The sequence below is a fragment of the Haliotis cracherodii genome, unplaced genomic scaffold (genome assembly GCF_022045235.1).
Source record: "Haliotis cracherodii isolate W230 unplaced genomic scaffold, xgHalCrac1.p SCAF_6, whole genome shotgun sequence".
In the NCBI taxonomy this organism is placed as follows: Eukaryota; Metazoa; Mollusca; class Gastropoda; order Lepetellida; family Haliotidae; genus Haliotis; species Haliotis cracherodii.
The window spans coordinates 55510999-55583087 of NW_027266319.1; the positions used below are offsets into that span (position 1 = coordinate 55510999).

A 72089-nucleotide genomic window follows, 5' to 3' on the forward strand; every position below is an offset into this window, starting at 1 on the left:
TGCTCATTATATAGTCGGAAAGGAAAGGGTTTTGTAGCTTTTATATACAAAGTGAAAAGTCCGGTCACGTGGTGTACGTAATACTGTGGCGTCACTGCCCAGGCTTACTCATTTTTGCGCACAGAGTAAACTATTTGTGCTCCGTGACTGGGTTCCGTATATACATGTATCACGACATAGGAGGGGTGGAAAACTGCTTCAAACAGGTAACAGTGTTTACCCGTGACCGTGCTTGATGTAAGAGGCGACTCACGGGATCGGGTGGTCAGACTCACTGACTAGGTTGATGCCTGTCATCTATAATTGCGTCGATCGATAATCATGATGTCAATCACTGGACAGTCTGGTCCAGACTCGATTATGTGCATACCGCCGTCATATTGCTGAGTGCGGCGTTAAACAACAAACAAAACAAACAAACATGGTAACAGGATTAGATGGGTTCAGGGCCGATTTCAGTTTTATTACAACTTAAAGTCAGCAGGATGTTATTATAGACTAAGACACAGCCAAATGAAGATGACGATGGTTTAAAGACTCGTTAGTTTGCTATTGACTGTTGACCATGGTGACCTTTAGTTCAGACTAGCCACGCTATACTCTCAACATACATGCTTATTGTGCGGCGTTAAACAACAATCAAACAATCAAACAAAAACATGTCCATTAAAGAAGTTACTACCATGCTGACTACACCTGACAGAGCAGGACTGGTGAGTGAGTGAATTTGGTATTACGCCGCAATATTCCAGCAATGTGACGGTAGATGACACCAGCAATGGGTCTACACACACATGGTACCCACGGGAGAATCGAAACTTTGGCGTGACGAGTGAACGCTTTATAACTACAAGGTTACCCATTCGCCCCAGAGCAGGACGAGACCATTGCAGGATGGGCATCATATAGTCTGGCCGACCGTGCTACGACTATTGTAAGCTTGTGTTAAAGTATGGGAGTTACGGTCATCTTAGTTCTAAGATTGCTTTGTGCAAGTGGGCCCAGATATCCATAGAAATATATACGCATCAACTAAGAAACTGAAGCAACAAAAAATGATTCAGTTAAACTCACCTATGTTGTCGATGTGGTTAAGAAAAGGTTCCCTGTCCAATTACTTTGAAACCGATTTGAGTGAAATTCAGACTCGACAATTTACAGACCGCGCTGGTATGGCTGTTAAATTATTTTCATTTATTTCAGCGGTGCGAATACTAAAAGATGTAAATTAAGTGTATATATAATAAGTGCAACGTTATCGCGAAAAACAAGGCCTCGACTAAATTAATTATAAACCGAGATGCAGTTACCTGTATATTACCTGCGAAGGTTTATTTTTAACTGCACAAATCAATCTTTCATTTCCCGGGAATGAGAGGATTATGCTGTAAGGAGTTACTTCCCTTTGTATCGTGGATCAGTTTATACGAGCACCCTGTTGTCGACGTTACTCGCCCTACAACAACGATGTCAGTTGTACCAGAGGAGAGTAAACTTTCCTACAACTTCTTGGGGATGTCTGGACTGAAGGTGGTCAACATATGTCTCGACACGATGACGTTTGGGGAAGCTGTCAAACGAAGACACATGAGACCTCCTTTTTGAGGGTTTGCATGTTCCAGGCGCGAGCCAAAAATCATTTTAATAAAAAGTGCTCAACTCGGCTGGCATCGTAAGGCCCTATACCAATTTTGTCTATATGTTTTATGTGTCTGTTTTTTTTAAAACAATATGTCACAAGACCCAAAAATTGACGCTTTAAAGTAGCATTATTATTATTATTATGACATATTTGATTTTGTCATACCAAGGGGATATCCACATGCATTCCCCAAGTACACGTATAACTAAAGCATATATATACACATTGTACCTTTGTGTCATGCGATAATATAAGATATAGATTGACGCTTTAAAGTGACATTATTATGACATATATTTCATTATGTCATACCTAGAGGATATCCACATGCATTCCCCGAGTACATGCATAACTAAAGTATATATATACATTGTTCAACTTTGTGTCGTGCGATAATATAAGATATAGATTGACGAGTTAAAGTAACACTATTATTATTATTATTATTATTATTATTATTATTATTATGACGACATATATTTAATTAGCAGATTAGATTTATTTGCATAAACAAGTAAAATTAGTTAAACTAGCAATATCAGCTTCAACTGCCTCGCAACAAGCTTCGAGGTCAGGTGATACCAGACATATATATGTCCTTGAACTATGATATTATCAGTATGAATGAAGCTCACATCCGTCAGTTGGATCAGGTCAGTCATGAGATTATAGTGCAGCACTCGTCACCTGACTTGCCGACCACACACACATGGCATGTACGTTTTCTCTTCAACGGGCAACCCTGCATTCCTTTGATAAGATACGAAACTGTTCGGTGTCGTACGATGTCCTTTAATGAGTGCCATATTGATCTCATAATAAAACAGGACAGTTAATATTTATCTAAAGTTGTTTTTTTATCGTATCGTACTCAGCTCAGACTCAGACCCTTTGAGAAAAAGTTGGTAGCATGATATTAATGGTTTTGTTTTGTTTGTTAGTTTAACGTCGCAATGATCAATATTCCAGCTATATGATGGCGATCTGTAAATAATCGAGCCTGGAACAGACAATCCACTGATCCAAGACGCTGATGTTTGATTGTTAGTTTGTTGTTTAACGCCGCACTGAGCAATATTCAAGCTACATGACGACGTCTGTAAATTTTCGAGTCTGGACCAGACAATCCAGTGATTAACATCATGAACATCGATCAACGCAATTTGGATACGATGACATGCATCAACCAAGTCACCCGAACCCATTAGTCGCCTCTTATGACAAGCATGGGTTGCTGGAGATCAGTTCTAACCGGCACCTTCACATCGTGACACTGACGATGGGTATTGTCATAAATAGTTAATCAAAAGCACAACTACATTGACATGCAAGATCAGAGATGTAATTTGTTGATGAGGCTTACGTTTGTTTTATATTCTGATGAAATCATATTTACAGATATTTCATGAAACCCCGTTAATCCGCCGGTACGTTCCCAGTGAAATCGACAGGCTTAAAAGAAATCCGGATAACTGAAACAAGGGTACATAGTTTAATGATATAAAGATGTTCCCCAAGTACGTGTCCGGAAAGAGGGGTGTTCAGTCTGACAGGGTTTCACTGTTTCCAGGTGCAAAGTGTGTTCAAGGTCACTAATGACGCACTCACGTTCAGCCACTGGGTTGTTGCTGGCGTCAAAATAAATCTTTTTTCAAGAATTTTCTGGGACAATTTATTTTTTTCGATAAAAATCCCCATGTTCAGGAACAGGGATGGGGTGAATTATTTAGGTTTACGCCGCTTTTCGCAATGACCGCTTAACTTGGAACATGACCCGTTAAGTAAGAATAGGTCATATATTGAAATATTGCTAAATGTGGCCACACAACCTCGTGATAATGTTGTGCTGTGTCACGCGAGGTAGAGTTACTTCCCTTCACCTTCAGTTGATAAAGTTTAAAAGACGAGTGTCAGTCCACTGCTGTCGTCATTACTCGCATACAACAACGATGTCAGCCGTACCAGAAGGAAGTAAACTTTCCTACAACTTCTTGGGGAGGTCTGGACTGAAGGTGGCCAACATATGTCTCGGCACGATGACGTTTGGGGATTCGGGGGTAAGTGGGGGACCCCTGACAAACACAGCTGAGAGAGTGAGGCCTCATTTCTGAGGGTCTACATGCATGCGCTTGTCATGTGTAATACAACGTGTATTTATCACCTGATTATTAGGATATAGTTTTTGTAGGAATGTGTATTTATACTCATAGACCTAATTTCAAACCTCGGGGACATTGACATGCACTTCACATGTATATCTAAAATATAAACCGTACTCGACGTAATAAGCGCCTGGCTCTAATAAGCGCCCACGGTGATTAAGCTAATATATTGGCTGGTGAACAATCCCAATTTGCACCCCTTCCGATTGATCAATGTGCACAAGACTTATTTATTCGTGTATAATACACACTCGTGTGTTATATGCACCCTTAATTACGGGCAATTAAATTCTGGAAAAATATGTTTGTCGTGTTTAAAACGCATAGACTTTTCTTTTATATTATTCAGGCTGTCCGCATAATCAGCGAAATTTATGATCTTTTAACCCTGTTTTTCTTCACCAAAATTATATTCTAATAAGAACCCCCTATTCCTAATTTTAAGAGCGCCCTGGGCGCTTATTACGTCGAATACGGTATACAGTGTCCAACGTTCTTTGTGTCATGGGAAAAGATAACCAACTCCTTTCAATGTAACCAGTTGATCGTTGATCTAGATGCATTTCTAGCAAATTATCCTGGATGAGACGTATTCATCTGAATTCGGAACCTGAAAAGGGGCTCCTGTTATATGGCAGAACTAATATTTTGATAAGAACAAACCTGGTTTTGGTGTGACTCTTGGGTGATTTATTTGTGTGTTGTGGATCGCCTACGTGGTCTAGTGGTAGAGCGTCCGCCCGGGGAGCGGAAGGTCCGGGGTTTGATCCCCGGCTGCGTCATACCAAAAGACATTAAAAGATGGTACTTGTTGTTACCCTGTCTGGCGCTCGGCATTAAGGAGCTAAAACAAGGACTGGTCGGCTCGGAGTCAGTATACTGTGTCTGAGTGGGGTATTCATGTTAAACTGCGATATGGTATCTCAGTGTCTTAACTCGATAAATCGGCATTCGTCCGGACAAGTACAAGCAGTCACACAACACGTACATGCACGTCGCAATATTAGTGCAATAATCTTGAACGCGACGTTAAACTCCGTTTCACCTCACCTTGTGTGTTGTGTTGGTAGGGGTTGAAGTTTTGAGTAGGCTTGGGGTGCGTTGTGGGTGGTGTGGGTTGTGGCGGTTGAATTTGGGAGTAGGCTTGGGGTGCTGTGTGGGTAGTGGGGGCTGTGTTGGTGCCACTTGGTGGAGGTGGGGGGTGGGGTGGGGTGGGGTGGGGGTTGCGTTGGTAGGGGTTGAAGTTTGGAGTAGGCTTGGGTGCTGTGTGGGTAGTGGGGGCTGTGCTGGTGCCACTTGGTGGAGGTGGGTGTGGGGGTTGTGTTGGTAGGGGTTGAAGTTTGGTGTAGGCTTGGGTGCTGTGTGGGTAGTGGGGGCTGTGCTGGTGCCACTTGGTGGAGGTGGGTGTGGGGGTTGTGTTGGTAGGGGTTGAAGTTTGGTGTAGGCTTGGGTGCTGTGTGGGTAGTGGGGGTTGTGTTGGTGAGGGTGCCGTGTTGGTGGTGGTGGTTGAATTTTCGGGTAGGCTTAGGGTGCTGTGTGGGTATTGGGGATCGAGTTGGTGAGGGTGGGAGTTGTGTTGGTGGGGGGAGTGTGTGTGGGGGGGTTGAATTTTGGAGAAGGCTTGGGGTCTGGTGTGAGTGGTGGGGGTTGTGTTGGTGGGAGTTAAAATGTGGAGAAGGCTTGGGGTGCGGTGTGGGTGGTTGGGGTTGTGTTGGTGGGGGTGGGGGTGGGGGTGGTGGTTTTGAGGCTGGGGGTTGAATTTTGGAGTGCGGTGTGGATGGTGGGGTTTCTGTTGGTGGGGTTAGATAGTGACATGGGTGAAATTGGTATGGGTATGTTGATAAGGGTGATGCAGTGAGATGGTGGTGGTGAAGGTGGTTTTGGAGTCGTTAAGTAATGTATAGGTCTCAGTGTGATGTTTGGCTTCTTTGTCTGTTTGGTGTTTAACGCCACACTCAGCAATATTCCAGCTATATGATGGCGGTTTGCAAATAATCAAGTCTGGATCAGTCAAACCAGTGATTGATATCATGAGCATCGATCTACGCAAAAGGAATACGATGACAGTCGCCTCTTACAACAAGCATAGTTGCCTTTTACGGCAAGCATGGGTTGCTGAAGAGCGGTTCCAACCCGGATCTTCACGGGTCGTGTGATGTTTTGGATAAGATGGTGGTTTCGAGTGTGGATGACGGGATTGTGGGTAAAATAGTAAACGCACACCTGAAGATATCGCCACTGATAATGGAATGATAATGCTGTAAGTTGCCAGACTAGTGTTCAATCTATCATTAAAACTGGAACAGACAATTTTCTGCAGGCCATATCTAAAGTTTGTCTCCCCGACCCTAGATAATAAATAAAGAAACGACCCCAACTTGATTCTAGAATGGTTTGGCAAGACAAGCTTGTGTCAGCGCTAAGTAAGGGGCGGTCGGGTTAAAGCGTTCGCTCGTCACGCCGATGACCCGGTTCCGATTTCCGACATGGGTACAATGTGTGAAGCCCATTTCTGGTGTCCCCCGCCGTGACATTGCTGGAATATTGCTAAAAGCGGCGTGAAACCATACTCACTCACTCAGCGCTAATTAGCATTGTTCTGGGCCCCATTTGGAATTAAACTTTTTATTACGAAGATATATATTTTTATATATGCTACTTTTGCGACTAAATGTTAGTTTAACCTTATTTGCTGCTACCATACAGCGATGCTGCCAGTGTGATAAGGTTCAGACAATTAAACAATTTTCTCACCCACTCACATACTTCGCGAAGGACACACGGAGAATCAAAGATGTGTCAGGGAACTGTGAATATGAATCCAATAAAAAGGCAGGTTAGGATGGAAGCTATATCAATCCAGTTGCCTGTGTTTGTGTTATAGGCCAAGAGACCAGGCCAGGCCACAGAGGAATATTCCCACCAGGTGCTGGACCGCTACGTCGAGTGGGGAGGCAACTTCCTCGACACCGCTGACGTCTACTCACAAGGACTGTCTGAGAAGTTCATTGGATCCTGGCTCACAAAGTAGGTGTTGATGTACTAGCAGGATCCGCAGCGTGAGGTGGTCAAGGTGCAGCAATACACTGACAAGACGTGTACCTGGGAACTGTCAGGGTCTCCTTTTTCTGTGTTCAATATGATGCTTGAAGCCAGTGGTATGAGGGTGTAGTAATAGAGAATACCACACAAAACTATGTGCGTGCGTGCGTGCGTGCGTGCGTGCGTGCGTGCGTGCGTGCGTGAATGAGTGAGTTGAGTGAGTGCGTTGAGTGGTTGGGGTGGGGGTGGGGTGCGTGCATTTGTGAGTGAGTGGTGGGTGGGAGAATGAGTGAGTGAGTGCGTTGAGTGAGTGCGTGCGTGGAGGGTTGAGTGAGTGCATGCGTTGATTGAGTGTGTAAGTTTAACGCGTTTGAACAGTATTCCAGTTATACCAGGGAGTGTCAGCTTGATGTGGGGGAAAGCCCGAAGCGATAGCGCTGACCAGTGCCGGCATAGTGCTGATAAACCAAGAGCTATAAACGCAAAAGGGCGAATCTGTGACAAATATACAAACAAACATAGAGAGGTCTTTATTGCAATACGATACAAACCAGACATATATGACATCAATTGAGTGAGTGAGTTTGGTTTTACGCCGCTTTTAGCAATATTCCAGCAATATCACGGCGGGGGACACCAGAAATACCCATGTCGGGAATTGAACCCGGGTCTTCGGCGTGACGAGCGAACGCTTTAACCACTAGACTACCCGACCGCCCTTCTATGACATCAAAAAACCATATACAAACATGATGGACAAAACAATCATGAAGTAAACTTGAGTCAATTAATATGAAAATCACGTCACATCAATTCTGCATAGGCCTTTGCCCTAGGTCCTATCAGATCCCGACATAGCATCTTTGAACATTTAAGCATAACATGTTTGATTGCGAGAGCATGGTGAACGCATCCATTTTACTGTCAAAATAAAACATGAAGACAATTATTCATCTATGCATTGGCAATCGATTGGTTTGTTGGATAGTTGGGGACACAGAACAACATAGCAGTACTATTTTAATGTTAGGATCATTCTCGTGTTCTCGGCTCCATTAAACGAGCTAAATATGCCAAAGAGCGAGAATGCAAGAACTGATAATGAGTGCTGAATTTCACTGACATGAACAATCACATACAATAAACAGTTATGTCAGGTCAGGGCAACATGGATAACGCTGTTATCGTCGCACAGTTTGCATCATAAGGTGAGGTGAGATTAAATGGGGTTTAACGTCGCGTCCAAGATTATTGCACTTATATAGCGACCTGTATGCACGTGTGTGTGTGCGTGTGTGCGTGCGTGCGTGCGTGCGTGCGTGCGTGCTTGCTTGCTTGCTTGCTTGCACTAGTCCGGACTGATGCCGATTTATAGTGCTAGCTCACTGATATACCATGCCGCGGTTTAACATGAATACCCCACTCAGACACAGTATACTGACTCCGAGCCGACCAGTCCTTGTTTGAGCCACTTAATGCCGAGCGCCAGACAGGGTAACGAAAGTTCCATCTTTTAACGTCTTTTGGTATGACGCGGTCGGGGATCGAACCCCGGACCTTCCGCTCTCCGGGCGGACGCTCTACCACTAGACCATGGAGGCGGTCGTCTGTATCATAAGCATAGGATGTTCGATGTTTACTGCCTTTAACTGACACAATGAACAATCATATGTATCAACATTGCGTGGTATTGGGGGTACCCCAAAGCCAAGCTGTGCTGAAAAAGGACCTGTCCTAATGTAGATCGATCTGTCCAGGCATTTGAATGTAAAGCACAAAAAATGGTTTTACTCATCGTTTGTTTAAGGATAAAGTTTCAAAGTTTGTGGCGTTCTTATTCCAGACAGCCACGTGAGAAGTTCGTTATTGCCACGAAGGTGAGAGCAAACACACCTATTGGCGTTGGCCTTAGTCGTCGCCATATTGTCAACAGCATCCAGAGAAGTCTTGAGAGGCTGCAGACGGACTACGTGGATCTGTACCAGGTGAGTACTGTGTGGAGGAGAACCTGTGAGTACTGTGTGGAGGAGAACATGTGAGTACTGTGTGGAGGAGAACTTGTGAGTACTGTGTGGGAAACTGTGAGTACTGTTTGGAGGAGAACCTGTGAGTACTGTGTGGAGGAGAACCTGTGAGTACTGTGTGGAGGAGAACTTGTGAGTACTGTGTGGGAAACTGTGAGTACTGTTTGGAGGAGAACCTGTGAGTACTGTTTGGAGGAGAACCTGTGAGTACTGTTTGGAGGAGAACCTGTGAGTACTGTGTGGAGGAGAACCTGTGAGTACTGTGTGGAGGAGAACTTGTGAGTACTGTGTGGGAAACTGTGAGTACTGTTTGGAGGAGAACCTGTGAGTACTGTGTGGAGGAGAACCTGTGAGTACTGTGTGGAGGAGAACCTGTGAGTACTATGTGGAGGAGAACCTGTGAGTACTGTATGGAGAAGAACCTGTGAGTACTGTGTGGAGGAGAGCCTGTGAGTACTATGTGGAGGAGAACCTGTGAGTACTGTGTGGAGGAGAACCTGTGAGTACTGTGTGGAGGAGAACCTGTGAGTACTATGTGGAGGAGAACCTGTGAGTACTGTGTGGAGGAGAACCTGTGAGTACTGTTAGGAGGAGAACCTGTGAGTACTGTTTGGAGAAGAACCTGTGAGTACTCTGAGGAGGAGAACCTGTGAGTACTGTTAGGAGGAGAACCTGTGAGTACTGTGTGGAGAACCTGTGAGAACTGTGTGGAGGAGAACCTGTGAGTACTGTTAGGAGGAGAACCTGTGAGTACTGTTAGGAGGAGAACCTGTGAGTACTCTGTGGAGGAGAACCTGTGAGTACTGTGTGGAGGAGAGCCTGTGAGTACTGTGTGGAGGAGAACCTGTGAGTACTGTTAGGAGGAGAACCTGTGAGTACTGTGTGGAGATGAACCTGTGAGTACTGTGTGGAGGAGAACCTGTGAGTACTGTTAGGAGGAGAACCTGTGAGTACTGTTAGGAGGAGAACCTGTGAGTACTGTGTGGAGATGAACCTGTGAGTACTGTGTGGAGGAGAACCTGTGAGTACTGTTTGGAGGAGAACCTGTGAGTACTGTGTGGAGGAGAACCTGTGAGTACTGTGTGGAGGAGAACCTGTGAGTACTGTTTGGAGAAGAACCTGTGAGTACTCTGTGGAGGAGAACCTGTGAGAACTGTGTAGAGGAGAACCTGTGAGTACTGTTTGGAGGAGAACCTGTGAGTACTGTGTGGAGGAGAACCTGTGAGTACTGTTAGGAGGAGAACCTGTGAGATGACCATACGACATATTCCACCAATCCTAAATCCAAACCCTCACTTGTGAGGTGATGACACCATTCAGTCTCTGGCTCACTGTAAACTTGGCTGTTATGGTTGATTTGTTGCATCCTACTATTCCAGATGCACATTTGGGATGATGGCACTCCTATTGAAGAAACACTTCGCACATTTGATGACCTGGTTCGATGTGGGAAGGTGCGCTACGTCGGTGCCAGCAACGTGGTGGGTTGGCAGCTACAAAAGATTGTCTGTACTACGGAGAAGCTGGGCATGAACCCCTTCATCAGCTTACAGGTAGGACACCACATACAGAACCCTCATTAGCTTACAGGTAGGACACCACAGACAGAACCCCTTCATCAGCTTACAGCTACCGCTTCATCAGCTTACAGGTAGGACACCACAGACGGAACCCCTTCATCAGCTTACAGCTACCGCTTCATCAGCTTACAGGTAGGACACCACAGACGGAACCCCTTCATCAACCTACAGGAAGGACATTATAGCTGGAATTTTTGTAAAGTAGCCTCTTATTCTCATTGATGGTATAATGTAATGTTGATATTGACTTTCATGATTTATCCAGCAACAATACAGTTTGGCTTGTCGGGAGACAGAGTTCGAACCCCTCCAGGTGTGCAAGACGGAGGGTTTAGGGGTGCTGCCTTGGAGCCCTCTTAAGGGGTGAGTTGGGCCATAATGATTGGTGCATTGATTCATGATTAAAATAGTAAAGTGACATATTAATGGAAAATAAAACATGAATGTATAAAGAGAGATATTTGATGTTATTATATATTTTAAGCTCAGGGGGATCGAAGTTGCAATATAACATAATATAGCAGAGCATCTGTTCATTGTCCGTCCACACCATGTTTGGGCCCATTCTTCTATGAACTGACGAGATATATGTAATGAAACAGTTTAGTGATGGTGTCACGGAGAGCCCTCTACAATTTTGTCGTGGAGATCCCTCAACGGTTTGGTGGTAATGTCTGAGAGTCCCCTCAACAGTTTGGTTGTGGTGCACGGGTAGATCTCACTGAACAGTTTAGTATTGGTGGCGTGGAGATCGTTGAACAGTTCAGTGTGTGTGAATATCCCTCAACAGTTCCGAAGTGGTGTCCCGGAAATCCCTCAACAGTTCGGTAGTGGTGCTCTGGAGATGTCAGAGCAGTCTGGTAGCGGTGCCCAGGAGATCCTTTAATAATTTAGATGTGGTGTCCCGGAGATCCCTCAACAGTTCGGTAGTGGTGTTCTGGAGATGTCAGAGCAGTCTGGTAGCGGTGCCCAGGAGATCCTTTAATAATTTAGATGTGGTGTCCCGGAGATCCCTCAACAGTTCAGTAGTGGTGCTCTGGAGATGTCAGAGCAGTCTGGTAGCGGTGCCCAGGAGATCCTTTAATAATTTAGATGTAGTGTCCCGGAGATCCCTCAACAGTTCAGTAGTGGTGTCCTGAAGATCTCTCAAGGGTTGTGTTGACCTGGATATAACTGAAGAGTACACTAGTATGGTCATGGATGGGTTATGTGTTTCCCTGATATGTCCATGAGAAAGGAAGTAAATCTGTATCAAAGTCTACAGTACACATATCATTGAATGAAGATCATAGGAGAAATCCCCTCTGCGTCTGGCAGGTGTCAAGCCTTCTTGTGAATGTGTCTGATTCCCCACAAGAAGGTCAGTTTGGACTGATCAGTATGTGTCTTGTCGGTAATCCAATATTGAACCGATGGTTTTAACAGAGGCCTGCTTTCTGGGAAGTACACTCGAGACTCGCCACCAACAACTGGGCGCCTGGGCTGGGTGAGAGGAGATGAGAAACGAGCAAGCCAGGCTATGCCAGGCTGGAACACCCTGGAGGGGAATGATCAGATCTGGAACATCATCGATGCAGTACAGGACATCGCAAAGACACACGGTAGGCATAACTGTAAGAGTGGGTGCCGCTTGCAACACAACTGTAAGACACCCATAGACAGAACGAGAACCTATTAGACATTAGACAGGTAGACATTGTGACGAACCAGGTAGATATGGTGACAAACCTGGTAGGTATGGTGACACGCTTTGGATATATTGTAACAAACCTGGTAAATCCAGAGATGGGAAAACCTTGTACTAAGACACAATTTGAAACGTATGGTAAGCAATATTGCAATTCAAGATTGTATTACGTTTCCTCCCACAGGTAAATCCATGGCCCAGGTGTCACTGCGCTGGCTGCTACAGAAGGATGTTGTTCCATCAGTGATCATCGGAGCCACGACTCTGGCACAGCTGGATGACAACCTGGGGGCTGCCACTGGCTGGACACTGTCTTCAGAGGAGGTGAGTCTGTGATAGATGGATGACAACCTGGGGCTACTAGTGGCTGGACGCTGTCTTCAGAGGAGGTGAGTCTGTGACAGATGGATGACAACCTGGGGCTGCTAGTGGCTGGACACTGACGTCAGAGGAGGTGAGTCTGTGATAGATGGATGACTACCTGGGTACTGCTAGTGGCTGGACCCTGTCTTCAGAGGAGGTGAGTCTGTGATAGATGAATGACAACCTAGAGGCTGCTAGCGGCTGGACGTTGTCTTCAGAGGAGATGAGTCTGTGATAGATGGATGACAACATGGGGCTGCTAGTGGCTGGACGATGTCTTCAGAGGAGGTGAGTCTGTGACAGATAGATGGCAACCTCGGGGCTGCTAGTGGCTGGACGCTGTCTTCAGAGGAGGTGAGTCTGTAACAGATGGATGACAACCTGGGGGCTGCTAGTGGCTGGGGGCTGTGTTCAGATGAGGCGGGTGTAACAGATGGATGACACAGTCAGGGCTGCTAGTGGCTGGACCCTGTCTTCAGAGGAGGTGAGTCTGTGATAGATGGATGAAAACCTGGGGGCTGCTAGTGGCTGGGGGCTGTGTTCAGAGGAGGTGAGTCTGTAACAGATGGATGACACAGTCAGGGCTGCTCGTGGCTACATGATGCGTTCAGAGGAAGTGAGTCTGTAACAGAAGGGTGGAAGCTGCTAAGGTTAAGACCCCGGATCCCCAAGCAATGGATGGAGATAACTGATGGAGTAAGCTTAGTGTCAGCAGTACATGATGTATTAGTCTCAAATGATAAATATGTTTTTTTTGCCATACAAATGATTGAGGTCACCATGCTTTTCAGATGGCACGCCTGGACGAAGTGTCTCAACCAAGAATACCGTATCCCTATGAGATGGTGTGGAGATTGAACAAGTCTCGGAGTAATCCCTTCCAGTCATCATACTTCGTCTCCAGTACAAACTGATCACAGAGAAAACTGATCACAGCACAATCTGCCACATGGGACTGTTCTCAAAATGCCATTCGCATCAGTCCTGGAATATTTATTTAAAAATATATTATTATTTTTTTCCTGAGTGATTGTACAATTAATTTACTATTTTTGTAAACTGATTATATAAATACACAATCCTGTTATTCAAGGCGCTCACATTCTGTGGAATTAATTAAATAATTAACAAGGGCGGTCGGGTAGCCTAGTGGTTAAAGCGTTCGCTCGTCACACTGAAGACCCGGGTCGATTCACGACATGGGTGCAATGTGTGAAGTCCATTTCTGGTGTCCCCCGCCTTGATATTGCTGGAATATTGCTAAAAGCGGCGTACAGTCAAACACACTCACTCATATTTTAACATATGAGTTGCAGTATATTTCAAGGCTTACTGAGGGAAAAAAATAATAGTTACCAAATTATGCAGATACCAGAAAAGGTTACTTAACGCTGATCTAACATACGCCGTACATGTGTCGGAAATTAAAGAGTCTTTGCTAGTTCCGTTGTACTTGATGTTCCTATTTAAAGAATCATTTTAATTAACGTTATACATATGAGGGTTGGCTAAAAGGTTCTGAGCCTAACTGCAAAAGATGTATAGTACACCTTTAGCAGTTGCCATACGTTATGTGACCGCCTCCGTGGTCTAGTGGTAGAGCGGCCGCCCGAAGTGGGAAAGGTCCGGGGTTCGATCCTCGGCCGCGTCATGCCAAAAGACGTTAAAAGATGGTACTTGTTGTTACCCTGTCTGGCGCTCGGCATCAAGGGACTAAAACAAGGACTGGTCGGCTCGGAGTCAGTATACTGTGTCTGAGTGGGGTAATCATGTTAAACTGCGATATGGTATCTCAGTGGGCTAGCACTATAAATCAGCATTAGTCTTGACTAGTACAAGCAGCTTTACACACACACACACACGTCGCTATATAAGTGCAATAATCTTGGACGCGACGTTAAACCCCATTTCATCCACCTCGTGCGTTATGTACAATACGTTCCATTCTTACAGACTGCATTTGAGCCAGATACACAACCAGGCAGCAAACTTCAGCAGGTATCAAAGTATTCCCTTTTGATCTGAATGGTCAAAAATGGCTGTCACGCTCTCATCTAGTCTCTCCAACGGAAAGGGGCAAATCAAACAGCCAACAGTTAATAGTCTTAAGGGTTCCTTAATACTCCAGAGTTACTTAATAGAATTATTTTAGTTAACCTTTTCAAAACGTTTGTTTCGAGGAGTTTATCTTAGTCTACAGTATGAGTTGAGTAGCATGAGTATAGAGGGATACAGCTACCCGCTAAGGTCTGTAGGAGGACAACGTGTTTTGCTTTAGGGGACATTTGGAATATAAGCTCAATACATGTCACACTAGATATTTGAATGAAGGAATTTAAGCGTGGGAGGGTTTTTTGAAGATGACCCCTGTTCTGGGTCTGACGACTCACCACATCGTACTGCCCACAACCTGATACCAACAATAGGAGGAGGCTTCTTGTATGGGTCAATAGAAAAAATCCTTACATATGTGGAACCCGATGCGTTTCGATACTACTATACCACTATCATCTTCCCGAGGCAAGGGAGTTAACTATAGAAGTGCAGTTTCCAACCTTGCTGAACACCGCTGGTATTATGGAGTTACATTTTGGCTGTTCTAACGAGTCTATGCATAGTCCAATCAAAATCACGCAATGAAATCGAACTCCGGGTCGTAAATTGTCATGCAGATTTCAGTCGATTGCAGGATTTGCAAAGCATGTGCACCGCTAACTCGTTGTCAACAGATATTTTCTGAAACTTTTCATGGTTTTAATCAAGGTGCTCACGATATTTGATGCACTTATGATGCATTATAAATGTCATTCAGAGAACTTATTTGTGAACCAGGTTGTAGTAAAAACTCTTAAATAGTAAAACGGGGGGTGGGGGGTGGGGGGCACGGGTGGCCCAGTCGTCTAAGGCGCCGCGATTCGATGTGCAGAGTTGCGTCCCTTGGGCACGCCAGAAACCTATGATTGTGGGTTCGAATTCCGGTTCGCCCCGATTATGTTTCTAGGTTTGTCAGCACCATACCCGTGCTCGTGGGTTTCACCGAAGTGGTAAACGTCTGAGACCTGCATCACTTCGGGCTTTCCTCCCACATTAAGCTGACACGCCGCGATATAACTGGAATACTGTTAAAAGCGGCGTTAAACCCTACTCACTCACTCATACTCCGTGTTCCTAATAATCCGTGGAAAACCAGAGGGGGTTTTGGCAGTGTCATATTTTTTTGCATTTGTTTTTCTTAAACGAGAGCTGAAATTATTTTTAAGGCACATTTCAAATCCAGCTGGTGTTAAGACTGTTAAAATGTTCTAACTGTTCACTATAACATGATCACCGTACCGATATAGTTGATTTTAAAACAGAAAAATGAGAACAGCAGTGTCATAAAGCATGTTTACATAACAAAAGGCCATTGTTTAAAACACCATGTGTAACAAAACCCATTGTGAAGTTTTCTCCAAATTGACAGAAAACTGGTCAACCTGACATGAACCCGTTACTATCCGGGGTAGAATAGGTCTTCAGGAACCCATGCTTGCCGTAAAAGGCGACAATGCTTGTCGTAATGTGCGACTAACGGGATCGTCTGGTCAGGCTCGCTGACGTGGTTGATGCATGTCATTGTATCAAAATTGCGTGGATCGATGCTCATGATGTCAATCAATGGATTGTCTGGTCCAGACTCAGATAATTTACAGACCGCCGTCATATAGCTGGAATATTTCTGAGTGCGGCGTGAAACAACAAACTAGCCAACCAAAGAACCAGGCAACAAACCTGACATGTTTGTACTCACAAGTACTGGAGGAATGTACGTTTCAGTTACTTAGATTGTGGATGATGGATATAATTAGCATAGCCCTCTGATGTAAACTGACGAACAAAAGAAACGTTAACAAACTTAAAGTCCAAACCCAGTCTCGTGTTACACAATGGTTGAGAATCAATCGCCCAAACACAACCAAAACAGTTTGCTGAGTAGTGCACGTGCTTCAGTACCTAGATCAGTGGAACTTGAGTTTGAGGTGAAACGTTTGCTGCACTTGTAACATATCAGCATAGCAAGATGTAGGTATAAAAGAACGATGTAGTGTTCATTAACACCCAAACCGTTGGACAGTGACAAATAACGTGCAGAGAGTAACGGTACAACTGAAAGAGCACGCCGTTGCTATGATACGTCAAGGAACAATGCATGACCACGTCGCAAGGAGTTTTGTCTGTCGCCGAATGAAGGCTGAAGGTCTTAAAGAGGCACACTGGGCGGACGGGGGACAGGCCTAGGAGTGGCAGATCTCTGGTCACCCCCACCCAGGCATCCTCCATCTGAGGAAACGTATTATCATGTGACGTCATCAGCTGCGACAGTCATACTGTCAGACATGTTTAACCAAGAGGTAAGTTTATAAAACGTTACTTGTAAAACCTAGGTATTACAATTGAAATGTATTAATCAGGTCCCGGGCTTTGTTGGCGTTTACCAACATTTGGAAGAACCTTCTGTTGCTGTGGGGCACGGGTGTCCTAGTCGTCTAAGACGCCGCGATTCGCTGTGCAGAGTCGCGTCCCTTGGACACGCCAGAAACCTATGATTGTGAGTTCGAATCCCGGTGTGCAACTCTGCACAGCGAATCGCGGCGCCTTAGACGACTGGGCCACCCGTTTTTACTACAACCTGTTTCACAAATAAGTTCTCTGAATGACATTTATAATGACTAAACACTTAGATAACAACCCGTACAAATATAATCAATGCATAAACACTCATTTAAATGTCATAACATGTCATCAATTATTCTTTGTTGAACTGTTAACTTGTTTGAAGGGGTAAAGAGTCTAGAATTACATTATCTATAACAATGGAAAACAAACATCTCTTTTTTTCGTCAACGTACCAATAATTATGACAATTACTCCAAAAGATTGATATTTCTAATGAAAAGTTCATGTCATGAAACCCGGATTCGAACTGTAAAAATCATGAAGATGTTCAAGGGGCATGAAGGATGGAAAATCATTCTAGGTAGAGTTAACTCCCCTTTTCCGTATCAGCCAAGTTTCAGAGACGAGTCGTCGACCCGTGAGAACAGACGTTACCGACCTTCAACAAAGATGGCAGCTGTACCAGAGGAGTGTAAACTTTCCTACAACTTCTTGGGGAGGTCTGGACTGAAGGTGGCCAACATATGTCTTGGCACGATGACGTTTGGGGATTCGGGGGTAAGTGGGGGACGTCAACAAACATAGCTGAGACTGAGACCTCTTTTCTGAGGGTCTACATTCATGTGTTTTGTATATTTATCAGCTGATCATTAGCCACTGGGGATAATTTGCTGAGAAATGTGCTTTTGGGGGATAGTTTCTGTGCCCCTGCTCTTCTGGAAACAATTGTAATAATAATCTTTGATGGGCATTTAGAAGTTGGAAGAACATGAATTCATACACTATTTTATGGATAGCAACTTTTTTATTCTTTGTCAGGACATTTCAGAGCTCCTTCTTGTCCTTCATCTGATGAAGGAGTATTCACCTGATGAAGGAGCACTTATCTTTTAAACATTGTCAGAAAGAATAAAAGAAATTGCCCTCCATTAAAAGTGTTAATTTCATAATAATAATAATGATAATATCATCCTGTTGTATTCCTAAAAACTAAGCAGAGCACATGGTTCCTGTGACTTGGAATCGTTCACACAGTATACATACTTACAGCTATACATCTAACAAATTAAATTGATGCAGTTGAAAAACATTATTTATACGTCCAGACTTTTTAGTTCTATCTAGCTGGTAGAATGTTTACACTAAGGAGGATAACTTTAATTTTACATCACAGCCATGACAGAATAGGAATTGCTGTTATCTCAAGTCTATTTGTTCACTGTGACTTGGCACAAACCACCCTCCGTCTTTTCTATGTTATCTGGTTGTGACCTGAATAGTTATAGTGTCTATGTTTACAACATGCTGAAACTGCTAGACAGACAACAGACAACCACAGCCAGAGCTGGCTCACCAAGTTTTTCAGTTCTGTTTTTCTAGGTGTTTGTCATCTTGTCCATAACTGCCATTCATGCAGCTGGTTGATTGACTTTGAGTTCATTATGGTGAATGGATTGGGGATGGGGTGTGGGGGGTGGTGGTGGGGGGTATAAATAGGGGTAATGTTACAGGGCTGAGGCAGGTAACATGGGTACCCACAGGAGTATGTGAATTTGTGGTTGGTCACGTGATATATTGTATAACTGCAATCTTATTAAAATCAGATCTTAGTTCTCGCTATCGCTAAACAAAGATCTGAGGACATCCCATTAAGGGTCACTTCAGAATGACCTTTCGTCCGACCAATCAAAGCGTAGCTTACCAGATCATGAAAGTGACAGTCGTAATGTATTTTCTAATTGTAGCGGCCATAAAATTTCCGAGTCCCATGATGGGATTCGAACCACGGACCTCCTGATCAGAGGTCGGACGCCTTGTCCACATGACCAAAGAGGTTAACCCCGGCCCGTCAGCAAGCTGACAAGGTAAGGATGTCATCTGTGGGATGACTCCACACCCTGCTACATACTCCCCCGTCAACAGAAGGCACGTCCCGGGCCGCATAGTAGGTTACTGAGGCTTATTTTGCTCAAATTTAATTTGAACGTGCTCAGCCAATGTAGCGGCCATAGAATTTCCGAGTCCCGTGATGGGATTCGAACCACGGACCTTCTGATCAGAGGTCGGACGCCTTGTCTTGAGAGTAGGTCTTACCCTCAGCCTAGCTAGGGTTAGGCCAGGTGCTCCGGGGCACCAAGACAACGATCACTACCACCATGTGCTGACCTGGCACATAGCGTCTTTTGTATGTATATATATCTACCTGTATAAAGTAAAATTGTATGTACCACAAGCCATTGTCTCCAAGTTGTCACTTCCTACCGAGAACCATACGCCTACCCCTTGCATATACGAGTATGCAAATTATTATTTAGCAACGTCACGTGTGTCTGCAACACACGTGCACCAACGCGTTGTTACTTACAAGAACAAGTTGCTAGATAGAGAATACTAAATGAGCTCATAAAATTGGTATTACACGGGAGGAAGTTCAGTATTTTATTTATTACTTGTCGTTTATAACTTTTTCTGAATATTTGTCGTGAATGAATAGGCCATCATCCCGAGACAAGAGAGTTAACTGACTTTAAAAGTCCAGTTTCCACCCTTGCCGAACTAGGCTGGTATTATGGAGTTACATTTTGGCTGGACTAACGAGTCTATGTATAGTCCAATCAAAATCGCGCACCTAAATCGAAATCTGGTTCACAAAACATTTGCAAAACATGTGCACCGCTTACTCGTTGTCAACAGATATTTTCTAAATCTTTTCATGTTTTTGATCAAGGCGCTCACGTGATTTGATGCATTTCGCAATGTAAGACACGTCTTATCACAATATAGATCTTGATTATCGATCAGATCATCTTGACTGGGTGCCGCTATTTGTTTGAAACAAATGCAAGCATGCCCTGGGGGTCGAGAAAAAACGCGGGGGCTTCCCTCTCCCCAGGGCATGCTCTGTCTACCAAAACCGAGAGAAAGTGTTTTCTCCAATACTTATAAACCGATTATGAACCTTAAAATTATCCCCAAACTAAATTCCAACCCATTACAAGTGTACAATAAAGCACGTCCAAGGGTTCTTATCACATTTAAAACACGCATCCCAAGGATAATGGTTTTAGATATCATAAAAACCCGAGGAGAAGTGGTCTAACTTATGAACCGAAAAAAGAAACTTAAAACAACATTTATCAACATTTTTATGTTTCGAACATACTTTCCATGAATCTTAGGAAACGGGCGTAAAATATCTGTTGCTGGCGTACGGATCTTGAAAAGGACTTTCTAAAAAGCAGTGCGGCTTATACAACACCTTTGTAGACTTGTGGTACACTCACTCACTCACTCACTCACTCACTTTGTGTTACAGGCCAAGTTACCTGGTCAGGCCACAGAGGAATACTCACACCAGGTGCTTGACCGCTACGTCGAATGGGGAGGTAACTTCATCGACACCGCCGACGTTTACTCTCAGGGACTGTCAGAGAAGTTTCTCGGATCCTGGCTCACAAAGTATGTTATGTTGGACCAGCTGGGGAATGGGTGGGGGAGGGGGTCATCTGATAACATGACAATATTCAGGAGGGGGTCATCTGATAACATGACAATGTTCAGGAGGGGGTCATCTGATAACATGACAATGTTCAGGAGGGGGTCATCTGATAACATGGCAATGTTCAGGAGGGGGTCATCTGATAACATGACAATGTTCAGGAGGGGGTCATCTGATAACATGACAATGTTCAGGAGGGGGTCATCTGATAACATGGCAATGTTCAGGAGGGGGTCATCTGATAACATGACAGTGTTCAGGAGGGGGTCATCTGATAACATGACAATGTTCAGGAGGGGGTCATCTGAAAACATGACAGTGTTCAGGAGGGGGTCATCTGAAAACATGACAGTGTTCAGGAGGGGGTCATCTGAAAACATGACAATATTCAGGAGGTGGTCATTTGAAAACATGACAGTGTTCAGGAGGGGGTCATCTGATAACTTGACAGTGTTCAGGAGGGGGTCATCTGACAACATGACAATGTGTAGGAGGGGGTCATCTGAAAACATGACAGTTAATGTTCACCTGTGAGTTGACCTTCAAGACATGTGAAGTCTGTCCTATGGCTGTAGATGTCCACACCTTCATGGAGTGACCACCACATTGGTCAGGATGTAACAGGGTACAGCTGCAGGCTCATGAACATGTTACCACATCCAGCTCCTTGACTTTTCACTCACTAACAATGGCGTGATGCCAATGGTGCAACTCTCTGGTCCTATGATGTCGTTCCACTTTTAAAGGTTTGTGATGCGTCGCCTTGATGCTGATCACTGGCCAAAGACTTTGTAAACCTGCAGCTTTCAACCGATTGTGCACAGTTCTCTCACTTCATTGCTTGGGTGATGCCCCTTAACTCAGTGTTTATGCTTAATGAGCTGACTCTTTCCCTTGTCACTGCTTATATGTGTGAGTCTTCATGGTCTGTTTGCTCAGCTGGTCACAGTATCACGTTTTGTCCAACATCCCATTCATTCTCTGTGTATCTCTGGCCTTTCAATTTTAGCTCACCGAACTGAAAGTGAATCAGCTTTGTTTTGGCACATTGTTTGTCATCCATTTGTCTGTCAGTCATTATTATCTTTAGCATTTTCCACATCTCTTCTGAAACTACAAGGACCGCCTCCGTGGTAGAGCGTCCGCCCGGAGAGCGGCAGGTCCGGGGTTCGATCCCCGGCCGCGTCATACCAAAAGACGTTTAAAGATGGTACTTGTTGTTACCCTGTCTGACGCTCGGAATTAAGGGGCTAAAACAAGGACTGGTCGGCTCGGAGTCAGTATACTGTGTCTGAGTGGGGTATTCAAGTTAAAATGCGGCATGGTATCTCAGTGAGCTAGCACTATAAATCGGCATCAGTCCGGACTAGTACAAGCAGCCACACAAACACACACACGTACATGAACGTCGTTGTTTAAGTGCAATAATCTTGGACGCGACGTTAAACCCCATTTCACCTCACCTCATGGTCTGTCTGTCATTTTTTTGCCACAACAGTGTCGCATTTCCACCAGTTACCCTGTGCCAATTCCATAAGCCTAAAATCACACTTATTGCTTTGTTGAGATCATTGGCCACCTGTAGGAGTGAGTACCTGACCTAAACATGCCTATCACTTGCCATTTGTGTGCTTCTGTCATGTATTGCTTCTCTGAAACAATTTCACATATGGTACATGATACGTCATCGATGACAGAATCATACATTTTCTGCACATTTGTTACATTCAACAACAAGGATTGATTTCTTCAAACCAGAATTTTGTCCTTTGGGCACGCAGGAAATCTTGTGGGTTCGAATCCCGGTTTGCCCCGATTTTGTTTGTAGGTTTATCAGCCCCATAGCCGTGCTCGTGGATTTCACCAAAGTGGAAAATATCTAAGACTTGCATCACTTCGGGCTTTCCTCCCACATGAAGCTAACACCATGATATAATTGCAATACTGATCCTAGCGGCGTTAAACCAAACTTTCAATCACTCATTCCAGGACTACAACAGAACAAACCTTTATGTTTTAAACAATCACAATAATATCCCTCACAGCAATGTTGTAGCGAAGAGTGCAGCCCTCGCACCAACCTATTCTCCTTCCAAACCAAAACCATTTTCTCTATTTCTCTTCTTTCCTTTCTGTCATGTAATGTATTGATTTATATAAGCATGCATGTAGATGTTATGAAGAGGACGATCTAAGTTGTGCCTAATCCATTATATGAGAATAAAGGATGTTTAAACTAATATATACTAAAACCATTGATGACACTGCTTTCAAATGTTTGGATGTTCAGAATGACAATCGTCTCAAATAGAGTGTGTGATATAGGTTAATGTCACTCTACCAATAAGTGTTTTTCATACCTGAAATAACTGAGATATGTCTGATGGGGATCTTTCCAACACGTAATTGGCTGCCATGAAAGGTGAGCTTGTGACATATATGAGATAAGCAGGTTATAGTGAGTGAGTGTGGTTTTACTCTGCTTTTAGCAATATTCCAGCAATATCACATTGTACCCATGTTGGGAATCGAACCCGGTACTTGGGCGTGATGAGCGAATGCTTTAACCACTTGGCTACCCGACTGCCCCGAAATAACCAAACACACAGCTTACGACTACAATTAACTGGTATTTGAAAACAGGTTAATCACCAAACTGCGCAAACATGGCCTCCTGGATAGATTTTGGTTGACTTCTCTAAAAGGTCAAGGCCAACATAATTATGCAAAAGGTCAATTATAAAAGATACTGTTTGCTTAAAGAGCATGTACAAGTTCTAAGTGCGTCTCTACTCAAATAAGAACGTGTGTATTTCACTTATGAAAACATATATACTTAGAAACTCAAAATATTATCTGGTTATATGTTTGAACCTTTTCTTCAGTGTTACCATTTGAAAATGTGGTAACTTAAAAAATATGTACATACACTTATCTCATATCTCTCAATATTACTATTAAATATCGGTTCAAAAGGGACATTAGATTCAGGGAAATATCAATGAAAGTTCAGGAGTTGGGGGATACAGTTTAAGAAGAAATTAGTTGTTTTATTATATGCATTGAATAAAGGTGAACTTCTGTACCTTTACATATTTCTACTTTGAGGTGACAATGACCAACTTCAGCTTGAGCAATTTATTTTTTCCCATGCAGTAGTAACTTGAGACGCCTCATTTGACATGTTGGCAAAAGTTAACCCAGTAAATCTCAATATGGTTAATATTGATTACTCTTGTCATTCAGTCCTGAGGGGTGATGTGTCTGTTTCCACATATGCATGTAAACAAACACTTTAATGTTATTCCACATTGACAGCGTTCAAAATACCTGCCTGCCTGACTGTCCGAGACGGGTTGATTTCAACTCGGGCTGAGAGATTTTCAAATCCCCCTGCCCGACGGTTGGTATATTTCATAGGTGAAAATATTCTAAATATTTCCCGATGATAAGCATTAATTCAGATGTAAGGATGAATGATAAAATGTAACCAAAAAGAAACCCTGTTAGCTTTTAGACAACCTAACATTTAACGATGCGCTTATGCTACAAGCAATCAGTTTCATATTTTTAATTAAATTATGCTGAGAAACATATGATTATAGTGGGCAGGCAGGTTTTGGTTAGGGCTGGCTAGCTGAAATTTTTCGGAGTTTCATACCCTGACATTGATGAGCCATTTGAAAATTAATCTGTTTTTCATTCCAGACAAACGCGTGAGAAGTTTGTTATTGCAACAAAGGTGAGAGCAAACACATCTATTGGCGTTGGTCTGAGTCGTCGCCATATTGTCAAGAGCATCCAGAACAGCCTTGAGAGGCTGCAGACAGACCACGTGGATCTGTACCAGGTGAGTACTTACTGCTCCGGGTGGTGGGGTAGCCTAGTGGTTAAAGCATTCGCTCTTCAGTTGTCCGAAGACTCGTGTTCGATTTCCGACATGGGTACAATGTGAAGCCCATTTCTGGTGTCCTCCGCTTTGATATTGCTGGAATATTGCTAAAAGCGGCGTAAAATCATACTCAAATACTCAAGTGAAGCAAGAGGTAAATGATTATTTCGACCATTTCAGTTGTGGGTGAGGTGAAATGGGGTGAACGTCATGTCCAAGATTATTGCACTTATATAGCAACGTTCATGCTATGTGTGTGTGTGGCTCCTTGTACTAGTTCAGGCTGATGCAGGTTTAAAATGCTAGCCCAACTAAGATACCATGCCGCAGTTTAACATGAGCACCCCACCCAGACACAGAATACTGACTCCCAGCTGACCAGTCCTTGTTTTAGCCCCTTAATGCCAAGTTCCAAACAGGGTAATAACAAGTTTTTTAACGTCTTTTGGTATGACACGGCCGGGGATTGAACTCCGGACCTTCCGCTCTCCGGGCGGACAGTCTAGCACTATACCACGGAGGCGGTCGAAAGATATGTAGTTTGAGGTGTCTCAGACACAGGTAGACTGAGGTGAGGAGATCCATTGGGGGTGAGTATTTTGAGACACGGATAGCATGAGTACCATGCCATCTCTGACACACAGGAAACTGACCATGTACTCTCCTGGTGTTCCAGATGCACAACTGGGATGATGGCACTCCTGTTGAAGAAACACTTCGCACATTTGATGACCTGGTTCGATGTGGGAAGGTGCGCTACGTCGGTGCCAGCAACGTGGTGGGTTGGCAGCTACAGAAGATTGCCTGTACTACAGAGAAGCTGGGCATGAACCCCTTCATCAGCTTACAGGTAGGACACCATAGACAGACCCCTTCATCAGCTTACAGGTAGGACATTACAGCTGGTGCTGCTTCATCAGCTTACAGGTAGGACACCACGGACAGACCCCTTCATCAGCTTACAGGTAGGACATTATAGCTGGAACCCCTCATCAGCTTACAGGTAAGACATTATAGCTGGACCCCTTCATCAGCTTACAGGTAGGACATTATAGCTGGAACCCCTTCATCAGCTTACAGGTAGGACACCATAGACAGACCCCTTCATCAGCTTACAGGTAGGACACCACGGACAGACCCCTTCATCAGCTCACAGGTAGGACATTATAGCTGGACCCCTTCATCAGCTTACAGGTAGGACACCATAGACAGACCCCTTCATCAGCTTACAGGTAGGACACCACGGACAGACCCCTTCATCAGCTCACAGGTAGGACATTATAGCTGGACCCCTTCATCAGCTTACAGGTAGGACACCACGGACAGACCCCTTCATCAGCTTACAGGTAGGACATTATAGCTGGACCCCTTCATCAGCTTACAGGTAGGACACCACGGACAGACCCCTTCATCAGCTTACAGGGAGGACATTATAGCTGGACCCCTTCATCAGCTTACAGGTAGGAAATTATAGCTGGAACCCTTCATCAGCTTACAGGTAGGACATTATAGCAGGAACCCCTTCGTCAGCTTAGAGGTACCGCTTCATCAGCTTACAGGTAGGACATTATAGCTGGACCCCTTCATCAGCTTACATATAGGACATTATAGCTGAAAGTGAAGGAATGGCATGGCATCATATACACAGTGTTTGAACTACAGTAAAAATTGCTGTGCCATTGTTGTGTTTGTTTTGTTTGTTATTTATCAGCACACTCAACAATATTCCAGCTGCATGATGGCAGCATGTGAATAATCACATCTTGACCAGACAAACCAGTGATTGTTATTGAAAGCAATGATGTTATGATGACCCACAATCAACCATGTTACTGAGTCTGACCACCTGATTCCTTAAGTTAGTTGCTGCAGTACGTTTGATGCTAATTGGACACTGAAATTGTTTTCCAGCAACAGTACAATCTGGTGTGTCGGGAGTCCGAGTTCGAACCCTTCCAGGTGTGCAAGACAGAGGGATTAGGGGTGCTGCCTTGGAGCCCTCTTAAGGGGTGAGTGGGATAACAATGATCACACATGATCCTCTATGCCAGTATACAAGAATCACATTGGAAGGAAAAGTAGTGATACATAATTATACATGGCTGGAATTATGGAGTTATATTTTGCCTGGACTAACAAGTCTGTGCATAGTCCAATGAAAATCGCACAACCAAATCAACATCCAGTTCCTAAAGTGCCATTCAGATTTCGGTGGTTTGCAGGATTTGCAAACCATGTGTATCCCCAACTTTGTGTCAACAGATATTTTCCAATTTTTGAAAGTGCTCATGCACTTAGCAAAGTAAGACCTGTTTTATTACAATATAGATCTCGATCAGATCGTCTAAACTGGGCACCACCATTTTGTATGAGGCAAATGCAAGTGACATGAACAGTGGAATCTGATTGGTCAATAGGAGGGACATAGAAGGGACATAACACGTAAACGCCACTGGTGGCGCTACAATCGGGCCCATGAATGTCAGGCAAGTTCGAAGTCACGTTCTGTCACGTTCAAGGGTGGAAACTGGAAACTTGCCTCAGGAAGATGTGTGTTGCCCTGCATGGTGGGCTCTCATTGGGGGAATGAGATGTGTTGCTCTGGCAGTCTCTCATTGGGGGAATGAGATGTGTTGCGCTGCATGGTGGGCTCTCATTGGGGGAATGAGATGTGTTGCCCTGGCAGTCTCTCACTGGGGGAATGAGATGTGTTGCGCTGGCAGTCTCTCATTGGGGGAATGAGATGTGTTGCCCTGGCAGTCTCTCATTGGGGGAATGAGATGTGTTACGCTGGCAGTCTCTCATTGGGGGAACGAGATGTGTTGCCCTTGCAGTCTCTCATTGGGGGAATGAGATGTGTTGCCCTGGCAGTCTCTCATTGGGGGAATGAGATGTGTTGCCCTGGCAGTCTCTCATTGGGGGAATGAGATGTGTTGCCCTGGCAGTCTCTCATTGGGGGAATGAGATGTGTTGCCCTGGCAGTCTCTCATTGGGGGAATGAGATGTGTTGCGCTGGCAGTCTCTCATTGGGGGAATGAGATGTGTTACGCTGGCAGTCTCTCATTGGGGGAATGAGATGTGTTGCGCTGGCAGTCTCTCATTGGGGGAATGAGATGTGTTGCCCTTGCAGTCTCTCATTGGGGGAATGAGATGTGTTGCCCTGGCAGTCTCTCATTGGGGGAATGAGATGTGTTGCCCTGGCAGTCTCTCATTGGGGGAATGAGATGTGTTGCCCTGGCAGTCTCTCATTGGGTGAATGTATTTAAGGTATTTGTTTAGGTTCATTGAGGTTTGATTCATACAGTTTGCAGATCGGTTTTTCAATTCAAACCTCAATGAACCGAAAAAAATACACATTCAATGCTTATAACTAAATTGGACAACGTAAAACATGTTTTATCCACAATACAGTTGTATATATCAAAACAGACAAAAATTACTAGATTGATAAACATTCCAGGTGTAGGAATACATGCAGTAGGGTGAAATGAATCAGTTGATCGTTTAATTTATGCACATAACGTGACACGCCTACACAGTCAGTAGACAATCAACGGAGAATAGGATCAAAACAATGTTCATTGGACCTGTCAATTAAGGCAAGAGGGGAAAAGCACTGCAATTAGTCAGACTGTAACGAACCGAAAGAAATGTCTGCGAGAAGGCGGCTGTTTCAAATAACATGGTTACTGCCAGATTCAAACATTACTTCCCTGATTACGGTAAGTCACAGTTGCAAAAATGCTAGTTAGAAATAAAACCCGGAGACATCAAAGTTCAACAGAGGCGAGCAGGAAAAAAACAGGTGAGCAAGCATGCACGTTTACTGTTTCATTCATTCTTGGCCTTCGGTTTCAAAGGGTAGTTTGGAATGAATATGCATGAAAGTTACTAAATGTCCTGTGCATGACGATACACGTGAGCAGAAAGGGAATTCCCTCAACTGTAATATTGGGATTCCCTGATATTCCGCAGTAATAAAAGTAGTTCCCCCTGTGGGCATAGCTTAATTTTTTACATTCATTGGGAAATGAATGCAATAACGTGACCAATTCAGCTAATCAGAATACAGGAATTTCATTTGACACAACGAAAATTTTATTATTTTGCATTGAATGAGTTGTGTTGCAATGGCCATCTCTCATTTGGTGAATGCGTAACCTTTTTTGAAAGATCTAACTCCTGGAAAGCTCTTTGAGTATGTACCAATGAAAAACAATAGTTCAACATTCCGTTAAATTGTGAGCTTTGTGCAATCTTAATGAACTACCCTCAACCACTCTGACAGTTTGCACTCAGACAAAAGTGGATTAACTTTTTTGAGTTGTCATCAAGTTAAGTAATCAAAATGATATGAATATTTGTTGATGAAATATGTCTTGAACAGAGGCCTGCTTTCTGGGAAGTACACTCGAGACTCGCCACCAACAAATGGACGCCTGGGCTGGGTGAGAGGGGATGACAAACGAGCAAACCAGGCTATGCCAGGCTGGAACACCCTGGAGGGGAATGATCAGATCTGGAACATCATCGATGCAGTACAGGACATCGCAAAGACACACGGTAGGCATAACTGTAAGAGGAGTGAGTGGTGATTTGAAACTCACAGACAGTATGAGACTCTGTTAGACATTGTGACAAACCTGGTAGACATTGTGAGAACCATTTAGACATCGTGACAAACCTGGTGAACACAGATGTTAGAAATCCTTGTTGAGACACAACCTGAAACTTATGGTAAGCAAGATTGATAGCTTGAGGCTGTATTATGTTCTCTTCCACAGGGAAATCCATGGCCCAGGTGTCACTGCGCTGGCTGCTACAGAAGGATGTTGTTCCATCAGTGATCATCGGAGCCACGACTCTGGCACAGCTGGATGACAACCTGGGGGCTGCTAGTGGCTGGACGCTGTCTTCAGAGGAGGTGAGTCTGTGATAGATGGATGACAACATGGGGCTGCTAGTGAATGGACGCTGTCTTCAGAGGAGGTGAGTCTGTGATAGATGGATGACAACCTGGGGCTGCTAGTGGCTGGACACTGACGTCAGAGGAGGTGAGTCTGTGATAGATGGATGACAACCTGGGCGTTGCTAGTGGCTGGACGCTGTCTTCAGAGGAGGTGAGTCTGTGATAGATGGATGACATCCTGGGGGCTGCTAGTGGCTGGACGCTGTCTTCAGAGGAGGTGAGTCTGTGATAGATGGATGACATCCTGGGGCTGCTAGTGGCTGGACACTGCCGTCAGAGGAGGTGAGTTTGTGATAGATGGATGACCACATGGGGCTGCTAGTGGCTGGACGATGTCTTCAGAGGAGGTGAGTCTGTGATAGATGGATGACAATCTGGGGCTGCTCGTGGCTGGACGCTGTCTTCAGAGGAGGTGAGTTTGTGATAGATGGATGACAACCTGGGCGCTGCTAGTGGCTGGACGCTGTCTTCAGAGGAGGTGAGTTTGTGACAGATGGATGACAACCTGGGGGCTGCTCGTGGCTGGACGCTGTCTTCAGAGGAGGTGAGTCTGTGATAGATGGATGACAACCTGGGGCTGCTAGTGGCTAGACGCTGTCTTCAGAGGAGGTGAGTCTGTGACAGATGGATGACAACCTGGGCGCTGCTAGTGGCTGGACGCTGTCTTCAGAGGAGGTGAGTTTGTGACAGACGGATGACATCCTAGGTGCTGCTAGTGGCTGGACTCTGTCTTCAGAGGAGGTGAGTCTGTGATAGATGGATGACAACCTGGGGCTGCTAGTGGCTAGACGCTGTCTTCAGAGGAGGTGAGTCTGTGACAGATGGATGACAACCTGGGCGCTGCTAGTGGCTGGACGCTGTCTTCAGAGGAGGTGAGTTTGTGACAGACGGATGACATCCTAGGTGCTGCTAGTGGCTGGACTCTGTCTTCAGAGGAGGTGAGTCTGTGATAGATGGATGACAACATGGGGCTGCTAGTGGCTGGATGGTGTCTTCAGATGAGGTGAGTCTGTGCTAGATGGATGACAACCTGGGGCTGCTAGTGGCATGACACTGATGTCAGAGGAGGTGAGTCTGTGCTAGATGGATGACAACATGGGGCTGCTAGTGGCTGGACGCTGTCTTCAGAGGAGGTGAGTCTGTGATAGATGGATGACAACCTTGGTACTGCTTGTGGCTGGACACTTTCTTCAGAGGAGGTGAGTATGTGATAGATGGATGACAACCTGGGGGCTGCTAGTGGCTTGACACTGTCTTCAGAGGAGGTGAGTGTGTGGGAGATGGATGACATCCTGGTGGCTGCTAGTGGGTGGCACTGTCTTCAGATGAGGTGAGTTTGTGACAAATGGGTGACAACATTGGGGCAGGTATTGGCTGGAAGCTGTCTTCAGAGGAGATGAATGTGAGATGTTTGAATTAGAACATGTCAGCAGTACATGATGTACCAGTCAAACTCAAATGATAAAATGTGTTTTGGTCATACAAATGATTGAGATTACCATGCTTTTCAGATGACACGACTGGACGAAGTGTCTCAACCCAGAATACCGTATCCCTATGAGATGGTGTGGAGATTGAACAAGTCTCGGAGTAATCCCTTCCAGTCATCATACTTCGTCTCCAATACAAACTGATCACAACAAAAACTGATTACAGCACAATCTGTCATTCTACGGGATACCATGCAGTCTTTACGTGTGACATTATACCACAGGCTGATCTTAAGATGACATCCGCATCAGTCCTGGAATATTTCTTTAAAAATATAGTCTTAAATTTTCCCTGAGTGATTGTACAAAGAATTATTTATTTTTGTAAACTGATTATATAAATACAAAATTCCATTAGGCACCCACAGTCTGTGGGATTATTGTTCATAATTAACAGATGAATTGTAGACTGTAGCTTGCAGCTATGATTGCAAGGCTTTCAGAGGGATAGAAAATAGTTACCAAATTATGCAGATACCAGAAAAGGTTACTTAACCCTGTTCTAACATACGCCGTACATGTGTCTGAAATTAAAGAGTCTTTGCTAGTTTCATTGTACTCGTACTAACGTTATACATATGAGGGTTGGCTGAAAGGTTCTGAGCCTGACAATGAAGTATGTATACTTCACTCTTTACAGTTTTCATGCCCCATTAAAGGACAATACTTTCCATTCTTACAGACTGCATTTGCACCAGATACACAACCAGGCAGCATATTTCTGCAGGCATCAAACAGACTAAGTACTCTCTTTTGATCTATATGGTCAAAATAGTTGAGATTTTTCTTCAGTCTTTTGCTTCTAAAAAGAGACCTTTTACAGTGAATGTACAATTTTCTCACTGTTCACTGAAACATTATAACTGTACACATATTGGTTTATTTTATAACCACGCAATGATAATGGCAATATAATGAAGCACCTTATATAATAAAAGACCATCTTTGACAACACCATATGTAGAAATACCCTGTGTGAAATTTTCTTCAAATTGACAGAAAACTGGTCAACTTGACATGTTTGTACTCACAACTACTAGGGGACTAGTGTACGTTTCAGTTACTGACATTGTGGATGATGGATATAAATAGCATAACTTTTGATGTAAACTGAAGAACCAAACAAACGTTTCCAAACTGAAAGTTCGACACGTTGGGTCCTAACCCCAAATATTGTTACAAAATGGATGAGAATCAATCGGCCAAACACCAAGCAAAACAGTTTTCTGAGGAGTGCATGTGATTCAATACCCAAATCAGTGGAACTTGAGTTTGAAGTGCAACTTTTGCTGCACTTGTAGCATGCCAACATATTCTCAACAACAAATTTAAAAGTTCCTGTGACACCAATATTTTAGTGTATTTTTCAAACAAGTTAAGTTTGGTTTTCAATATTGAAGAACATGTATAGAAACAGGTAAAAAAAACGCAACTGCAAAAGTTGACTTTTATGCAAGCCCCATGCATTGTACTACCCAAGAATGGGTAAAAAAAATGGGTATGGTTTGATAGTTGTAGAGGGAAATCTCAATGGACCGCGACGAGATCATCAGCCCTGTTGTGAATGTCATCGCCAGGCCGTCTCGCTCCCCTGATCCCTCACCAATCGAGCACATGGTGGGTTGAGATGGGTTGGCGGCTTCAGCGTCAACCATGTGTTCCACAGACACTCCAGGTACTTCGAAACATGCTCCAGCAGATATGGACATATATCCCACAGGACTGTGTGCTACGCCTGGTCCATTCCATGAGATGAAGATGTGTTGCTTGCATCGCAACCAGAGGTGGACACACAGGTTATTGATATGTAAATTGACATTTTAGCATGTTCATGTTTTTTTTATGAAATCACGCATTTTCTTAAGTCAGTATGGCAAATTAAACCATTTGAACACTTACATGAGTCTTTTATCTGTTGCAAACTGAAATTGTTTCAGATTTGGTAAAAAAAAAAATGCTTTTATTGTTCAGTACAGCTAAAATGGATAGAATTATCATTAAACCGCCCCCATGTTATCAGAAATCAGCGGGCCACTGTAACTTGATAATGTCCTCATATTGCTTGATGACGGGCCATTATCACGCACATTGTTATGTGATGTCATAGGGTAGGAATATGTGACGTCACGTTCAATAGTGACGTCATCTGGTTTGTTCTATGACGTTTCCATATTTGTCAAAAATGGGTCAGTGACATTTGTGTTAATTGCAGTAAATGTTTCAAAACCGATATTGTGTTTCTTTTTATTTGATAACAAATTCCATACATTTTAGCTAAAATAACGGTAACTTTCTTTTTCAGGGCACGATCATTTGCAGAAGCCCTCGGTCTTTTCAACTTCCCTCCTTTGTTGGGCCGTTAATGGAAGACCTCGGTCTTCTGCAAATGATAATGCCCTGAAAAATAGCGTTACCCTCTTTTATTATATCCATGGTGTCAATATTATGATATACAAATTTGGCTGCACGAAGACAAGACGAAAACTAAGGTTCCCTTACATTCCTAGTCAGATTATTCACTGATGCTATAAACGTCCAGTGACAACTTTGATTTATGTTAAACTGTCGGATTAAGTTCTTGTAGTTTCATATCATAAGATTAAACTTTGTAATTATGACAATATCTGTGTTTGTTTTGTGTGTTCACATTCATTGCACTGGAACAAGACAACAAGAAAACTTGTAGGGATGCCACACGTTATATATCATATGTTTTGTATGGAATACTGTAAGGGACATTCTCCCATTCTCGCGATCTCGCATTCTTGCACGGTTGGTATTTTGAGCTTGTTTCCAAAAGTCGGGATCAGGAGAATGCGAGAATGGCCCTTACAGTATTCCATAGTTTTGCCATACTATTCACCATCTACTTATAACAGTGATCTCCCTGTGACACACCTGTGACACCTGCTGAATAGTTGCTTTCACAACACTGTTTCCTGGAGTGATATGTTGCAAAGAAGAAGAGACATCGTTTAAAGCAGTCCGATAACTACAGCACTGGGCTAGTCACAAAAAAGCTGTCATTAGTTAACGCCACCCCTCGCCTGTCAAGGAGGATAGGAATCGCAGTGTTATCGACTCTCGTCTCACAAGGAGGCTAGTAATGTGTTTAATTACATTTTTTATGTGTCACTGGGGCAAAACTGTGGTTCTCATCAATCCACAGCCTATCTATTCCTCCACATATGTAATGTCCATACATTGGTACATTGTAGCGCTTTGAGCATGCTTCAACGTGTGGATTATAGCATCACAAATATCCATTGCTACTATTAGTATTGGTGTGTTGACGTTATTGTACTAAGAAAAGCATCTGGGGAGATGGTCCCAATGCAGGTGTGAGTCCATTGTATGTACACCTGCAAACGCGGTAGGAGTACAATGTACAGTGAGTACAATGAGTACAACGAAGTAACATTACATTGCATGAGTAAAGTATTTTCAATTACCTGTTGTTCCAAGCAAAACAATTGTAATTTTTTAAAAACAACACAAAAAACAGGTTAATCTCCTAATGTACAGGAAGAAACCTCACCATTGTCAGGTCAAAATAGTTTTATCGCATGTTAGGCCCCCGGCCCATGGATATGTTTTATTTGCTTGTTGTTTAACGCCACTCTGAGCAATATTCCAGCTTTATGTCGACGGTCTGAAATAATCCAGTCTTGTCCAAACAATTCAATGTATGACATCATAAGTGTCGACGTACGCAATTGGAATACGATTACATGTATCAGCCAACGCAGCGAGCCTGACCACCCGATCCCATCAGTCGCCTCTTGGGACAATCATGGGTTGCTGTAAATCAGTTCTAACCCAGATCTTCACGGGGTCCATAGGCATGTACAGTGGTTCACGACAGAAAACGTCTTTAACGGTTTAACCACCCTACAGTAGGATACTTGTATTTGTGAGTAAAACAATTTAGATAAGGTGCGTGTTTAAAAACCCCTAGTTGGGACATAACAGATTGGACATAAATCAAAGATCATTGTGCCCATACTGCCAGGTCAAACGTCAACTTACTTACTGTTCGCATTTGAGTCAATAACACACACAAATATTTATTATTCATTGTATCATGACATTGAAGGATGTTTGATTCAGATTCTGTCAGAGCACTCTGTTCGAGATTAAAGATAAGAGGTATCAATTCTGCAGTGAGACGACCTCAAATTTAAACACCCCCCAGGTCAATCACCCAATTTACTACCTCAAACCTTCTTTCATTGTAATACTACTGTTCGCATGACACTGTATCGAGGGCTATATAAAACTAGTATAAAGCTAAACACTGTGTTGGCGGCGCCCTACAAAGCTGATAAGTCATCACTGCTGAAAAAACAAGATTGGACTTAGTACACCCCTTGCTTTACACCAATGGGACAATCACATGATCAAATAATTCTCTATTACTTTCCGTTATAAAATAACCCTTACAATTTCAGAGTAGTACAGCTTCTATTTAGACCAATTAGTTTTTGGTGGTCAAGAGAGTGTACAACGACTAATATAACGTTCTCGATGTGTCAACTATTTCTGTATGAGCGACAAAAATAATACCCTGGGGAAAAATATTTGTTGTTGACTATAAGGCTCTGATCCAGACTAGGTGGTAACGCTACTAGTTTCACTGACTGAGTTGCGTCCCATGGGCACGACAGAAACCTATGATCACGGTTTCAAGTCACTGTTCGGCCGATTCTTTCAGCAGCATACCCGTGCTCGTGGGCTAAACCAAATAGTAAACGTCTGAGGCCTGCATCACTTGGGCTTTCTTCCCACACCAAGCTGACACACCGTAATGCAACTGGAATCCTGTTCAAAGTTGCATTCAACCCAACTTACTTACCTGTGTTTACTTCATTTCTTCAGGATCCGCGCAGATCCGGGTAAAGAATAGGTCTGCCTTGATTGATGCATGTCATCGTATCCAAATTGCGTAGATCGATGCTCATGATGTCTATCACTGGATATTCAGGCCCAGAATTGATTATTTACAGATCGCCGTCATATAACTGTAATATTGCTGAGTGCGGCGTTCAACCAAAACAAACAAACAAACAAACAAATAGTTTCTTCAGAGCCTTCCTGGCCTTTTCACAGCGCAGATCAACACTCAGGATTGCAAACCTACATCCATCAGCTGACAGAGACCGATAGATTGCAAACGAGTATCCTGCTGGTGTCGACGTTACTCGCCCTAAAACAAAGATGGCAGCTGTACCAGAGGAGAGTAAACTTTCCTACAACTTCTTGGGGAGGTCTGGACTGAAGGTGGCCAACATATGTCTCGGCACGATGACGTTTGGCAATGCTGGGGTGAGTTTGGTAATGCAAGAACGACAAATGCGTCTTTCTTAAGGTCTAAGGGAGTTTGTGGTAAGCGGTGTCACGGCTCGTGTTTTGTGCACTTTCACATAGCCAAAAGTGATATGAAAAGAAAATGTTTATAGTTTTCATTTTGAGGGGAAATTATTGATATTAGTATGTATAATAGAGACGTTCAACGGATTACAACAACCCCATCGTTGAACTAAATTGAAACTACGTGTGTGCTATCTTGTGATACGTTGACCTTGCACGGGACTGACCTAGATGTATATCAGTAATATACTGCATGCGTCATGATAAATTCATGTATATGTCTTTTTAAACAATGACCTTGAATTCTTTTAAGAAAACCACCTGGCATCAATGGAAATATTGTGGCAGCCCATTTCTTTTTCTTTTTTTTTACAGTCTGAAGTAAATTATATTTTCAAAAATATTAGAGAACCATTTATGTATTTCGACAGAAATCCCAGACCCCAAGAATAACAAATGGTAGATCCCTAAGCCGGGCTGTATGCAATTATTATATACACGGACAGAAAACTGATAAACGCTCACAAACATGTACACGTGAATGTATGATCGTAAACAAGGTGAGCTGATATGTCGCAGTTTAACATGAATACCCAACTCAGACACAGTATACTGACTCCGAGCGGACCAGTCCTTGTTTTAGCCCCTTAATGCTGAGCACAAGGCAGTTAACAGCAAGTACAGCGACGGCTCTATCCACCAGAGCAGAGAGGTGATTATAAAAAATGAAGTATTGCTGTCTGGATGTTGATGGAGTAATCAACACTTCAGGACACAAATCTAATTCAAAACATGCTTCCCAATATTTACGGACAATGTTCACATTCCGTCCGACAGTCTTTAATCGAGACCGAAATGGACAATCCAGAGGTTGTTATAATGAGCAACCATCCGCACCGTCGTACGAATACAGCAAGAACCTGACCGTCGGATCCATTTTGTTGGCATATCCGAATATCGTAGCTTGCTGAGGGCCTATATTCTTACACGGATGCCCCACCGCTGTAAAGTGTGACATTTGATTGTATATTGGCATTCTTAAGATACAACTATCATCTACATATTCTGACATCTCGTGATAAAATAAGTCTATAAGAGGTTTTACATTGGCTTACAAAACTTCGGATCCAAGTGACTCCCACTTATTAATTTCAAGGGTCCCTACAGAAATACAGTAAGGTACGGTTATAACGAACTCAAAGGGACTACTAATTTTAGTTCGTTATAAACGTAGTTCGTTATAAGTATATGCACAGCATAACTACAGCAAATAGTCGGGACCAAAAACGTATGTTCGTTATATCCGTCAGTTCGTTATAAGCGTGTTCGCTATAACCGTAGTTTACTGCATGAAGGTCCTGTAATGTAATGAAACGGTGGAGTGTACTGTACTGTAAGATTTCATAATTACTTTAATTACGGGACCTTTATACTTCTTTTTAGAAATTTGGTACAATGAATATTATTGAGCGTCCCTCGGGATGCAATTGTGATTTTTCTGCGTCCATTCTTTGAATGTATGCGTTATGGACACATTCTGGGTCATTCCTGGCGACAGCATAAAAAAACATCACTTGATCAGATGCAGGGCAGCCGACCCGGCCAGGCCACAGAGGAATATTCCCACCAGGTGCTGGACCGCTACGTCGAGTGGGGAGGCAACTTCCTCGACACCGCCGACGTTTACTCACAAGGACTGTCTGAGAAGTTCATTGGATCCTGGCTCACAAAGTATGTTGTTATAAAACTCCTATCACTGACCACCACCTACGACCTTTTGCAGCATATCTAGAAAGTGAGTGAGTGAGTGAGTGATTGACCACTATTATACCCCGATAGGAATACCAGCAAGGGATTTGACCTACATCCACCGGAAATGTCAAATGCCGCGACAGGATTTAATTTACATCTACGGAGATGACCATTATCGACTGGTAGTATAATGCACCAATTTCCTTTTCTTCTGACACGATGACGTATTTGCAAACATTTCTTTCTTTCCGACACTTAAACTATTGCCTACGGTTTCAGACAATCACGTGATCAAGTTGTTGTTGCAACAAAGGTGAGAGGAAACATGCCATATGGGGTAGGTCTGAGTCGCCGCCATATTGTCCAGAGCATCCAGAACAGTCTTGAGAGACTGCAGACAGATTACGTGGATCTGTACCAGGTGAGTACTGTGTAGTGTGTGGGTCTGTGCCTGTAGTGTGTGGATCTGTGCCTGTAGTGTGTGGATCTGTGCCTGTAGTGTGTTGATCTGTGCCTCTAGTGAGTGGATTTGTGCCTGTAGTGAGTGGGTCTGTGCCTGTAGTGTATGGATCTGTGCCTGTAGTGTGTGGATCTGTGCCTGTAGTGTGTGGATCTGTGCCTGTAGTGAGTAGGTCTGTGTCTGTAGTGTATGGATCTGTGCCAGTAGTGTGTGGTTCTGTGCCAGTAGTGTGTTGATCTGTGCCAGTAGTGTGTGGATCTGTGCCTGTAGTGTGTGGATCTGTGCCTGTAGTGTGTGGATCTGTGCCAGTAGTGTGTGGGTCTGTGCCTGTAGTGTGTGGATCTGTGCCAGTAGTGTGTGGGTCTTTGCCAGTAGTGTGTTGATCTGTGCCAGTAGTGTGTGGTTCTGTGCCTGTAGTGTGTGGATCTGTGCCAGAAGTGTGTGGATCTGTGCCAGTAGTTTGTGGATATGTGTCTGTAATGTGTTGATCTGTGTCTGTAGTGTGTGGATCTGTGCCTGTAGTGTGTGGATCTGTGCCAGAAGTGTGTGGATCTGTGCCAGTAGTTTGTGGATATGTGTCTGTAATGTGTTGATCTGTGTCTGTAGTGTGTGGATCTGTGCCTGCAGTGTGTGGATCTGTGCCAGTAGTGTGTCGATCTGTGTCTGTAGTGTGTGGATCTGTGCCTGTCCTATGTGGATCTGTGTCTGTAGTGTGTGGATCTGTGCCTGTAGTGTGTGGATCTGTGCCTGTAGTGTGTGGATCTGTGCCAGTAGTGTGTGGATCTGTGCCTGTCGTATTTACGATCTGTGTCTGTAGTGCGTGGATCTGTGCCTGTAGTGTGTGGATCTGTGCCAGTAGTGTGTGGATCTGTGCCTGTAGTGTGTGGATCTGTGCCTGTCCTATGTGGATCTGTGTCTGTAGTGTGTGGATCTGTGCCAGTAGTGTGTGGATCTGTGCCAGTAGTGTGTGGATCTGTGCCTGTAATGTGTTGATCTGTGTCTGTAGTGTGTGGATCTGTGCCTGCAGTGTGTGGATCTGTGCCTGTCCTATGTGGATCTGTGTCTGTAGTGTGTGGATCTGTGCCAGCAGTGTGTGGATCTGTGCCAGTAGTGTGTGGATCTGTGTCTGTAGTGTGTGGATCTGTGCCTGTCCTATGTGGATCTGTGTCTGTAGTGTATGGATCTGTGCCTGTAGTGTGTGGATCTGTGCCAGTAGTGTGTGGATCTGTGCCTGTCGTATTTACGATCTGTGTCTGTAGTGCGTCGATCTGTGCCTGTAGTGTGTGGATCTGTGCCAGTAGTGTGTGGATCTGTGCCTGTAGTGTGTGGATCTGTGCCTGTCCTATGTGGATCTGTGTCTCTAGTGTGTGGATCTGTGCCAGTAGTGTGTGGATATGTACCAGTAGTGTGTGGGTCTGTGTCTGTATTGTGTGGATCTGTGCCTGTCTTATGTGGATCTGTGTCTGTAGTGTGTGGATCTGTGCCAGTAGTGTGTGGATCTGTGCCAGTAGTGTGTGGATCTGTGCCTGTAATGTGTTGATCTGTGTCTGTAGTGTGTGGATCTGTGCCTGCAGTGTGTGGATCTGTGCCTGTCCTATGTGGATCTGTGTCTGTAGTGTGTGGATCTGTGCCTGTAGTGTGTGGATCTGTGCCAGTAGTGTGTGGATCTGTGCCTGTCGTATGTGGATCTGCGTCTGTAGTGTGTGGATCTGTGTGGATCTGTGCCTGTAGTGTGTGGATCTGTGCCTGTAGTGTGTTGATCTGTGCCTGCAGTGTATGGATCTGTGCCTGTAGTGTGTGGATCTGTGCCAGTAGTGTGTGGATGTGTGCCTGTAGTGTGTGGATCTGTGCCAGTAGTGTGTGCATCTGTGTCTATAGTGTGTGGATCTGTGCCTGTCGTATGTGGATCTGTGCCTGTAGTGTGTGGATCTGTGCCTGTAGTGTGTGGATCTGTGCCAGTAGTGTGCGGATCTGTGTCTGTATTGTGTGGATCTGTGCCTGTCGTATATGGATCTGTGTCTGTAGTGTGTGGATCTGTGTCTATAGTGTATGGATCTGTGCCTGTAGTGTGTGGATCTGTGCCTGTAGTGTGTGGATGTGTGCCTGTAGTGTGTGGACATGTGCCAGTAGGGTGTGGATCTGTGTCTAAAGTGTGTGGATCTGTGCCTGTAGTGTGTGGATCTGTGTCTGTATTGTGTGGATCTGTGTCTGTAGTGTGTGGATCTGTGCCAGTAATGTGTGGATCTGTGCCAGTAGTGTGTGGATCTGTGCCTGTCGTATATGGATCTGTGTCTGTAGTGTGTGGATCTGTGCCTGTAATGTGTGGATATGTACCAGTAGTGTGTGGATCTGTGCCAGTAGTGTGTGGATCTGTGCCTGTAATGTGTGGATATGTACCAGTAGTGTTTGGATCTGTGCCAGTAGTGTGTGGATATGTGCCTGTAGTGTGTGGATCTGTGCCAGTAGTGTGTGGATCTGTGCCAGTAGTGTGTGGATCTGTGCCAGTAGTGTGTGGATCTGTGCCTGTAGTGTGTGGATCTGTGCCAGTAGTGTGTGGATCTGTGTCTGTAGTGTGTGGATCTGTGCCAGCAGTGTGTGGATCTGTACTAGTAGTGTGTGGATCTGTGCCAGTAGTGTGCGGATCTGTACTAGTAGTGTTTGGATCTGTGCCAGTAGTGTGTGGATCTGTGCCAGAAGTGTGCGGATCTGTACCAGTAGTGTGTGGATCTGTACTAGTAGTGTGTGGATCTGTGCCTGTAGTGTGTGGATCTGTGCCTGTAGTGTGTGGATCTGTGCCAGTAGTGTGCGGATCTGTACTAGTAGTGTGTGGATCTGTACTAGTAGTGTGTGGATCTGTGCCAGCAGTGTGTGGATATGTGCCAGTAGTGTGTGGATCTGTGCCAGTAGTGTGCGGATCTGTACTAGTAGTGTACGGATCTGTACTAGTAGTGTGTGGATCTGTGCCAGCAGTGTGAGGATCTGTGCCAGTAGTGTGTGGATCTGTGCCAGTAGTGTGTGGACCTGTGCCAGCAGTGTTTGGATCTGTGCCTGTAGTGTCTGGATCTGTGCCAGTAGTGTGTGGATCTGTGCCTGCAGTGTCTGGATCTGTGCCAGCAGTGTGTGGATCTGTGCCAGTAGTGTGTGGATCTGTGCCTGTAGTGTCTGGATCTGTGTCTGTAGTGTGTGGATCTGTGCCAGTAGTGTGTGGATCTGTGTCTGTAGTGTGTGGATCTGTGCCAGCAGTGTGTGGATCTGTACTAGTAGTGTGTGGATCTGTGCCAGTAGTGTGCGGATCTGTACTAGTAGTGTTTGGATCTGTGCCAGTAGTGTGTGGATCTGTGCCAGAAGTGTGCGGATCTGTACCAGTAGTGTGTGGATCTGTACTAGTAGTGTGTGGATCTGTGCCTGTAGTGTGTGGATCTGTGCCTGTAGTGTGTGGATCTGTGCCAGTAGTGTGCGGATCTGTACTAGTAGTGTGTGGATCTGTACTAGTAGTGTGTGGATCTGTGCCAGCAGTGTGTGGATATGTGCCAGTAGTGTGTGGATCTGTGCCAGTAGTGTGCGGATCTGTACTAGTAGTGTACGGATCTGTACTAGTAGTGTGTGGATCTGTGCCAGCAGTGTGAGGATCTGTGCCAGTAGTGTGTGGATCTGTGCCAGTAGTGTGTGGACCTGTGCCAGCAGTGTTTGGATCTGTGCCTGTAGTGTCTGGATCTGTGCCAGTAGTGTGTGGATCTGTGCCTGCAGTGTCTGGATCTGTGCCAGCAGTGTGTGGATCTGTGCCAGTAGTGTGTGGATCTGTGCCTGTAGTGTCTGGATCTGTGTCTGTAGTGTGTGGATCTGTGCCAGCAGTGTGTGGATCTGTACTAGTAGTGTGTGGATCTGTGCCAGTAGTGTGCGGATCTGTGCCAGCAGTGTGTGGATCTGTACTAGTAGTGTGTGGATCTGTGCCAGTAGTGTGCGGATCTGTACTAGTAGTGTGTGAATCTGTGCCAGTAGTGTGTGGATCTGTGCCAGTAGTGTGCGGATCTGTACCAGTAGTGTGTGGATCTGTACTAGTAGTGTGTGGATCTGTGCCAGTAGTGTGTGGAACTGTGCCTGTAGTGTGTGGATCTGTGCCTGTAGTGTGCGGATCTGTACTAGTAGTGTGTGGATCTGTACTAGTAGTGTGTGGATCTGTGCCAGTAGTGTGTGGATATGTGCCAGTAGTGTGTGGATCTGTGCCAGTAGTGTGCGGATCTGTACTAGTAGTGTGCGGATCTGTACTAGTAGTGTGTGGATCTGTGCCAGCAGTGTGAGGATCTGTGCCAGTAGTGTGTGGACCTGTGCCAGTAGTGTGTGGACCTGTGCCAGTAGTGTGTGGATCTGTGCCACCAGTGTTTTGAATTTGTGCTCATCACAATGTGCTGGAATAAAGATCACTTGTAGTAAATGTGCCCTTGCCTTTAATTGAATCTGACTTTTTTATAGTATTTTGGTTAAACCATGTTTCTATGGTAAAGAAAGGTACTAAATGTGCAATGTGAAATTGTGTTCCAGATGCACAACTGGGATGATGGCACTCCTATTGAAGACACAGTCCGCACATTTCATGACCTGGTTCGATGTGGGAAGGTGCGCTACGTCGGTGCCAGCAACGTGGTGGGTTGGCAGCTACAGAAGATTGCCTGTACTACAGAGAAGCTGGGCATGAACCCCTTCATCAGCTTACAGGTAGGACACCATAGACGGAACTCTCATTAGCTTACAGGTAGGACACCATAGACAGAACCCCTCATCAGCTTACAGGTAGGACACCGTAGACGGAACCCCTCATCAGCTTACAGGTAGGACATTCATAGCTGGAACCCCTTCATCAGCTTACAGGTAGGACATTATAGCTGGAACCCCTCATCAGCTTACAGGTAGGACATTCATAGCTGGAATACCTTCATCAGCTTACAGGTAGGACATTATAGCTGGAACCCCTTCAGCAGCTTACAGGTAGGAAAATTATAGCTGGAGCCCCTCCATCAGCTTACAGGTAGGACATTATAGCTGGAACCCCTTTCATCAGCTTACAGGGAGGACATTGTAGCTGGAACCCCTTCATCAGCTTACAGGTAAGACATTATAGCTGTAACCCTTCATCAGCTTACAGGTAGGATATTATAGATTGAACTGAATGAATAGTATAGCATCATATGCAGTATTATTTTCCAGCAACAGTACAGCCTGGTGTGTCGGGAGTCAGAGTACGAACCCCTCCAGGTGTGCAAGACAGACGGATTAGGGGTGCTGCCTTGGGGCCCTCTAAAGGGGTGAGTTGGATCAAGGGTCTCTTCCCGTTAGCGTATGATTATCGTAAGTCTATGTTAGAGTAAGTTCGGCTGACATAGCGGGCGGCCTTTGACGTCAGCAACACGTCCCCCGATCATGTCCTGTATGTGCTCTATGTGAAATGAGTCAGGACTCATGACTGACCATTGGAGTCTGGTGATATTCTGCTGCTGGACAATGTGAAATACGTGCACTGTGGACATGAGCGTTATCGTCTTAAAACAAACTGGTGGCGCCAGTATGTCCCGTCACCTTCCATGGACAATTTGAAGTGGCGTTCTGGCAATCATAGTGATCTCGCCCCATATCATTATATACCCTCTCACCAGAGTGGATCTGGTCTCATCTGAAAACATAAAAAGATTCCACCAGTTTCTACGCTGTAAACACCATTTGTGTCTGCCTAGAATGTGTCGATTTGTAAACGGCGGTACAACAAGCGGTCGCCGAGCATGCAGATTAGGTGCCTGTAGAGGATTTTTAATCGTCTGCTGATTAACTTGACACCCGGTGGCCTGGCGAAAGTGAACATATAATCTGGCTTCTGATTAATTAATCCTGGACTTGTGTTGATGATCTAAAGCGCCCTATGCGGGGTGAATCATTAACATTTTATGTCCGCAGAAACCTTATCCTCAGTCTGCAAATCTCAGACTGACACAATGAACATATTGGCCTACACTCGCAGGACTCTCCCAGTTGAAGCATGCCAATAGCCCTTCAGCGTTCATCATGTTGTTACGTGTAACTGTGGACAATAAGAATCAACAACACTTTGCTGAAATGTTAAAATATAAAATGATCCCCTACCCACGTACATGGAGAAATTGCATGGCCCAGATGCAATGTTTCGGCGTGTTGGGGTGTCAGTTTTTGGCAGTCATTTATCTTTCTTCTGACCGATCATAACTATATATCTCATAATGCCCTACATCCATGAGGAGTGTGTATGTATACTATTGTTTTATATGACTCTGGCAGTTACATTAAAATGTCCACTATTTCCGGACCAGAGGTCTTCTTTCTGGGAAGTACACAAGAGAGTCTCCCCCGACGACAGGACGTCATGGTTGGAGGAGAGAAAAGGATGCCGGCAGCTGGGACACTGTACAGGAGAATAATCAGATGTGGGCCATCATCGATGCTGTGCGGGACATCGCAAACACACACGGTACTAACATGGGTCAGGCAGAGTGGAGGATAGATGGTTGGCATGGTACTGACATATACATGATAGGTATAGCAGATGAACAAAGTATGGGCATGGAACTGACATATACATGATAGGCGTAGCAGATGGACAAAGGATGGGAATGGTACTGACATATACATGATCGGTATAGCAGATGATCAAAGTATGGGCATGGAACTGACATATACATGATAGGCGTAGCAGATGGACAAAGTATTGGCATGGAACTGACATATTCATGATAGGCGTAGCAGATGGACAAAGGATGGGCATGGAACTGACATATACATGATAGGCGTAGCAGATGAACAAAGGATGGGCATGGAACTGACATATACACGATAGGCGTAGCAGATGAACAAAGGATGGGCATGGAACTGACATATACATGATAGGCGTAGCAGATGAACAAAGGATGGGCATGGAATTGACATATACATGATAGGCGTAGCAGATGAACATAGGATGGGCATGGAACTGACATATACATGATAGGTATAGCATATGAACAAAGGATGGGCATGGAACTGACATATGCATGATAGGTATAGCAGATGAACAAAGGATGGGCATGGTAGTGACATATACATGATAGGCGTAGCAGATGAACATAGGATGGGCATGGAACTGACATATGCATGATAGATATAGCAGATGGACAAAGGATGGGAATGGTAGTGACATATGCATGATAGGTAGAGCAGATGAACAAAGGATGGGCATAGAACTGACATATACATGATAGGCGTAGCAGATGAACAAAGTATGGGCATGGAACTGACATATACATGATAGGTTTAGCAGATGAACAAAGGATGGGCATGGTAGTGACATATACATGAAAGACATAGCAGATGGACAAAGGATGGGCATGGAACTGACATATACATGATAGGTAGAGCAGATGGACAAAGGATGGGCATGGAACTGACATATACATGATAGGTATAGCAGATGAACAAAGGATGGGCATGGAACTGACATATACATGATAAGGATAGCAGATGGACAAAGTATGGGCATGGAACTGACATATACATGATAGGTATAGCAGATGAACAAAGGATGGGCATGGAACTGACATATACATGATAAGGATAGCAGATGGACAAAGTATGGGCATGGAACTGACATATACATGATAGGTATAGCAGATGAACAAAGGATGGGCATGGAACTGACATATACATGATAGGCGTAGCAGATGAACAAAGTATGGGCATGGAACTGACATATACATGATAGGTATAGCAGATGAACAAAGGATGGGCATGGAACTGACATATACATGATGGGCATAGCAGATGAACAAAGTATGGACATGGAACTGACATATACATGATGGGCATAGCAGATGAACAAAGTATGGACATGGAACTGACATATACATGATAGGTACAGCAGATGAACAAAGGATGGGCATGGAACTGACATATACATGATAGGTACAGCAGATGAACAAAGGATGGGCATAGCAGTGACATAAACATGTACAAAGATGATGAACTAAGGATTGGCATAGTAGTGACATAAGCATGTCCAAAGATGATGAACTAAGGATGGGCATAGCAGTGACATCAACAAATACATAGCAGATGAACAAAGGATGGGCATAGTAGTGACCTAAACATGATAGGTATAGAAGATGAACAAAAAGTATGCTCAGTGCCTGGCATAGTACCAGTGAGAATGGTGCTGACTTACGAGATGGGCATGGTGGTGTCATACAAGATGATCCTAGAGGTGAGACACGGTTGGCATAGCGGCGAGATACGTGTAGACATTTGACGGACAAAGAATCGTCTTGGTGTACTTAGTTTTGATGTCACAGTACATTGTCTCTTCCCACAGGTAAATCCATGGCCCAGGTGTCACTGCGCTGGCTGCTACAGAAGGATGTTGTTCCATCAGTGATCATCGGAGCCACGACTCTGGCACAGCTGGATGACAACCTGGGGGCTGCTAGTGGCTGGACGCTGTCTTCAGAGGAGGTGAGTCTGTGACAGCTGGTTGACAACCTGGGGCTGTTGGAGGCTTGATGAAATCAGGGTCGTATTGTGAAACGTTCGTGCTGCAGTTCCACATGTGTGTTTTACCAGGAGGAGAAGGGTGACGATGAGCTGAGAAGGATAAAGTGATGATGATTCAAGTGACGATACTGCAATGTACGATCCCAACTATATAATAACCACATGTGAAGTAAACCACCGAGGTTTGTTAGTGGCTGCTAGTGGCTATATCATAAGCAATTGGTTATGAAACTATCAAACATATGGGTCACTCGGAATAAGTTACACGTCATTTGTAAATAATTTAACTTCAATAGATAGGTATGCATGTCGATAAATGATAGGATCCCCATACATTTCAGATGACACGACTGGACGAAGTGTCTGAACCCATACAAGTGTATCCCTATGACTTATGGAAACACAACAAGTCTCGGCGTAATCCCTTCGTGTCATCGTATCTCGTCTCCAACACAAACTGATCACAGCACAAGCATGCCAAGCAGACAGATAACACCCAGCTGATCTTGTACTGTGCCCCAGGACAGTGTGGCATAAAGGGTCAGCATACTGACAAAATCGATTTCCTTGGGATAAATATTTAGCCAAAACATGGTGCATTTGCTTTCGGTAGCTGATTAATTGTGTGCACAGGCTGGTAGTTTATACATTTAGAAACTTTCATCGCAACGTTTACAAATATATCACCAGGTGCTACGCATGTGAAGACATGTGTTGAGTAATATATCTTTCTTAAGAGAGTGAGTGAGTGAGTGAGTGAGTGAGTGAGTGAGTGAGTATGTTTTTACGCCGATTTTAGCATTATTCTAGCCATTCCAGCGGGGGACATCAGAATGAGCTTCACACCTTGTACCCATGTAGGGAATCGAACCAGGGTCTTCGGCGTGGCGAGCGAACGCTTTAACCACTTGGCTACCCGGCCGCAACTATTTCTTAAAATTTAACGTATTATGTTATTGGCATATGCTTACTCCGGAAAGATTTGCACCAGCAGCAGAAAAATCTACCAATTATTGTGTTGTTTAGTAATATGTTATATGACAGATGTTGAGGGGAAAATATATCTTAAGATTGAAAACATATAGTGGACATATTATGCTGTCAGCATGTGCCAACTGAAGAAATAATTGCACCCACAGCAGTAAAATCTGACAATTAACACCCATTAAATTCCATGTCATATGTTTAGTCGATAAAATGTCTGAACTTGTTGGTGTGTTTGGCAAATGGGGCTATATTTTTTTCCGGTGATTCGTCTCAATGTGTTTCACATGTACTTTTATATCAGCATTGTATAATGTATATTTTGTATGATGTTACCGAAATACATGTATGTAATTATGTTATCTGACTGTATTACTACACAATAAAGTACTGAGTGAGCATTGTTTTACGCCGCTTTTAGCAATATTCCAGCAATATCACGGCGGGGGACACCAGAAATAGGCTTCACACATTGTACCCATGTCGGGAATCGAACCCGGGTCTTCAGCGTGACGAGCGAACGCTTTAACCACTAGGCTAGGCAACCCGACCGCCCACAATACAGCCTTGTTTATACCACTGGTTATGTGATATATTCATCCTACCCCAGAGTTGTCTGATTGCTCCAATTCGTAGAATAGGTCTTCAGCAACCCATGCTTGCCGTAAGAGGTGACTATGCTTGTCGTAAAAGGCGACTAACGGGATCGGGTGGTCAGGCTCGCTGATTTGGTTAGAGAGAGGCGAACATTTCTCTCACCATATTATACTGATTGGCAAAAATATTATAAAATTTGTAAAACTCTTATCAACAACAAACACACAGGATCTAAAAAAATTATCGAGATTCATTGTAAAAATGTCCATTAGTATTAAAAATGCTAGGTAATCACATGTTGTTATTAATTGCCATCTTGTCTGCTTTTTGTACATATGCATAATTATTTATTGTAATATGCTCTTGTACCACCTTTTGTGGTTTCTGAGAATAAACTGATTCTGATTCTGATTCTGATTTGGTTGATGCATGTCATCGTATCCCAATTGCGTGGATCGTCACGATATGGCTGAAATATTGCCGATGTGACGTAAAGCATTAACACACTCACTCACCAATTTCGTGGATCGATGCTCATGACATTAATCACTGGATTGATTGGTCCAGACTCGATTATTTACAGACCGCCGTCATATAGCTGGAATATTGCTGAGTGCGGCGTTAAACAACAAACCAACCAACAACAATTCGTAAACAACATTATAACTGAAAAACTGTTCACAGCGGCGTTAAACTCAACTCATTCACTCACTCATTAGTCCCTAAATAGGCGCAAGGTCGTGGCGCATTTTCCCCTTTGAAGCTGCGTCGTCGTTTTGGACTTACATAAACATGTCAAATCAGGTCTGAAGCGTTGTATATTTCACGCAGGTGTTCGCCACCACGGTCACGTGGCGTCATGACAACGGGTTTAACCAATCGGGTCTCACTTCCGTTGCACGAGTTCTTAGTGCGCGTTAATTCCAGACTCCATGATTGGAAGCAGACGTGACGAGTATTCAGCAACAGCCTCGATGCAGGTCAAATTAATGCCAACAAACTGGTAAGAATACATTTCAAACCGATACGTCAAAAGTCAATACACTTATTGTTGCTGTTTCTACTATATTTAAGCGCTACCATAAACGTACTTTTTCAAAGTTAAGTTCGTTACGTTCATTGTGAAGCAAGAATGCGATCCACCAAGAAGTGACATTTTGCCCTGCTGTGTTTTTGAGGGAAACGTTAAATTTGAAATTAACGTTTAGGAAAGCGCGGGATATAATATTTATGCAATCTGTTTATGACCATATAAACTGCTGTGCAAAAAAAAGTATACACTTGAAAATTGGATTTGACCAAAACAAACAAAACGTTTTGAAAAAGGTTCTTGGCTTACCTATTGTGAGATAAACATTGGTTTAATACACGTATCAAATACATCACCATCGAATAACCGTGTTTGTTTCATTTTGTTGCCACTGTAAGACATGGCTGTATACTTTCTTTAGCCTAGCAGTTTCATATTAAACGTTGTCACAGCTTCCCAAATTGTATCATGTCGAGTTCCATCACAGGAGTCTGAAGTTTTGATTAAAATAATAAAATTTTATGGGGTTTCGAATCATCACGCTCTATATAACTGGGAGTTAGTGGATAGAGAAAACAAGGACTGATCGGCTCATTGTCAGTGCAGTGTGTTTGAGTGGGGTATCCATTAGGGCTGGGGCGAGTCTAAATTTACTACCCGGGTACCCACACCCCAATTGCCCGACCCTACCCGGGTACCCGCTGTTGGTGTCAAGGGATGGGTACAAAATTTCCGATTGGGAATAGTTTGACAGTAGCCCTGGAAAACGTATTTAGATAAGGTATAATGTAAACATTCTATGGTTTGGGTTTTTAATTTATGACAGTGCTATTCAGAGTGAATTTACTAAATTGACTGAATAATTCTGCATTAACAAAGCACACATATTACAACAAATGTTTCAGTGCATATGTGCAGGTGTATTCAATATATTTTAATTCATTATCGAAACCAACATTTTTTGTAAATTGTAATCAGGAGTTTGGGAATTATGCCAGATTTTATCCTGGCAAATATGACGCTTATATTAAATTTAAGAGACAATACACAGGTTAATGTAATGTTCAATATTGGTACGGGAATTGACCGGACACAAAATGATGCGTCCTATACCAGTTATTTGGGTAGTTTTTCATTCCACATCAGATATCATTTTGAAAGGGAATGGAAATCTGACCCGTTTCTCGGGACAGTTTTGGAAAGTGGTTTATTGACAATTTGTTGTGCACACGTCAAAGGCAGTCCTTCCGAACGTTAGATAAGAATCTAAGTTTGAATCCGTGATACGACATGATCTATTTCATCATATATTGTATTGTTTGTATCTACATTTACGGAATTCAGCATGGGTCAAAGACTTGCACATGTTCAAATATTTGAAAACGCCCCCTGAAAACATTTAAAATCAACCTTTATATGTCAGTTTATATCCTTATTTATGCATTTAGTATTGTCATAAGTCCCATCTCATCGCGATACAGTTGTTGAAATGAAGAAGTCTAGTTTTTGTTTGTTTGTTGTTTAACGCCGCACTCGGCAATATTACAGCTATATGACGGCGGTCTGTAAATAATCGAGCCTGGACCAGACAATCCAGTGATTGATATCATGAACATCGATCCACGCAACTGGGATACGGTGACATGCATCAACCAAGTCAGCGAGCTATGGGTTTCTGAAGACCTATTCTACCCCGGATCTTCACGGGTGACAAAGTCTAGTTCTCGTGCATGAACACATCTAATAACTTTCGAAACGATTTCTAAAAGTTTTGCTCTGTTGTTAAATTTTACTGACCCTGTAGGCCCCAAAGGGTCCTTCATCCCACCTCGCTCTTTCTAATACTATATGACGACAGGAGACACCAAGGTTGGGTTTTCTCAGATAGTACACACCTGGGCAATCGAACTTCGGTTTTGGCGTGAAGATCTCATACATCTAGGCTACTTCACCGCATTTTCGTTATTATGTGATTTAAGTTAAGCGAAAAAATGTTTCCATAATCACAAGAAATCTCCATTCTGCGATTCTGACTGTATCATGACCGGGTCTTTAAATAATATCAAATTCTGCTTAAAATCACTGCACCAAATTTTGCTTAAAATTCATGCAACCAGACTGAAATCGTTTGGTCAGATATCTTACAAGTTTGGGGCAGCTGCACTATCGAACCAACTGTCACTAGAACTGAGCCTATCATCGACCCTTCCATGCTTCATTCAATATTGGACTGAAAACACATCTGTGCCAGAAATATGACGGCCATACATCAATTGTGTTTTTTTATCAACTCTGTAACGCTATGAGCATCAATTGTGAATGGAATTTGTCGCAATACAAATTAAAGTATAAGCAATGTTAAACTATTGCAATGTCATGGCACGGTGAGGTGTAGTGACATGAAGTTCCACGTTGTGTTCAAGATGATTATACTCGTAGAGCGTGTGTGTGACCTCCTTTACCAGTCCGGACTTATGCCAGTTTATAGTGCCAAATACTGAGGTACCATGTCGCAGATAAACATGGATACAAGAGCTTGGGCGGGTAACTCGGGTACTCGAGTCGGGTGGGTACTGAGTAGGACCCAGGTACCCACAGTAATACCCAGACCCGTGGTTAGTCACGTGATATATTGTTTCATGACAAAAATTCACTATAACTACATGCATTTCTTCAGGACTATGAACACGTTTGTTCTGGCTTATGTATGTTTGAACAAAGCCAAAACTTCAGTCAACTTCAGTGTATGCATGACAACATCGTTAGGTACAATTAAGGACACAGAGGTTGAGTCTACGCACCAACTGAAACACCTGCCTTATTTGGTTTCATAATAATTAAGTCGTCTAAAGCGTAGCAATTCGCTGTGAAGAGTTGCGTCCTTTGGGCGCGCCAGAAACCTATGATCGTGGGTTCGCCCCGATTATGTTTCTAGGTTTGTCAGCACCATACCCGTGCTCGTGGGTTTCACCAAATGGTAAACATCTAAGACCTCCATCACTTCGGGATTTCCTCCCACAATAAGCTGACACGCCGTGATATAACTGGAAAACTGTTCAATGCGGCGTTAAATCCAACTCACCAACTCGCTCATAATAAATGTTTATCCTTATATCTTAGTATACCTATAGACGACCAAGGTGCCTGGACATGGGTTACACATTGCAACTGTCCGTGGTCACGCGGGCTCCAGTCTGAGAAAGCCACGTTATGCTGGACTTTCCCTGTGAAGAATGTGGTCAGTAGATATAGGGGTGTATTTTGCTGGTCAGAATGTTCCGAGTAACGGGGAAAGTATAACCTTCCGCATTCATGGTGAAGTGTAAGAATGAGTTGCGGGTGCTGTCCACAACCAACGATACCCCAGTTACCCTAGAAAGGCAGTTGTTGTGTCACGTGTCGGTAAAAATACCAGTGAAGATCCGGGGTAGAATAGGTTTACAGCAACCCATGCTTCCCATAAAATGCGACTGTGCTTGTCGTAAGAGTCGACTAACGGGATCGGGTGGTCAGGCTCGCTGACTTGGTTATGCATGTCTTCGTATCCCAATTGCGCTGATCGATTCTCATGATGTCTGGTCCAGACTCGATTATTTACCGACCGCCGTCATATAGCTGGAATATTGCTGAGTGTGGCGGTAAATAACGAATAAATAAACAAATCCGGAAAATCTCTTGACAGACTTATTGAAAATGATGTGACTACAATCTAGGTCTGCCTGTCACAGAAGTCAGTGCGGAGACAATGGAACATCGAAGAAATTGGACTCCATAAAGTCGATATGCCGTCTAAGAGGATATAACCATATAGTCCCGGTAGAAATCTTTTGACACGTTCATCGAGTGTCCTTAGGCCTGGACGCTGAAAACGTTTTCCGACTATCAAAATATCGTTAATTCTGCGTTCTTCTTCCTGAGTGATTTAGAAAGATCTGCGCGTTCAAGTTGTCTGCAAAAACAAACAAGACTATTCAGTTTTATTCAGGCACAGGTCAGGTCACGCTCGTTGGTTTAGCACCAGGATCTTGTCGGGTTCCGTTACATCAGTCTCCTTGGTGATGCATAGAAGATTGATTTGGGCATTAGTAAATACCACTGTGACAGATGATGGGAGCTGATTGGTATGTCGATAGTATTTTCCCTTTGGTCGACGGCTTTGATGTTTCACTCTTTTATACGTTGTTGAGACACCTAACTTCCGATTGTGAGGTGTGTGGAACATGGCCGATAAACTACAAGAGTTGTGTTGACGCTTTCCAATTTGGGTTAAGAATCCTCCGTAAGGTAAATATTGTAACCATGGTAACAGGGCAATAGGATCAACTGACGCAAGTGTTTCTTTATATGGGCAAGACATGCATGGCTTGCTATTACCAAGGAGAGGTCCCATCAAATCGATAAAGTCAATAAGATAGTCATATCGGCATAATCGTATTCCATAGCTTTATTATGTCTAATGTACTTACTGACTCTGCTATAGGCTGTTATTTTCAATGTAATTATGGAATGCCATGTAATCAAATCAACGCTTTAGCTGGATATGTACAGAAGAGAAATTGTCTGAATTTCTTGGCTTGCATCTTTATCTCTCTTCAATGTAAACATAAATAACATCTTGGTGTATATTTTGTCCTAGATGCAGATGCGTCTGTTACCTGTTGTTGAAATTCATATAAGTTCAAGTTTATCAAAATATTCCTAAATGCATGATCAGGTGAGAATGGGATGGTGGAAATATCCTAACTATCAAAACTCAAAATCAATGTTCATACCATTTCATTTCTAATCAATATATAAGCAACCCATGCTTGCTACAACAGGTGACTTTGCTTCTAACAGGCTACTGAGGGTATGGACTGGTCAGGCTCGCTGACTTGGTTGATGCATGTCATCGATCCCAATTATGTGGATTGACGCTCATGATGTCAATCACTTGATTGTCTGTTATTCTACCTGGGGTTGGTTGGTTGGTTTGTTTAACGCTGCACTCAGCAATATTCCAGGTATATGACGGCAGTCTGTAAATAATCGAGTCTGGACCAGACAATCCAGTGATTAATGGCATGAGCATCGATCCACGCAATTGGAACCAATGACATGTATCAATCAAGTCAGCAAGCCTGACCACCAGACCGTGTTAGTCGCCTTTTACGACAAGCATAGTCGCCTTTTACGGCAAGCATCTGTTGCTGAAGACCTATTTTACCCCGGATCTTCACAGGTCTCTTTCTGGGGAGTAGACAGGGTGAAGCTTGTTCTTTTTTAACAATAAACATAGCCTTGATCACACAGTGATCTACAAGCTAGATGAGTGCATGTATGATGTCATGCTTATATATATTATCCATGGCTCACAAAGTTGTTGAGTGAGTGAGTGAGTTTGGTTATACGCCGCTTTTAGCAATATTCCAGCAATATCACGGCGGTGGGGACACCAGAAATGGGCTTCAGACATTGTACCCATGTCGGGAATCGAACCCGGGTCTTCGGCGTGACGAGCGAACGCTTCATCCACTAGGCTACCCAACCGCCACACAAAGTTGTTGAAGTGACATTCTTCTTCACTGCGATATATGACGATGAAAGAAAAAGACCTAGCATGTCCAATGTTGTAAACCAGTCATTCACCAGGCAAAACATATAACAGACATTAGGCTATTTGAGAATTAGGATATTGAGATAATGCTCTATTGGGAGTGTGTGTTTGTGTGAGTGGTGGTTGGGCATCTGCAATATATTCCTGATGGTGCGTTGAATCAATAATGACCTAAATTGCCAGGTAGCGTGCAGTGGGGCCAGTTGTTAATTTTGTATAACCTCAATTACCAGAAGAGCTTATTTAAACACAGGCTGAGATACTTGACCAGGAATTGTACTGGTGAAGCTGCACTTCAGATAATAAAACTTTCACTTTCTAAAACAATTGTCTCCATTAATTTCTTTACCATATTTCCGTGGTAAATAAAACAAACCATAACACAGAGAACATAATATTCCTTCGGTGGTACTCCTTTTTAGGTGTAGGGGCCCTGACCCTCAGAAATGACAGGTTGAGTGAAAAATACACAATGCTCCATCATAATTTACCCTCAGAAATGACAGGTTGAATGAAAAATACACATTGCTCCATCATAATTTACCCTCAGAAATGACAGGTTGAGTGAAAAATACACAATGCTCCATCATAATTTACCCTCAGAAATGACAGGTTGAATGAAAAATACACAATGCTCCATCATAATTTACCCTCAGAAATGACAGGTTGAATGAAAAATACACAATGCTCCATCATAATTTACCCTCAGAAATGACAGGTTGAATGAAAAATACACAATGCTCCATCATAATTTACCCTCAGAAATGACAGGTTGAATGAAAAATACACAATGCTCCATCATAATTTACCCTCAGAAATGACAGGTTGAATGAAAAATACACAATGCTCCATCATAATTTACCCTCAGAAATGACAGGTTGAATGAAAAATACACAATGCTCCATCATAATTTACTCTCAGAAATGACAGGTTGAATGAAAAATACACAATGCACGAATAATTTACCCTCAGAAATGACAGGTTGAATGAAAAATACACAATGCTCCATCATAATTTACCCTCAGAAATGACAGGTTGAATGAAAAATACACAATGCTCCATCATAATTTACCCTCAGAAATGACTACATAAGTTTATTTTCAAGAGAGATAAATTAGAAATGCTGGTCTGTATTTACAAGACTTGACATTGATTGGCTGATTGAACAAACAAAAATCTTGTTATGGTGTGTGTGTGTGTGCGACTTTCAGGCAGGTATCTATCATATTGAATAAAATATCTGATTTTAATGACAAATACTTAATTGCCTTTATGCACTGTGACCTTGGCCTGCCAAAGAAGTCAGCCAAAATCTAGAGAACTTGCCTGAAAAGAATTATATACCCAGCTTTGTGATTGTTCTTAAAAAAAGCTAATGTGATCAAAAGCTGTTTGTAAGGTTATTTCATAGCTATATAGTGGTATTGGACTTGAAAGGCGGCCTATCACATGCCAGGACATTCATCTTTACTTTTATAGAGGTCAGTGTATGTATGAAACTCTTACTTGTACAGGTCTTCTGCAATGGTCGTGAGGTAAATAAAACTGGATATTCAACTATTTCACACTTACATATTACAGATAGCTGCTAGTATTTCATTTAAATGTATTGTGATGAGAGCAATACTGAATTGTGTTGGAACAAAAAGTTAGTTGTGGCCATGTAGGTGAGGTCAGTGGGGTTTAATATTGCTGAGTGAGGCATTAAACAACAAATAAACAACAAATAAACAAATAATGTTGTGTATGCCACAGTTCAACATGAATACCCCACTCACAACACAGTAAACTGATTCTGAGCCGACAAGTACCCCATCATACCATTTGCCAGGCAGGGTAACAACAAGTACCATCTTGTAACATCTTGTAACATCTTGTGGAACCACCGACGTTCAGCGCTCAAACCAGATGCTCTATCCACTCGACTATGGAGGCAGTCTTTAGCCATATAGATATGTAGAACGTATATAGAATATGATATTGACATGTTCAGAAGATACGTGTATGTACATAAAACACAACAATGTATCTGTTCCTGCAAACAGTTTAATCAATGACTTCTGATTATCATAGGCCACCGCATACAATAACAATTTTGATAATTGATATTCATTAAAATGAACAGCTGTCCCAATTGAACTGGCACTTAAACATGTTAACTGAAAATCAATAACCTGTTTATCAGAATATAACATTTCACAAACATTTCCAATAAAAAGTCCACAAGTTGTTATTCATTTGTTGATTTGTCTGGTCAACAGTATTGGTCTGGCAGTACAAACAAAACCTTTTCCTAATATAACAAGTTTATCTTCTGATGAACAAATTGTTTTGGTCCTCATTTGTAATATTAACAAGGTGCATGATTATCCAAGTAAATACTAAAGGGCTGGTGCTACAAGACACATACTGGCAAATATCTCTCTTGATTTGCTACCCACCTTGAAAACACAATTACAGAATAGCTAGTCTGAGTCACATTTCACTAGCATTTGTCTAGTGGACTAAAATATTTATGCATCTACGTACCATGCACAGCTGTAATAGGCAACTATGCTTGTCGTAAGAGGCGACTAACGGGATCGGTTGGTCAGACTCGCTGACTTGATTGAAGCATGTTATCGATCCCAATTGTGTGGAACGATGTTCATGTTGTCAAACACTCGATTGTCTGGTCCAGACTCGATTAAATATAGACCGCTGTCATATAGCTTGAATATTGCTGAGTGCGGCGTTAAACAACAAATAAACAAACCAGGCACATCCACTTCTGTTATGTAAGTTCAAATGGAGTAATTGAGAGTAAATGACTTGATTATATGAGTAATAATAAAAGGACACCAAAAACCTTAATACTTGAATACGAGATCTTTTTGATTTTACGTTGAGCAACCTGTTGAGACAGGAAGTAAGTACGAGCATAGAGTTGACAAATAAAATTGAACTAAACTAGAAGAAAATTCTGATTAATATGTGAAAATTGCATTCATCAAATTATTTGGTCATGTCCAGGAATGTTTTCAAGTCAAGTTATTAAACAAAATGTTATACCGTCTATGCTGATAATACTGTATCTCTGATTTAGTATTACCTGCTGAATAATAGAGATGTACATGAACACAATTGATGTGAAGTTAACAAGTCATTACGTCTTGTCCTTAACACTTCTGAAAAGTGATTAAAGGTAAAAGGTTTGACAGGCATTTGTTTATGACATTATGCCCTAATTTGGAGAAATATCTCGAGACATTCAACACTGTCATGTGAACAACACCGACTTAAGCCTAGAATTGTGTTTGTGTGGTCTCAAATGAATCACAAAAGGTTCAAATATTCAACTCTTAGCAAATGTATGTAAACTGAATGTTAACTAAAGGATGGCATAAACTTATAATGCTATTTGGAAGAATAAGGCACATATGTTCAATAATTTTTACAGCTCCATGATTATTTATCTAGCACAACCAATTAATATGAAGAATCACTTTCTCCAGTTGACCACTATCAGGGTAACACAAAACAGCATGGAGTTTGCTTTAAGGCCATAATGTGCTTGATAACTGAGTCCATGTACGGTAGCAACTGATAACGTCAGTCTCTACTGGAGGCTTCAACTAGGCAGTGGAGCTGTTAATGGTCATGTTTGTCATGGGCACCCTTCAGCCGACATACAACGACAGGTACATGTGCATGGTGAATGATGTAGTCACTGACGCTGCCCACAAATGTACGTCTGATCTGCCCCATACCGCGTGTACCTGTCACGATGAGACTCGCCTTCTCCTCATCCGCGACTTGACACACGACCTCCCCAGGGCTGCCTCCGACACTCTTAATTCTACCGCCGATCTGAAAGTTAACGGCAATATTTACTACTCTTCTCTATAATGTCAATTTATTCATATGTGGAGGTGGAGTTGTGGTGATACAACGATGGTTGGATATGAAAGATGAGATCAGATTCATAAAAGACTATGAACAAAACAAGTATTTTCTATTTCCCACTAAAGAACATCAATCCATGTCCCCGGCAGTCAGCCCAATATCTAATATTAGGAAAATAGTTTAGGACTTAGTGACCAACCACTTGATATTCTCAGGGGTCTGGTATTGTATCGAAAAACAAACATATTGTCCGTAAAACAGCTTCAGACTGTTGAAAAAAAAAAGAAACTGCCTACGACAAAAATTACATTGTAATAATGTGTTTTTCTTTAAAAAAAAGGCTCATAGTCATATAGATAAATATACGGTTTTGTATCTGTAGTTGAAAAAGTTTGTAATCCCGATACTAAATCCCATCCCATCCCATCCCAACTCCCTTTCCCCTCCCTAACCTGATTTCACACCAGTATTCAGTGTCTTCCCAAGGGGCACTCCTCCCCCTACCCCCCTCCTCACCACCACCCCCACACACACACACACAACCCCTCTCTTACAGTTGTCATCCCAGCATCCTAACAGTTTCAACGGGGTTTTGGTTGTGGTTGTGGTTGTGGTTGGATTCCCCGCATGGGGGGTACAATGTGTGAAGCCCATTTCTGGTGTCCCCCCACCCCTCCCTAACAGTTCTCACCCCAGCATCCTTTCAGCTTTAACACACACTGTATGTCCCCAGTAGTACGAACACAGGATGCTCCCCAGGCAAAAACTCTGAGATAGGGTGTCTAACAAAATGGTTTCATGACCGCCCAATGCCAGTAATTAATCTACACTAACCCCCAGTTTCTGTTATCATTAAGTTTCCCTGAAAACAAGGTCACCACAAGTTTCATCCCGAGGGGCACATATTCCTTTCCAACCCATCCACATCCCTAACCTTATCTCTAAATCATCCTTCAGTTTCTTTGCAGGGTTTATCCTAATTCCTCTTTAAGTTTTTTTCCTAGGATATCTGGGGGAACCTTATTATTCCCCACTCCTCCCCTTCCACTATCCTTTCCTAACCTTATCCCTCATCTTTCAGTTTCTTAATCCTCCTCCCCACCAAGCCCCACCCACTACCCTTCCCTCACCTTATCCCTCAGTGTCTTAATTCCCCTTCCCACCCACCCCCACACACCACCCACCCCAACACATGACCTCTCCCCACCCACCCCCACACACCACTCATCCCCACACACCTCTCCACACTCACCCCCACAGACTACCTCTCCCCACTCACCCCCACACACTACCTCTCCCCATTCACCCCCACACACCACCCATCCCCACCTCTCCCCACCCAACCCCACACACCACCCATCCCCACACACCACCTCTCCCCACCCACCCCCAAACACCACCTCTCCCCACCCACCCCCCAAGACTACCTCTCATCACCCACCCCCACACACTACCTCTCCCCACCCACACACACTACCTCTCCCCACCAACTACCCCTGCACAGTACCCTTCACTCACCTTATCCCTCATACTTGGGTGTTTTAATTCCCCTCCCATCTCCCCAGCACTCACCCCAGCATCCTTCAGCTTCTGCCCCAGGGTTTCAAGGAACTCCTTCACCTTCCTCTCCTCGTCCCTGTACAGGTCAGTCAGTACAGTCACATCCGCCATCACCATCGCTGAAGATGACAACAAACATGGATAGTAGCATAAAAAAAATAATCATAAAACTTGTCATGGGATCACTTTATCTGACATACAAAGACAGGGATATGTGCATGGTGAATGATGTAGTCACTGGGGATTATGATGCTGGATCTGCTCATACCAAGTGTACCTGTGACCATTAGAGTCACCTTCTCCGCAAAGACTTGACACAAGATTATTTCACTCATATAAAAGTGACGTGCATGCACATGTGAGTGGCTGCTTGTGCTAGTCCGAACTTTCTGCAGTTTTATAGTGCTAGACAAGATACTATGGCACAGTTTAACACAGATATCCCATTCAGACACTGTATACTGACTCGGAGCTGGCCAAAGCCGCGTGCCAGGTCATGTTTTGGAATAACGTGACGAGGGAAATGAACTTTCTGATCTCCATCTGACATCATATCTTTATTATATCTATGCTAAAAGTAGAACCACTAGGCTCAGTAGCTCACAAGACTTATGAAGAAATAAGTTTATGACATACTTCAACTGTCATTAGGTACAAACATCTATCATGACAAATTGGCTCTTGTGATTATTTTTTTCAACTTTGCAACAATGTTTACAACAAGTCATTACCACAACGTTTAAGCTTTCTGTTCCCTGTGGTTCTGAAGGGTAAGATTTTTAAACTGTTTGAGAAATTTGATTTTTAAACATGTTAAATAGTTTTTAGAAACAACAAAATTTTAACTTAACAAAAAAATGATATTGTTTTGAATAAGGTAAGATCAGAAAGAAGGCCCCTGCATGCCAAACTTCAGTATCTTCAGTCAAGAGAGGATATTAAGGTCTACTTAAACTTGTTCAAACCATTTGTTTCAAATTCATGTTTGGTTTCCACAGCAACTATATGCAAAAACCTACTTTTTGCCATTTCTCCCAAATGTACCAGTATGTAGATAATTTGGTGTCAGGCTAGTTTGGGGTCTGACATTAATTTTCTTTTAAGCACCACCCTGAAATTGTCATTGCCCTGGACAATATTTTCACTTTTGTGATACGAACAACCAAAATGTTATGCTGAAAAGGTTGAATCAAAGTCAAAATTAACAAGAAAATGATAAACGCTCACAAACATGTACACATGAATGTATGACCGTAAACAAGGTGAGGTGATATGTCTAAGTTTAACATGAATACCCCACTCAGACACAGTATACTGACTCTGACCAGTCCTTGTTTTAGCCCCTTAATGCCGAGCGCCAGACAGGGTAACAACAATTACCATCTTTTAACGTCTTTTGGTATGACGTGGCCGGGGATCGAACCCCGGACCTTCCGCTCTCCGGGCATACGCTCTACCACTATACCACAGAGGCGGTCCTTGTAGTTTCAGAAGAGATGTGGGAAATGCTAAAGATAATAATGACTGACAGACAAATGGATGACAAACAATGTGCCAAAACAAAGCTTATTCACTTTCAGTCAGGTGAGCTAAAATTGAAAGGACAGAGATACACAAAGAATGAATGGGACTTCAATCATGTGTCACCAGCTGTGCACATATCAGTACCAGTATAAAAAAAGATAATAATTTGCTTTAACCACAATATACATAAACGTGTCACCACCACCTAAGTTTCGGTGAAACACTGACTACACTGTATCAGCGACTAGGGTACATAAAACGTGTGGAGAATAATAGGTCACAGACAATGATATGTTAAATATACAATGTGTTCATGCTTAAAGAAGTCAAAGATGATACGTACGTGACTGTATTATTGTGTGGTACTCTGGGCAATGCACAAAGATCACATGGTCCTTCTTTCTGTAAATATTCTTCATATACCCTGAAATGACAAAAAAAATCATAGTTTCATACATCTATCTCAGACTGTGCTTTAGAACTAAGAAGAACATTTCTATTAAAAGCCTTCATGAAATTGTCCTTAAGGCTTTGCTGTTCAGATGCAGCAGGGATTTACCTTGGTCTATTTATTTGGAGTTGTGGGAACTCTCTGTCATACAATGTATATGTGATGCCTTATGCTTATTATAGATGGGTGATTCCTTGTTTGAATCAGGGGCACGGGTGGCCCAGTCGTGTAAGGCACCTCGATTCGCTGTGCAGAGTTGCATCCCTTGGGCACGCCAGAAACCTATGATTGTGGGTTCGAATTCCGGTTCGCCCCAATTATGTTTCTAGGTTTGTCAGCACCATACCCGTGCTCGTGGGTTTCACCGAAGTGGTAAATGTCTCACTTCGGGCTTTCCTCCCACATTAAGCTGACACGCCGCGATATAACTGGAAACTGTTAAAAGCGGCGTTAAACCCAACTCACTCACAACAGAGATTGAGTGAAAATCTGACATTGACTGTCCAAACATGGATTGCCCTTAATCCCTACTATGGATTCAACGGGCCCAAACATAAGGACTCGAGTACCCGAGGGGTAAGACCCGGCTAGTGCTTCGTTACTCGCAATCGTATAAATCTGTTGAATAAAATTGGCAATTATCCTATCATATACAAAATGAAAGAGTCACAATGACATCGTAGTTCACTAAGAACACCAATGTGATCACGTTTCAAATAAAATACCTTTTAAATTTGTATGCTGATTTGCTTAAGCTTCATTGCAATAAGAATTGTCAACTTGGGAAAAGAAATCGTTTACATCTCAATGTAACACACGCTATGTTCAGGGTGAAAAAAATATTGCACACGTTATGTATGTTGCGATTGGTGATTGGCTGGATTTTGGCGGGCTGGCTTCTTAGGTATACCTTATTTGATAAATAAGATCATTTGATGCCAGCGCCGAAGGAAATTGTCAATAAAAGACAAAATATAGATAATAAGTTAAAAGTAACATTTTCAATGTTATCACAAATTCACAAGTCAGTATTTTTTTTCTTAATTGAAAACAAAACATTGAAAGCTTAATAGGCTTGTAAATTTATAGTTGACTTCTATAAGACGTTTTCCCTACATTTGAAGATATAATACAGTAACACAATGTTAATATTCAATAAAGTGATGTCCAGTTACAAATATCTTATGAAAATATTGAATTGATAATGATTAATGTTACAATGCTAATTTAGAATGAATAGGTCTACTGCTTGCGACAGTTTAATAGTTTCGTAAAACATCCCTTTTAAACAAGACATTAAATACTTTTTTAAACCAGGAAATATCCTTATGAAATGGTTGTAAATATGTCGATTTGTTTTCGAAAAATAACTAAAAGGAAAGCTATGGACACTTTTATTTGATTTAATTGATTATACTTGAAAATGAAAGTTACATAAAGACATGTTTCTATTGACTTATTGAAAGTCGACCAAATTTGAGTTATCTCCCTTGGTCGAGTACACAAGTCTTTCAAACTACCCCCAGATCAGAAATATTGGACAGATCTTACGTACATACTTTAATTGAATAAGTTTTAGTCATTCCAACATTCAAACTTATATGCATCCAGTGGGATTCCCACTGATTTTATTTGAGTCCACCCTTAACTTTCATGCACATATGAGTGAGTGAGATGAGTCGGTTGGGTTTAATGCCGCTTTGAACAGTATTCAAATTTTATCAAAGCGTGTCAGATTAATGTTGGAGGAAAGCCCAAAGTGATCCAAATGTTTACCCCTTTTGTGAAACCCATGAGCAAGGGTATAGAAAAATAATCGGGGCAAACCAGGATTCAAACCAACAATCAGAGATTTCTGGCATGCAAGGGACGCAACTCTTACCAGCGAACTGGAGTGCTTTAGATGACTGGGACACCTTAAGGAAGAAGCTCTATTTCACATTCAGTCAAACCCTGATACATTTCAGAGTTTTAGAATTTCAACCCATGCCAATCAAATAGGACAAACAAATAATTATCATTTCGTTTGTTTTTCTACCTTAGACCTGTAACTAGTGTAAGGTCTCATACTGTAATGAAATAACTATGTAATGAAATGTACCTGAAATGTAATAAACTTGTCGTGGAATAATCTTGTAATGAAATAAACTTGAAATGCCATTAATCTTGCTAGGCTAATGTACATGACATCTGTCAAGCTTCCTCTGACATCAACCCCTGTCAGTCAAGCAGACCAGGAAGTGGGGCCACACAATACATCTTCGAGGATCTGACAATGTACATGTGGGTCAAGACAAGTTACATGGGATGTTATAACAGTACAATTTACAATAGAAACTGTTCTCATTCAATATTCATAATATTCATATATTTACCACCTGCTCAATAGGCATTATCTTTCGTTATTATGCAACTAATTCAGGAGAAACGATGAAGTAGTGTAAGGACCCTTTTTGGACCATTGAAAAACGTAAAATTTTAAAGTTTCAGGAAAATGTTGAAATATTGTTATTATAAGGGTAACGCTATTTTTCAGGGCATTATCATTTGTAGAAGCCTGAGGGTTTCCATTAACTGCCCGACGAAGGAGGGCAGTTGAAAAGACCGAGGGCTTCTGCAAATGATAATGCCCTGAAAAAGAGCGTTACCGTTATTATAGCTAAAATGGATGGAATTTGTTATCAAATAAAAAGAAACAACAACATCGGTTTTGAAACATTTACGGCAATCAACACGAATGTCACTGACCACGTTTTACAAATATGGACACGTCATAGAACAAACCAGATGACGTCACTATAATACGTGACGTCATTTTCTCTAGCCTATGACATCACCGAACAACGGGCTTGATAATGGCCCGTCGTCAAGCAATATGAGGGCATTATCAAGTTACAGTGGCCCGCTCATTTCTGATAACGTGCGGGCGGTTTGATGATAATTCTATCCATTTTAGCTATAATGAAAATGATCAGACATGTTCAAATAGCTGTCAGCTAGGCTTTTTTCTTTCTTACACTTGTAAGTCTTACAAAAGTATAGCTAAAGCAAGTAAAATAAGAGTATATATATTTTGAGCTTCAAATGAAAATCTAAGAATTAGCAACTCTGTAAATAAGATGACTTTTATGATATATGTTTGTACTGATTGTATCTAAATTAGCTTTGAAAACCAACCTGGGTCAAAGACTTGTTTCTGTTCAAATATCAGAAAACGCTTCATGAAAACCCCTAAAGTCAGCCTTTTTGACCCTTTTAAGGTTTGATCAGAACAATGAAATCATATGACATTCAAACTATCAAACATCCCTCTCAGTTACACAGATTTATTATTTTTGTAGAACAGTTAGTGCTAGTTTGGTTTCTTTTAAGTGTGAAGAAAGAATTATGGAGCAAACTTAATGCATTGTTTTCTCCTTATGCCAATGCTGAAATTTTTACAAGCATTTTAACATACTTTAGAAATACACTGAACAATTGAACAATGAGAAAAGTAATTATGGCTAAGTAGCTGTTGTTTCTGTATTTAGGAGGATCTGATTTAATCATATTTCCCTTAATAGGGACCAGTCTATATAATATCCTGCACATCATTTAGATGTGGCATGCATTAAATTCGGGCTTTATGAATGCATTCAGACGGAAGAGACTAATTGAAAATTAATCTCACATTCTTAATTTCAATATTATCATTATTATTTTTCATCTCTTTCTGAATACATCGAAGGGAAATTATCATTCTAAGGGCACATGAAGACAATATTTTTCAGTCCCAGTGGATACTCACAACCCTGTTTGTTTTATGTTTATTTTGCTTTGATGAAAGCATGGCATTGAAAATAAAGAGCAAAGAGATAAGAGATAAAGGATCATGTGCCTTTTCAGGCAATTCAAAAATATAAAGTATATGTTTTATTGTTCTTGTTGTGCACTACTCTCACCTTTGTTGTGCATGCTTTTTTCAAATGTAAATTCAAAACAACTGTTATTGCAAAATATTTAAACTACAAATGAACACAAAATATATTTCAAGCTATGGATTCTACATCTAAGCTACATTTCTTATCATTTTTATGCACTAAATATACATTTACTGTCGAAGCAAATTGCCCCCAAAGGACAATATTGTGAGTGAGTGAGTGAGTGAGTATGGTTTTACGCCGCTTTTAGCAATATTCCAGCAATATCACGGCGGGGGACACCAGAAATGGGCTTCACACATTGTGCCCATGTCGGGAATCGAACCCGGATAAAATAGGTCTTCAGCAACCCATATACTTGCCATAAAAGGCGACTATGCTTGTCGTAAAAGGCGACTAACGGGATCGGATGGCCAGGCTTGCTGAATTGGTTGATACATGTCATCGATCCCAATTGCGTGGATCGATGCTCATGATGTCAATCACTGGATTGTCTGGTCCAGGCTCGATTATTTTACAGACTGCTGTTATATAGCTGGAATATTGTTGAGTGCGGTGTTAAACAAAAACCAAACAAACATCAATGTCCCTTTTGTAAATATTTTTTTTTTTAAAAGTTAGGGAGCATGAATAATTGCGGGAATATTTTTTTGTAGTCAAGGCTGAGCACATAAAATGATGTTTCACATATAAATATATTTCATGATCCTGACCCTAGATTCGTAACTTTTTTTTCTTTCAGTATAAAGAGAGGGATATTTGATTGTAAGAAAGGCATACAATTTCACTGTTTCAATCACACCTTCAATTTCCTGTGATTGTGTCAATCAGGACTGTGTGGTTTTCATATGATTGACTGGAATGAGTGAATGTTTTATACCAGATATATTCCAGGTATTGTACACCAGCTTCTGACTATGTCTGTCAGGGACAGGATTTCTAGTTGGCAACAAACCAGACAAGATAACAGCATGTTAGACCCATGAAGACCAGGCTTAGAATGGCTCTTCAGCGACCCATGCTTGCTGTAAAAGACAACTATACTTGTCGTAAGAGATGACTAATGGGATCGGGATCGGGATGGGGATGTCAGGATCGCTGACTTCGATGATGCGTAGATCGATTCTATTGTCATTCACCTGATTGTCTGGTCCAGACTTGATTATTGACAGACCGCCAACATATAGCTGAAACATTGCTGAGTGCGGTGTTAAACAACAAATAAACACAGCATGTTACACATTGTGGCCTCCTGATCCTCATTTTAGCTAGTGCTTACAAGCATAGGATGTGCTGTGACCAGGCAGACCTATTCTTTATTTCCCAAATCTAATATTATGTACCTAGGATGCTCATACAAATAAAAAAAATTGCGGTGCTTCTTGAAGGTATACAATCACCAGTGATCAGCTGGTGAAATACCTCACGGAAAATCAGTGACTGAATGCGTGACAAATACGTTATTTCATAGGGAACATTTTACCTCAGCACCGGCACACCTACTTCGAATCACAATTTTCAATAATTAAAACAGTGGTCTACGTTGGCAAATCGATATTTGCAAAGATAGTTTCTTTTCAACACGACGATTCATATGTGTAGATCTATCTAGCGCACAATGGACGCCGCGTTGATGGTGAAAAATGGGTCAGCCAGGCATATTTCATGGCGAACAATAACAATTGAAATCGTCACAGTCCCTCGCGAAAGTGCACGTTGCTACTTACATTGAAATGCTTCGTCGGAGTGTTTGCTTCCGTCCATAGCGATGACGACAGTTCTATCTGAATCTGCTTCTGCCATTTTTCAAATCTGTATGTCAGCTTTCTTCGAGTGAAAACGCGAGCTGTCTGCTGCACCAACAATCTGCCCTCTGTCCTGTCCCTTCGAGCTTCCTCGAATGCGAGGTCACTCGTGACTAAGTTCAGAGTTCACTTCGCGTGGCGCTGAATACCAATTTACTGGAAATAAATGTGTGTAGTTATGCGTACATGCATCTAACAAATTGTTGTGCATATTTTGTTTTCGGATAGATCTACTGGTCACCGAACAGCTATCCACGAGCTCGTTTTTACCATCACCTCGTTATAGCGCACGTTCGGGGTCGCGATTCGTTTTACTGGGGTTGTATAATATGAAGGTGACTTTTCTTATGTTCCTTCTCAAAGTTTCGTAGTGCATCTCCAGTTCAATAAACCTCTTCTGCCTCTATCTTACCGATTGTATACACATAACTTAAGCAATACGTTGATGTTTTTATTACGTATATTAATGTAAAGTTTAGTAATCATTAGTAATCAGTTCTATATGAACATGGTTCAAGTTTTGGACACCCAGCTAACATCGGTGAGCGGAGGTAAGTTTTTCACACCGCCCTCCTCAGTCATAATCCCTTAAATAAACACAAGCAAAATATGTTATTTTCAAACATGGCCCCAGTGGTCTAAGGCGCCGCGATTCGCTGTGCAGAGTTGCGTCCCTTGGCCACGCCAGAAACCTATGATTGTGGGTTCGAATCCAGGTTCACCCCGATTATGTTCTAGGTTTGTCAGCACCATACCCGTGCTCGTGGGTTTCACCGAAGTGGTAAACGTCTGAGACCTGCATCACTTCTGGCTTTCCTCCCACATTAAGCTGACACGCTGCGATATAACTGGAATACTGTTAAAAGTGGCGTTAAACCCAACTCACTCACGTTAACCCTTGGGGGCGCCCTTGTGACAAGCTATTCGAAATTCGACAGTGAAGATACATACATGTATACTTGGCTGCTCTATCGCCCCTTGAAACTATAAAGAAACACTGCAGGCAGTAGGCACACATTTAGCAAGAATTATGCTTCTGAAACACAGTAGGGAACATCTGTAAGAGCTTTTTTAACGCCAATATTCCAGCTATATAACGACGGCTTGGAAATAATCTGACCACACAAACCAATAATTGATATACGAGATAAGTCACATGCAGGCAGTCGGAGTGTCATGCCACGCTCCACTACCTTATCCATTTAGCCGCCTCTTAGCACATAACAAGCATAATATAGGTTGTTAGCAATCTGTCATGACCCCCAATTTCCGTGGGGACAGACATTTAAGACCTTCAATTTACTTCTTATTTGCATTTATTAGGCGATGGGTAGCCTGGTGCTTAAAGTGTTCGATTATACATGGGTACGTAGAGGGGAATGTCCGAGTTACGAGGATATTCCCCTACGAAGAACTCATCCCTACTTTTATACTTTGACAAAATATTCTGTTGTGCAAGATATTTGAAAAATAAACCAGAACTCTTTGCAGACTGTTTTTATACTGTGTGAGTCGCCCTTGTGTGATGCACGAGGAATGCGTTCTCTGCCGCTGCTGACGGGAATAATAAGATTTAAAGAGCTCCGAACAAGGATATATTATATATATTACTGATTTAAATATGAACATTGTTGTAGGTAACCTGCTCTGACACAAACTATATACATATTCATGAGGTTTTTAGCATTATGAAATATAGTTAATTTCACACCATACTTTCATGTGCCGCTGTAACTGAGGTTGACAATTACACGCTCTACAATCGAAAGCGGGTTCGAACCCCGCTAGCAGCACATGTTTTCGGAAAAGAAATGAAATTATTCACTTGTCAATAAAGGTAAAAAATAGTTCCGTCCATTCTAAATGGGAATTAATTCAAATATCAGTTCAAAATAATGTGTAGGTGAGAAACAACTCTCCATTCCTGAAAAATAATGGAGCGTTCAAACAATAGAACGACGTCACAGCTGTGTTTTAAGAAGTTTAAAGCACATTTCTTGTGTCTCCCGCCGTGATATTGCTGGTGTATTGCTAAAGGCGGCGTAAGCCCTACTGACTCACTTGTGTTCAGTTGTAAATCAATGTATATGTAGTCGACCTTGCAGTAACATTCACGTCAGTGTGTAAACATTGCCTGTCTTCTCTGCCGCGACGCACGTAGAGGACCACAGTTGGTTGAAACTGCTTGGAGGTACGCCGTAGATAATGCACCACCTTTATGATTGTGCATAACCGGTGTAAGGCTGTTTTGAACACCGGCGATATGGGTCGGCAAACAGAAAAGCTCATTTTTTAACGTATATACTAATACTAATAGTAGTGAGTGGAATAACGCTTAGTCTTAAACACAATTTTGATAGAAACAAATAACTCTATTTGAAATTAAAAAGAGCCCCGGTGAAATGGGAGATTCAGAACGAACCTGGAAAATCTTGACTTGCCCTATAGAGGTTTTACAGAAAGGGCTGGGCGGAAGGTAAAAAACATAATATGGTTTAGGAACTGTGACAGACTTCTGTAGTGTTCGAATTTACACCCAAGACCCCTGTACTATTCCCAAATGCTTGCAATGAACGCTTCTGTCGTGATGTATGGCTGGAATGACAAGAACGGCGTAAAAACGTATGAGTGAGTGAGTTGGGTTTAACGCCGCTTTTAACAGTATTCCAGTTATAACACGGCCTGTCAGCTTAATGTGGGAGGAAAGCCCGAAGTGATGCAGGTCTAAGACGTTAACCACTTCGGTGAAACCCACGAGCACGGGTATGGTGCTGAAAAACCGGGATTCGAACCCACAATCATAGGTTTCTGGCGTGCCCAAGGGACGCAACTCTGCAGAGCGAATCGTGGCGCCTTAGACGACTGGGCCCCCCGTGCCCCCCGTAAAGACGTATGAATACACATGCGAAGATATTTCAACTGTATATCATGAGTACATTGGTGCGTGTGCGTGTATCACCTGGTGCGGAAAACGTTGGCCCTTCATGTCGAAGACAAAGTTTCGATTTCACAAATGACAGCTGTACATAATGTATATGTTTAGCTACTACATAAATACAGTCCCATCCTACTGGTGTCCCCCGACCATGATGTGGCTGGAATTGTGGTAAGCGGCGAATACCAAAATCATTCATTGAACAAGCAAGCATACGTCAGCGGGGCTTGCAGCAATATAGGGCAGAGTTAAAAAGACATGTTTGTTAGACCAGAGTGAGTGAGTATGGTTTTAGGCCGCATTTAGCAGTATTCCAGCAATATCACGGCGGGGAACACCAGAAATGGGCTTCACACGTTGTACCCATGTCGTCAATTGAACTCGGGTCTTCAGCGTGACGAGCGAACGCTTTACCACTAGGCTACCCGACCGCCCCTTATTAACCAGAGAAATAATGTCTTGTTTCTCAACTCATTTACCTCGTTTGTGAAAGATGTTGAAGTTGTGTTATTTCAGTTTGTTATCATGTCTAGTCTCACTACGAAATGCTTGTCAAGTCGATTGAGTTTCATAAGTCGAACTGGGATGAATCGCACGTAAGTGTGAATGATTTTTATTTACTCAATGCAATACAAACCTCGGGAAGTCTAGATTTCAGCAGTATTTCATTAGC

At 42.8% G+C, this 72089-nt stretch overlaps 4 protein-coding genes across 5 annotated transcripts; 3 read left to right on the top strand and 1 right to left on the bottom strand.

Annotated features, from left to right (window-relative positions):
• The first annotated feature begins 3532 nt into the window (after positions 1–3532).
• On the top strand, positions 3533–13933 carry LOC139444997 (1-deoxyxylulose-5-phosphate synthase YajO-like). 2 transcript variants are annotated; one of them, XM_071226037.1, is made up of 9 exons: positions 3533–3699; positions 6689–6831; positions 8690–8831; positions 10250–10423; positions 10716–10813; positions 11876–12051; positions 12322–12425; positions 12556–12591; positions 13292–13933. In XM_071226037.1, the coding sequence occupies exons 1-9, from the start codon at positions 3592–3594 to the stop codon at positions 13412–13414; spliced, it is 1104 nt and encodes a 367-aa protein (XP_071082138.1). In that variant the 5' UTR covers positions 3533–3591; the 3' UTR covers positions 13415–13933. The 2 variants fall into 2 exon arrangements, with proteins under 2 accessions (XP_071082138.1, XP_071082139.1); XM_071226038.1 differs by lacking the exon at positions 12556–12591 and having other exon boundaries at positions 12322–12461.
• A 3623-nt stretch (positions 13934–17556) lies between these two features.
• On the top strand, positions 17557–31398 carry LOC139444998 (1-deoxyxylulose-5-phosphate synthase YajO-like). Its single transcript, XM_071226039.1, has 8 exons — positions 17557–17714; positions 20473–20615; positions 24364–24505; positions 25224–25397; positions 26459–26556; positions 28935–29110; positions 29332–29471; positions 31028–31398. Exons 1-8 carry the CDS (start codon positions 17607–17609, stop codon positions 31148–31150), a joined length of 1104 nt encoding a protein of 367 aa, XP_071082140.1. The 5' UTR covers positions 17557–17606; the 3' UTR covers positions 31151–31398.
• A 4810-nt stretch (positions 31399–36208) lies between these two features.
• On the top strand, positions 36209–47876 carry LOC139445000 (1-deoxyxylulose-5-phosphate synthase YajO-like). Its single transcript, XM_071226040.1, has 8 exons — positions 36209–36331; positions 37959–38107; positions 38408–38549; positions 43128–43301; positions 43791–43888; positions 44921–45078; positions 46951–47090; positions 47471–47876. The coding sequence occupies exons 1-8, from the start codon at positions 36224–36226 to the stop codon at positions 47588–47590; spliced, it is 1089 nt and encodes a 362-aa protein (XP_071082141.1). The 5' UTR covers positions 36209–36223; the 3' UTR covers positions 47591–47876.
• A 9474-nt stretch (positions 47877–57350) lies between these two features.
• On the bottom strand, positions 57351–68616 carry LOC139445734 (universal stress protein in QAH/OAS sulfhydrylase 3'region-like). Its single transcript, XM_071226939.1, has 4 exons — positions 68404–68616; positions 62649–62729; positions 60794–60900; positions 57351–59185 (listed from the first exon to the last, which is right to left on the bottom strand). Exons 1-4 carry the CDS (start codon positions 68477–68479, stop codon positions 58967–58969), a joined length of 483 nt encoding a protein of 160 aa, XP_071083040.1. The 5' UTR covers positions 68480–68616; the 3' UTR covers positions 57351–58966.
• Between the last annotated feature and the right edge of the window lie 3473 nt (positions 68617–72089).

Excerpts from the sequence above, each read along its gene's own strand:
- LOC139444997 (XM_071226038.1), top strand. The coding sequence starts at position 3,592 with ATGTCAGCCGTACCAGAAGGAAGTAAACTTTCCTACAACTTCTTGGGG. Across the intron at positions 6,832-8,689 it reads ATTGGATCCTGGCTCACAAA|ACAGCCACGTGAGAAGTTCG; the intron begins GTAGGTGTTGAT and ends TTCTTATTCCAG. Across the intron at positions 12,462-13,291 it reads GGACACTGTCTTCAGAGGAG|ATGGCACGCCTGGACGAAGT; the intron begins GTGAGTCTGTGA and ends CATGCTTTTCAG.
- LOC139444998 (XM_071226039.1), top strand. The coding sequence starts at position 17,607 with ATGGCAGCTGTACCAGAGGAGTGTAAACTTTCCTACAACTTCTTGGGG. Across the intron at positions 17,715-20,472 it reads TGACGTTTGGGGATTCGGGG|GCCAAGTTACCTGGTCAGGC; the intron begins GTAAGTGGGGGA and ends TTTGTGTTACAG. Across the intron at positions 26,557-28,934 it reads CCTTGGAGCCCTCTTAAGGG|AGGCCTGCTTTCTGGGAAGT; the intron begins GTGAGTGGGATA and ends TGTCTTGAACAG.
- LOC139445000 (XM_071226040.1), top strand. The coding sequence starts at position 36,224 with ATGGCAGCTGTACCAGAGGAGAGTAAACTTTCCTACAACTTCTTGGGG. Across the intron at positions 43,302-43,790 it reads ACCCCTTCATCAGCTTACAG|CAACAGTACAGCCTGGTGTG; the intron begins GTAGGACACCAT and ends ATTATTTTCCAG. Across the intron at positions 45,079-46,950 it reads GGACATCGCAAACACACACG|GTAAATCCATGGCCCAGGTG; the intron begins GTACTAACATGG and ends CTCTTCCCACAG.
- LOC139445734 (XM_071226939.1), bottom strand. The coding sequence starts at position 68,479 with ATGGCAGAAGCAGATTCAGATAGAACTGTCGTCATCGCTATGGACGGA. Across the intron at positions 62,730-68,403 it reads CTCCGACGAAGCATTTCAAT|GGTATATGAAGAATATTTAC; the intron begins GTAAGTAGCAAC and ends TTGTCATTTCAG. Across the intron at positions 60,901-62,648 it reads CCACACAATAATACAGTCAC|CGATGGTGATGGCGGATGTG; the intron begins GTACGTATCATC and ends TGTCATCTTCAG.